Source organism: Rhinatrema bivittatum, chromosome 5 (genome assembly GCF_901001135.1).
Source record: "Rhinatrema bivittatum chromosome 5, aRhiBiv1.1, whole genome shotgun sequence".
NCBI lineage: Eukaryota > Metazoa > Chordata > Amphibia > Gymnophiona > Rhinatrematidae > Rhinatrema > Rhinatrema bivittatum.
Genome location: NC_042619.1, coordinates 10,749,681 through 10,821,769, shown reverse-complemented (window position 1 = coordinate 10,821,769; position 72,089 = coordinate 10,749,681). Strand labels below are relative to the sequence as shown.

At 44.4% G+C, this 72,089-nt stretch overlaps 3 protein-coding genes across 3 annotated transcripts; all 3 read left to right on the top strand.

The window, feature by feature from the left end:
- The first annotated feature begins 14,356 nt into the window (after positions 1-14,356).
- On the top strand, positions 14,357-16,102 carry LOC115091663 (olfactory receptor 52R1-like). The gene is made up of 2 exons (XM_029601826.1): positions 14,357-14,688; positions 15,487-16,102. The coding sequence occupies exons 1-2, from the start codon at positions 14,357-14,359 to the stop codon at positions 16,100-16,102; spliced, it is 948 nt and encodes a 315-aa protein (XP_029457686.1).
- Positions 16,103-34,587: 18,485 nt separating this feature from the next.
- Positions 34,588-35,535, top strand: LOC115091662 (olfactory receptor 52R1-like). The gene has a single exon (XM_029601825.1). It carries the CDS (start codon positions 34,588-34,590, stop codon positions 35,533-35,535), a length of 948 nt encoding a protein of 315 aa, XP_029457685.1.
- A 22,262-nt stretch (positions 35,536-57,797) lies between these two features.
- Positions 57,798-58,745, top strand: LOC115091661 (olfactory receptor 52R1-like). The gene has a single exon (XM_029601824.1). It carries the CDS (start codon positions 57,798-57,800, stop codon positions 58,743-58,745), a length of 948 nt encoding a protein of 315 aa, XP_029457684.1.
- The last annotated feature ends 13,344 nt before the right edge of the window (positions 58,746-72,089 follow it).

Sequence of the window (72,089 nt, the reverse complement as noted above, 5' to 3'; positions counted from 1 at the left end):
CAGGTTAAGTGACTTGGTTGATATCACAGAGTGAGTGGTTGCAGTGGGATCTGGATCTGGATGCTCAGTCACTGGTGGTCTAATCCCAGGTGGTATTGCTCATTGGTCATGTTAAATATCATTTCCGGAAGATGCACGTAGAATACCAATGAATACTGCAGTCCTGAGTGGACCAGATGGGTTTCACCTTTAATGATATGAAAGGAAATTAGAGAATGATTTCTGGATTTATATCACCCTAGATATGTGTTTGTCTTACCTGATTTTACAATCTCCAGTAATGGAGATTCCACCACCTCCTTCCAGTGCTCATCTACCTTCACAGTTCTTAGGTCACACATCAGGAAAAGAAATATAGCGCATCATTTCTGCTATCGTTTTAGCCCATGTCATCATTTGCATAAAAGGATATGGAGAACAGATGATCACCTTCTTCTTTTCAACTGTTTTTGAATAATGCTCTCTTCAACCCATGGTTGTCTCTTTGCTACCTAAACTTCGCTCCTTCCATTTTTTCATTGTTTGTCATGTTATTTACAACTTCTGTTATTTCTGTTTCACTATTGAGTGTTTGCAATGTATTGTTGTTATTCAAATTGAAACACTTGGGGGACAATTTTTATACAGGAAGAAGTCAAGTATAGTTTCTTGCAGGAATGAGAGATATCCTTAGCTGGAGCAGTGTTGGCAACTGCTGCCAGACAGAGTGAGAGAGTCCTACCAGATTACACTCAGTAATATACCTAAAGGTGCCATCATTAAGTGAGAAAGTATAAACTTCCAAAGAATGTTTTTTTCTTTTTGTTTAATGATAATTTTTATTACCTAATCAATGCCTAGGATTAGATTAGATTTGTCTCTTATTGACTAGGAGAATGATATCAAAAGGACATAAGTGCCTCGCTTGAAGAGATAGGCACTCGTACTTTTGAATTTTAAAATTTTCATGGGCTCAGAGCCTAAATATAGGCAACCTTACCTCATAAGGCTCCTATATGAACCAAAAAGATGGGCAGAAGCAGTGACTGGAATGGGGAGGGGGGAGTGAGGGGGCATGTGATTGGATTTAGGTAGTGAGCACTAAAATTTAGCACAAAGTGCCAAAATAGGCACCTTAATTTAGGTGCTTCAAGGTAAGATGCCCAATGTTGCATTTAGGGTCCTAATTTCAGCCATTAAAGACATCTTAATTGAGGCTCTGGCACCCTTAAGAAACTTGTGCTCAATATAAATATCTGTTCTATCGATATTCCTATTTATTTATCTATCTGTGCCTGTTCCATTAGCAGGAACCAGGCCACAGATGTTGGTGGAAAATCCCATTCAGCAGGAAGGATGTGCATGTGCCACTGTGCCTGCAGTATCCGTCTAACTGAGAGATTCTTGTGTCCGGTTCTAGTCATGCTTCTGAATACATTATAATGAAGCAAAGTGGTGTGATTTCACTGTGGGCCTCAGATATCTTGATTGGCAGTGCCCGACATGGCTGCTGAAACACTATGCCAGTGATGGAGTATTTTCTAATAAACAGTTTCATTTAAATGTATACACTCTCTTACGTTGCCTGTCTTATAGTCATTGGCATTGGACATGCTGTCTACTGTGCAAGTCATTTCATTTCATTTTTTTATTTTACCCATCCCTGTACAGATACACGCAGATCATGTTACAAGACATTGTAAAATGACACTACAAAAGGCATAAATCACAATGAGCCAAATAAAATAAGGAACATTCAAAACACACTGAATCATGGTGAAAACCTTGTAAGGAAGTAATGCTGTATAAAGGGTATCAGCCAGCCCTGAGAATGTGCACGATCTCCTTATCATTCACTCACCTATAATTTAGATAGCAATGTGAACAGTATTATCAGTTTTTTAAGCATTTTTTCTTATGCACATAAAACAAGCCTATAGGCAGATGCTCTGAAAAATCAACATGACATAAGTGACACAAAACCCCGACGTCAGCTGGCGTTTCAGATCTCCTGCATCAGGTGAACTTATCCTAAGCAAGGAACTCCGCTTTCTGTGAGATGCTCTTTCCGGATCAGTCGATCTCAAATCGAATCAAAAGTAGAGGCAAACCAGCTCGACTAATAGTGGCTTTTAAACATGAAAGTCCATCCCTTGATGATGTGTAGCAAGTCTGACATCACTGTCTAGGATAAAAGAAACTTTATTGATATATTTATTTATTAATTTATTTATTTAACACTTTTTTATACCGACCTTCTTAGTAATAACCATATCGGATCGGATTACATAGAACAAGGATAACTGAAGCAATAAATAAAGTGATTAACAATAGAGGTGAATAAGGCAAAGTTACATTTAACAAGGAGTAGAAACTTGGAAGCTTAAATAGCTGGAAAAAAGATAAAAAGGAGGAAGTATTGTAACATGTAAATTGATGGATATTATTCCATCAATTTGGAATAATATCCCTTCAAACCTCAGATTGGAACCCTGCCTCTTAACTTTCAGAAAAAGACTCAAGACGTGGCTCTTCCACCAAGCCTTCTCCGATCCACCAGACAATCACTAATGGCCTTCCACTTGCACCCGGCCTTTAGACACTTATCTCCATGAACTATGGACTCTGGCTCCTCCAGGTTAAAGCACCGTCAAGCTTTAACCCGTTCTCACTATCATATTCATTTATTATTATCATTTACCTCTATCTTCCTTCCAGCTTATTATAAGCTTCCAAGTTCTCGATTCCAGTTGATTGTAACTTTGACTTATTCATATCTATTGTTATCTATTGTTAACCGAATTGTTTCCTTCAGTTATACCCCCTGTTAAATGTAAACCGATCCGATATGGTTATTTACTATGAAGGTCGGTATAAAAAACTGTTAAATAAATAAATAAATAAATAACATAATAATAAAGGATATGGGTTAAAGCTTAAGGTGCTTTAACCTGGAGGTGCCAGAGTCCATCTTTTTGAGAGGATAGCAAACCTCTAAAAAAATATATTTTTTTATTAGTATTAATAGTATTAGTATTAATAGTATTAATAGTATTAGTATTAATAGTATTAGTATTAATAGTATTAGAGGATAGAAAAACCTCTAAAAAATATATTTGTAAATTAGTATCCACAAAATACGAATGCACTGCAAATGTCAAACATAAAATCGCAAGTTAGAGGAACACAGTCAGCTCTAATTGAGAGTGTAGTCCCACAGGCATCAAAGTGTTCGGGCGGGAAATCCATTTTGTTCCATTTGCAACAAGTGGCGGGAGAAATCCCCCACCCCACATCAATTCTGAAAAATGATGTCTAATACGCAAAAACGCAATTCTTCAAATGTACGTCCCAAATCCAAGTAATGTTCCACTCAAGGTGCAGACAAGCGATTGTTTTTCAAACAACTCCGATGCTCGATCATATGGGTGTAAATGGTCCAGGACATTTTTCCAGTGTAAAATTTATTGCATGGGCATTTGATAATATATATTACCCTTTTAGTCTGACAATTGGATGAGTGACGGAGATGGATCACACGATCTAAATAGGTAAACTAGATCACGTTATGTTGTGAACCCCGGCCACGGGCGCCCACGCCCGGGTTCCCTCCTTGCCTGCTGCACCTCTCCGGTCCTCGGTGGCATTCTCCCTGCAGCTCTGGGCCGTGGCCGACCTCCTCCTCTAAATCCCACCCCTTAGGCACTCACGTGCAACGGGCCGGGATTTAAAGGGGCCATGGCGGGAAACTTCAGCCCAGCCCCCGAAGATGACATCAGACGCCCAGGGTATTTAAACCCAGCTTGGATCTCTGTTCCCTGCCTTGTAATCAGGTCGACTCGCTGAGTGTCTAGTTGCTGCGTTCTTCAGTTCCTGTGTTCCTGTTCCTGCTTCCTCTGTGTTCCTGTTCCAGCTCCGCTCCTGCCTCCGGTTTCCTGCCTTGCTCCGCTCCCGAGTTCCTAGTCCTGCTCCTGTTCCCTCTTCAGCTTGCTTCCCTGGTTTGACTTCGGCTTGACTTCTGATTCTCTCTCTGTCTGCTGCCCATCCTGACCCTTGGCTCATCCTTCAACTTCGCTAGTCTTCAGCCTGCCCCAACACCTGGCCTGGATCTCTGTCTCGCACCGCTGCCACCGGCCACGACCTCTGGACGTCTCCGTCTCTCCCACACTTCTGCCTGCCTCAACCCAGACTGTTCTTTGGATTCTTCATTGCCAGGAGACTCTCGCCTAAGTCCTGCTGGCCTCAGCACCCAAGGACTCAACCTGCGGGGAACGAGGGCTGGTGTAGGTGAAGGTCCTGCCCGGTCTCCTGGTCCTGTACCGCCTGCCGGCTATGAGTCCCGCTGTAGGCCTTCCTGAAGCAAATCCTTCCAGCTCTTTAGCCGGTCCAAGGGTCCACGTTCATAACACATTCATAGACATGGATACTACACAGGCAGAGCAGCGGTCACAGGGCACATGACCTGGTGTGGAAACAACAGGTTTCAAGGACTCTAGCTGAAAATTAGAACGTACAAGTCTGTCCCGCAGATTAGTCCTGCATGTGAATGCAAACTGCGGAGGATGTTGAAAAGCTGGATATTGTTGTAAGAGGTACCGATATTTCCGAATTACTTAGCAAATGTCCCCCAACTCCCAGGAAGTATGGGAGCACACAAGTCAGTGAATCTGACATGGGGTCAACAACCATTCTCTATGGGAAAATCTTGCATGTAAGTAAGCTCTTCTGATACAGGACTTCGGATAGCCATGGACTGCAAAACGTGTTGACAGTATGGCAGGAGGTCCGAAACGCCAGCTGATGTCGGGGTTTTGAATCTCTTATGTCATGTAGATTTTTCAGAGCATTTGTCTATAGGCTTGTTTTATGTGGATAAGAAAAAGTGCTTAAAATGGATAATAATAATACTGTTCACATTGCTATCTAAATCTAGGTGGGTGACTGGTAGAGAGGTCCGGGCTACCACCTTTAAGGTGGTCTTGCACATTCTCAGGGCTGGCTGATACCCTTTATACAGCATTACTTCCTTACAAGGTTTTCACCATGATTCAGTATGTTTTGACTGCTCCTTATATTGTTTGGCATACTATATTTGAGGACAGGATTATCAGTTATAGCCATAAATCACAATGATACAGAACAAGGTGTGTGACCAGATATAATGCTGTTCCAAGTAATTAAAGATCATATTCCAATTAAATCTACAAAGGGGCATTTATTCAAAGCTTCAAAATGTCAGTCTCACAGAATGAGGTTCCCCGACACGACTGTGTTTCGCCATGGAAGGGACCCATGGGAAACAAATACCCATAGAATTGAAACATCTATACAGAAAACAAAGAATAAACAGCCTGTTCTGTTCAATATCTTTGTGAGCGACATTGCGGAAGGGATAGAAGGTAAAGTTTGTCTATTTGCAGATGATACTAAAATCTACGCCTTAAGGAGTAGAGAGAATGAAAAGTGATTTAAAAAAGCTTGAAGAGTGGTCAAAGATTTGGCAGCTGAGATTCAATGCCAAGAAATGCAGTCATGCGTCTGCGATGTGGTTATCCAATACAGGTGCATGTGATGGGGGGTGAAAGACTGATATGCATGGACCAAGAGGGGGATCATGGGGTGACAGTGTCTGCCAATCTGAAGGCAGCCTGGCATGTGACAAGGAGATTGCTAAAGCCAGAAGAATGCTGGGATGCATAGAGAGAGGAATAACCAGTAAGAAAAAGGAGGTGATAACCCCTTGTACAGGTCCTTGATGAGGTCTCACCTGGAGTATTGCTTTCAGTTCTGGAGCCCAAATCTCAAAGAGATTAGAGATAGATTGGAGGTGATCCAGACAAGGGATACCAAAATGGTGTGGGGTATTTATCAGATGATTTATGAGGATTACTTGAAGGATCTGAATATGTAACCCTGGAAGAGAGGAGGTGTAGGGGAGATGTGAGACAGACCTTCAGATACCTAAAAGGTTTTAGTGATGCACAAACTTCTAACCTTTTCTGTTGGGAATGATCTGAAAAGGAATGGAGAATACAACGGAAAATGTCATATTGGCTCTGTATCAACCCATGTGCAACCACACTTTGAGTACAGTGTGCAGCTCTGGTCATCCCATCTAAAGAAAGACATAGCAGAACTACAAAAGGTGGAGAGGAAGAGGGTGAAAGAAATGATAAAAGGGATGTGACATCTCTCCTATGATGACAGGCTACACAGGCGAGGGCTCTCAGCCATCTCAGAGGTGACTACCTCCTCTTACCCACCTATAAATAAACCCCCACTCCCATCCCTACCCCAATCCTAAATTTCTTGTCATATTTGTTAGAGACAACTCTGTCAGTCGACACCTTCACCTGCTGAATTTCCATTTACCAACTTCTCCATAAGATCTAGCTACAGCAATGTAGCACCATTGTGGATGCAGGGCTGTTGAAGCCATGCTGCAATTTACAAGTGCTCTGTAGTATCATGCTACAGCAACGTAGCGCCATTGAGGACATAGGCCGTCGAATCCTTGACCCTTGGGTTATCCTACAATTTGATCCTGATTACCGATGAAGTTTTTCTGCAGTGTAACGAAGTTCTGCTCCATTAAAGAATAGGTGTCGTTCATTAAGGATACTAACACAATTTGAGTTATGTGCAGGCCAATCCAGGCTGTCAAAGACAAAAACTTGACAGGCAACTAATCTCGCAGTAACCCACTGATGTAACGTAGGAGCAGGAATATCACTCTACTTGGTATTCTCTACCAAGCCAGCTTTCAAGAATTGCACATGCCATGCACCCCGGGTTATGGTCAACCCCCGCCACAAGTCCACAGCAGTGACACCTCAGTTACTGAGGGCACCCCACTAACCTAGCTGCGGCCATATTCTAACAATTTTACTACTGCCTGCAAGAAGTATGGACTTTATAAATCCAATGACTCTTGTTCATTACTTGGAATGCCATGATCATGCCCTAGATACTGCTCATCACTGTCGATGGCTCTTCTTCAATCCAAGGGGGATATTGCAGGTTGGCACCAATGATGAAACTGCACCTGTTCAGTTTGGTAAGCCATTGGTAATGTTGTAAACATACTGAAAAACCATTGCCAAGATAATTCTGCCCCTCCAGAGCCAAAGACAATTATAGCAGCTTGGCACGCAGCTATGCAATTCAAGAAATTGTAATACATGCATATACAGCCAAGCGCCTGTCAAAAAACCCCATTCCAAAAAACCCATATGGTTTATTACGCCAAGTGTGCTTTATGTTGTATTAATAATAATAGAAGGGGAATATAAGGCAGGGTTCCACCCATCATATTTCTCAAACATAGATGAATAGAACAACACATAAGAGGAAAGCAAACTTGATTCAGACTGCCTGTGAAAGAGTCCACATCCACAGCGCAAGTTATGAGATGAAGAGACGTAGAGAAAGCAGTGGACCCATAGACTATGTGGTAGCATAACCACATCCTTGAGTGCGGGGTTGCAAAACCCGTATGAGATCAGCTTTTACTGTCGCTTCACCATCCTCAGCAGATAATCTGTAATGCTTCGGGGCCTAACCAGCATTCATTATTCCAGTGACATCTTGACCATTCAGAATGCTACGCAGGCCGACCTCTCCCTGACAGGTCACTCACTGGAGGCAGCTAGATGAGGCAGTGGCAGACCAGCATGGTACCGGTGGGATGTGCTCAAACACAAGTGATGCACAAGAGCCATACCTCAGTGACAAACAAGGAGGGTGGGAGAGGTGCTGTCCCTGATTCTTTTATTGCAGGCAGTGGCATTAGCATGAAAATGGCGTGAGCAATAGGAATCCAGGGCAGTGCACACTTGCAGCACCTGGCAATAAAGGAATCCCTAAGAGTGGGGGTCACAGAAGGAAGCAGGTTTGTCCTGCTATAACTTACGGAGAGGGGTAGCAAGGGGATGGGGGGATTTTCAGCAGAGTGTGACAGGCAGGCTGCAGCTCCATAAGACCCTGGATGCAGTCATGGCTCCTGTGCACCAGCTTATTCAGGATGGACTTCCACCTTTCTGATGATGCAGAGATTAGGGGTGCAGCAGACTCCCCTTCACCAGTTATCTGTGGATGCTGGGTGAGGTGGGAGGTTTAGGGTTAGGCTTAGAGTTGCAGAGGCTCCAGACCTGGGTATATGACATGTGGTAGCACAAGACCTGCTCTGTGAGGGCAAACTGAGGTGTAGGGGGCAGTTTTACCTCATATGGAAGATCAGAACTGCCCTTGGAATGTAAGCCGGTCCATTGCTACAGGAAAGCTAAGCAGAGCAGAGCAGAAACAAGGATGAGGGAGATAAGAAAGAGAGAATAAAAGCAACAAGAAGGTAAAGAATCGGACAGGAAAAGGGTGAGAGAAAGGGGAAAGTGGAGAAGAATGAAAGGGAAAAATTCAAAATAAGAGAGAGAGAGAGAGAGAGCACAGAGACCATCAGCAGGGAATTACAGTTCCTCAACTCTCGTTCTATTGCTGAGACTCCCTGCAGGTTATGAAACTGCTGGGATTTGTAAGGAAGAAATATAAAGAGCAGCAGATCACAGCCCAGGCTCCCAGATGGAGAAGTCATAATCCAGCAGTGAGGAACAGAAGATCACTCCTGCAACATCTGGATAATCGCACTCCCTCCTTCTGGTACAGATGCAGCTCTGGTAAGGAATCTGAACCTCTACGTATGTCTTTATTAATAGGGACATACGCTGGGAAAATTAACCCCAGTAACAGGGTCTGGGCACTTTACTGTGAGCTGGTATTTGCTTTCCTCACTGGGGCTTTAATGCAGCAATGCTAGGTACATTTATTAAATTATGAGTTTGTTCCATGACCCTGTAGCTCTCATGTTAGTCTTATTCCCTGCTCTCTTTTCAGGTCTTACTGTGTGTCATACACTGAATAAAAGGTTTCAGCCTCCCATGTTTTCCCTATTTCCCCTCAGTTGTGTTTGTGCCACAGGAGATTCACACTTTGTGTTTACCTCTGGATTTATTCCCCCTCCTGAGTTTTCATGGAATGAAATCCTTGGGTACAGGATGCACTTTTCCAAAACTCAGAATCACCTTCCCTAACCACTTTATTAGTTAGATTCTCATCAGATTTATCTCAAAGTTATTTTATTTAACCTTGGTGAGGGAATTTATCAAAGTCATCTAAAGGGGGAAGCAAGGTGATCGCGCTGGACTTCCTCGGTGACACCGATCGCTCTCGGAGTGGCTAAAATGCGTTCTCGCTCCCACAGCCTGCGCAGTTGCTTGGAATGTGCTTATGTTGGGGAGAAAACAAGGCATCTACAAAAGGATTTCCAAACGTCCCCCTGACCTGCTGACTGGAAAAACAGCAGATGCATGGTAAGCAGCCCTTAGATAATTCTCCACAGCAGATGTTCTTCTGATTTGATTTGTTTTCTCCCTGGTGTGTCTACAGGAGCTGCCCTGATGACTTTTCCACTATGAAGGACGTTTTGAGAGATTTTTTTTATTTAAATTTAGTGTGATCTCTTTTCTAAGTCATTTTGAAAGGTGATTCAGACGCATCTTACTACTTCTTCTGAGTGATAATTTGGAAATCATTCTTCATCTTCTACTTATAGAAGAGGACTTCAACAGAATGGAACACAAAAAGGGACTTATTCAATAATCCTTATGCATTATTCTGTGATTACCTAAATGATGCACATTAGGTCAACAGAAGTTTGAAACACGGAGCTTTTCAATATGCAAAAAATGCCAACGGTTCAGGTCACGATATAGAAGAATCTCCAAATCAGCCCTAATGCAGTTTCAGAGCGAAACATTGGCCTCGTCGGCATTTTCTTCATGCTGAAAGCTTCGCTTTTAACAATTCTTTTCACTTGATGGGCGTCGTACAAAAACTCAGAGAAAAAGGCATCAGGATTATTCCAAAGATGTCCCATTTTTTGTTCCATTCAAGTCAAGACATTTTCTGTTACTTGAAGATTGATTTGAATGATTTCTAAAACCTGGTTTTCAGTGAGGTCTGCAGCGCGAGAAAAATCAGCATTGATAAGACTCATGTGTTTGTGCACCTCTATTTATTTATTTAAGGCTTTTTTTATACCAATACCTGTTTGCACATCATATTGGTTTACATGGAACTGGGTGATTAAATGATATAAAGTAAAACATTTACATGGAACGGTTTGTAACATAAGATAACATAGATATATATATGGTTAAAATAGGTGCAAAACTATGGATAGTAGTAATAAAATGTTAATATTTGGTATAACGAGTAGTATAATAGTTCAAAAGCGGAGTACAAATCATATATACAGGTGAGAAGGTAAGGGGCAGTGTCCATAGGGGGGATAGAAGGGGGGAGGAGGAGAGGCGGGAGACATAAAAGGGGTGGGGGGGGGTGAGCGGGCAGCGAGGCAAAAGTAGATAAGGGGTATTAGGTGAAAGCCTGTTTGAAGAGCCATGTTTTTAATTTCTTTTTGAATTTCTGAGTACATGGTTCCATGCGGAGGTCAGGTGGCATTGCGTTCCAGTTTATGGGGCCTGCTATCGATAGGGCTCAATCTCTTGTGGAGGCGAGGTGTGTGAGTTTAGGGGGAGGTATGTGGAGGGTTCCTTTATAGGCAATTATGGTTGGTCTATTGGAAGAGTGGAAGTGAAGTGAGTCGTTGAGCCATTGGAAGACTTGGTTATGTACGGTCTTGTGTATGAGGGAGAGGCTCTTGTAAAGAATTCTGCAGGATATGGGGAGCCAATGGAGGGGGCAAGGTGTTGGGGTGAGTGAGGGTAATGGTGAGGGGATTGTGGGAAATGATGAGGGGTTCAGTTTTAGCAGTATTGAATGAGAGATTAAGGTTTGTGAGTAGTTGATTGATTGCATTCATTCATTTGTCCCAGATTTTTAGTGAGGTGTGTAGGGATTGTGAATCAGTGATAGGGACGAGGATTTGGATGTCGTCCGCATATATGAAATGGGGTTGGCCTAGGTCAGATAGGAGTTGGCAGAGGGGTAACATGTAGATGTTGAAGAGGGTAGAAGAAAGGGAGGAGCCTTGAGGGACACCTCGGGTTAGGTTAATGGGGTCAGATTCAAACTTACCTAATTTGACCTTCTAGTGTCTATTTTTGAGGTAGGATTCAAACCAGTGGAAAGTGGTTCCTGTTATGCCGATGTTTGTGAATTGGTTTACTAGAATTTTATGACTGATCGTGTCGAATGATGATGATATGTCGAGCATTGCTAGGATGTAGGAATGCCCATTGTCCATACCTTTGAGAATAGTGTCTGTGAAGGATAATAGAATTATCTATTTTATTTATGATTCAGCAAGATTATACGGAATTTCAGACAGAAGGAACATATAAAAGCTTTTTGGTTTCACATGTGGTTCAAGGAATCATAGAAACTAAAACAGAACATGATGAAGGTTTTTCAGTCCTATGATTGATGTTACTGAGTGCGAACTTGGGTCTTCAACAGTTTCCACTCAGGTCGGAGAGCTTTTTCTCCCACATAAATATGCATACTAGATTGTTGGGAAGTCATATCTGGGTTCTGTGCACTTTGCTAGTGTCCCTTTCCCCTAGTTTGTTTGGCTTTTCATTATTTCAACATATGTTTCCGGTGGTGCACACTTTAAATCTTTTTTTTTTAATAACAAGGAGGATTTGCTATACCAGCGACAATTCTCTGTCACTGTCTCTCACACTCCCCTCGCCCATTCATATTCACTCACCCAAATACCTCTTTTGGTTTTTGGCCACCTATGGGATGGAGTCCACTTGTGGCCTCTTTCTTTTCTGTCTTTACTTCCCCACTCTCCCCTCCATTCCCCAGGAAGCTTGGCCATTGCTCCTTGAAGGCACAGCCAAGCTTCCCTACCTCCTTAATCCAAAGGAGCCACATTATACAGGCAGAATTACCCACAGCGATGCGCTTAATTCAAACAAGGAGAGGAGGAGGAGGTTGCATCAAGCTCCTCCCTCTCTCTCCTCTTCCCTCACAGCCTTTCGGTTCATCGCCTCATTGGCTGCCGGTCCCCGTCGCTCAGCCTTAAGGATCCTCTTCTCTTCTTCACCCCCTGTGCAATGAGATCTGCTGCAGCTGAACGTGGGAGGAGGAGGAGGCAGCACTGTGCTTCCTCACACTGCAGCTTGCCTCCTTGTAGGCCACAGTTCCCCATTGCTCAGTTCTAGGATCCTCTTCCTCTCTAGTCTACCAATGGGTTTGGTTCCACCTGAGGTCTGTTTCTTCTCTTCCAGTGTTTGGTCACTAGCAATCTTGGAGTCATCTTTGTGTTCTTGGGATCCTGGTTTGAAGAAGTCTGCTGGGTTCTTTCATCTCCGATAGGCATGATTGGCTCCAGCCCCCAACATCATTATTGAACTGCCTGCCTGATGTTGCCCACCTCAAACAGATTGAGGACAGCGTTAATGGGCCAGGGATAAGGGAGCTGAGAGCACAGGGGAGGTCTATAAAATATGGTGAGAGATCATAATTTGCCTTTCCCTGCAATAAATTTTAAAAAAAAAAGTTTAGTCTTCACCCTTATTATCCTCTAATTGCATTTGTCTGCTTCTGCTGCACAATGATGATGTCATCAAGATGTTCCTAAGTTTGAGCGTGCTTTCTCACTAATGATCCCACTGCATGAATCCTCACTGGTCAAGAAAATCAGACCATATCTCCCCTGTCCTAAAAGAACTACACTGGCTCCCCATAGAAAAAAGAATCGAATTCAAAACACTATCAATCATTCACAACTCAGTTCACCATAATGATTACGACTGCCTTGACTCCCTAATCCAAAAACACCACAATCAACGCAACACCAGATCAACAAACAAAGCATGACCAGAGATCCCATCTGTCACCACAGCCAAACTTGCCACAGTCAGAACAAGATCTTTCTCAATAGCTGGACCACACTTCTGGAACACCCTACCAGACAGTCTAAGACTTCAAAGCAATACCAAAATGTTCAAGAAGCTACTCAAAACCTGGCTTTTCAAACAAGCCTACAAGGATGGGATAGGATAAACCTATCAAGAGGTCATTACCCACCAGTCACTCATTTCACCTAACAGCTCCCCTTACACTCTAACTTATTATTATAACCCTCCACCTCACTGCAACCAACATCCTATCTCCTGTATATTCACCCCATCGTACCCCTAAATCTAACCGGGAATTCCACTCTACAGTCATTGCATTAAGCTAAAAGAACCATAAAATTTCGACCATAATTATTGATCAACCTTTAAGGTGACTTAATGTCTTCATATTAGCAATGCGATCAAGCTTTTGTACCAATGTCACTTTAGATTAATTGTTTCTCTAATGTTCCCCTGATGTTCTAATGCTATTCGCTGTTATAATTGTTCCTCTGATGTTTTTCTGTTAATGTAAATCGTTGTTATAATTGTAAATGGGAGTAAAGGCCAACACCAATACTTTGGTATAAAAAAAACATACAAATACGGGGAAGATGTAATCATATGTAAACCTGATTGAGGTTTGGACAGAAATGGTACTTTTCCTGCTAGATAAATGTTTATTTATTGTTAAATTATGTTTTGCTCAAATTCCTTGATTTTTCCAAAGATTTTTTATCTGAAGATGCAGGTCAAAGAACGGAACACCTGCATGGTACAAATTCAGCTAAGTGCTTTTTATATCTATCTATGTTAAGTAGTTATTTAGTAAAAAAAAAAAAATATATATATATATATACCGTATATATATATATATATATATAAACTGAAATTTGCATCCCATTAGTATTCTTCAGTGCCTTAGGTAAGTGTGAGGGACAGGACCCAGATGAAGGCAGCTCTACCATGAAAACAAAACCCTGCTAGCTAATGAAGAAAGACCTGACCTTTGCAGATTAAGAAGCTGGAAAGAAAGTGGAAGTGATAGGACATCATGTGACAAGCCCTGGAGCCGTTAGAAGCAAGGCAGAACGTTTAGATATAGACCGGCAGCCAGGAACCAGATGAGACATCCTGACTAAAGAACCAAGGGAGCCAACAAGAGCCGCTGGGCAGCTGAGGCACATGAACTGGTAGAGAGAGTTGCTGTCTGAACCATTTATTTTTCTTTGCCAGTATTTTGTGCATTAGCTGCCTGAGTGCTTGTAGCAACAGTTAAAAAAAAAGTGCAGATGCAAGAAACCTGAGTTCAGATAAAGTACAACCTGTGGCGACTTTACTGAAAAGAAGCAACCAGAAACCCAGACACAGAGAGGGCATAGCTCACATGCTTGCAGTAAGCAAGTCACAGGATTTTACACGTTTATTTCTCATCTGTATCACATGTCTCTTATTTCCAGGAGACAAATCTGACCTGATACTTCACAGGATACTGAAGACAGCTGCACATCATGTTATCTGTGAATGGCAGTCTCATCCGCCCATCAGCATTCATCCTCACTGGAATCCCAGGGCTGGAGGCTGCACACATCTGGATCTCTATCCCATTCTGTGGGATGTACATCATGGCTTGCATTGGAAACTGCATTATTCTGTACATTATAAAAACTGAGAGGAGTCTCCATGAGCCCATGTATTACTTCCTTTCCATGCTGTCTCTCACTGATGTTGTTTTATCTACTTCTGTATCACCTAAAATGCTGGCCCTGTTTTGGTTCCATTCCAATGAAATCTATTTTGAGTCCTGCCTTATCCAGATGTTTTTTGTCCACTGTTTCTCCTCTACTGCTACAACCCAAGAAAGAGATCTAGGTGTCATAGTGGATAACACATTGAAATCGTCGGTTCAGTGTGCTGCAGCAGTCAAAAAAGCAAACAGAATGTTGGGAATTATTAGAAAAGGAATGATGAATAAAACGGAAAATGTCATAATGCCTCTGTATCGCTCCATGGTGAGACCGCACCTTGAATACTGTGTACAATTCTGGTCGCCGCATCTCAAAAAAGATATAATTGCGATGGAGAAGGTACAGAGAAGGGCTACCAAAATGATAAGGGGAATGGAACAACTCCCCTATGAGGAAAGACTAAAGAGATTAGGACTTTTCAGCTTGGAGAAGAGACGACTGAGGGGGGATATGATAGAGGTGTTTAAAATCATGAGAGGTCTAGAACGGGTAGATGTGAATCGGTTATTTACTCTTTCAGATAGTAGAAGGACTAGGGGACACTCCATGAAGTTAGCATGGGGCACATTTAAAACTAATCGGAGAAAGTTCTTTTTTACTCAACGCACAATTAAACTCTGGAATTTGTTGCCAGAGAATGTGGTTCGTGCAGGTAGTATAGCTGTGTTTAAAAAAGGATTGGATAAGTTCTTGGAGGAGAAGTCCATTACCTGCTATTAGGTTCACTTAGAGAATAGCCACTGCCATTAGCAATGGTTACATGGAATAGACTTAGTTTTTGGGTACTTGCCAGGTTCTTATGGCCTGGATTGGCCACTGTTGGAAACAGGATGCTGGGCTTGATGGACCCTTGGTCTGACCCAGTATGGCATTTTCTTATGTTCTTATGTTCTTACTGAGTCAGGGGTTTTCATGGCCATGGCCATTGACCGCTATGTGGCAATCTGCAACCCTTTGAGACACTCAATTATCCTATCCAATCCAGTCATAGTAAGGTTGGGACTAGTGATATTAATCAGAGCTTTTTTCTTAACAATCCCATTGTGCTTTCTGGTGACGAGGCTTTCATTCTGCTCCAACAAGATGATTTTGTTTTCCTACTGTGGGTATTTTGCAGTGACAAAACTCGCCTGTGCTGATACACTGATTGACACTGTATATGGACTGACTGTATCCATTTTGATTGTGGGTTTTGATGTGACTTTTATTGTCCTTTCTTATGTCATGATTCTGAGGGTGGTCTTCAGGTTTCCGTCCAGGGCAGCGCGCCTCAAAGCCTTCAGCACCTGCAGTTCCCACGTTTGTGTGATTCTAACTTTTTATATCCTGGCCCTCTTTACATTTCTAACACATGGATTTGGTCACAACATTCCTCTTTCTGCCCATGTACTCATGGCCAGCCTTTACCTCTTACTGCCTCCCATGTTCAATCCCATAGTTTATGGGGTGAATACCAAACAGATCCGTTGCCAAGTGCTAGCAATGATCCGCTTTAATAGGAGAAGATAACTGAGAAGAGATTTTATTTTCTGTTTATAATTTCTTGCAAGATAAATGTCTTTACTTCTTCCCTTCCAACACTGCTCAAGGAACCATTAGACTTGACCTCTCTTCATATATTTTCCCTTGTGGCTCTTATTAGACAACACAATCTCAACTTCAGTATTTTCCCTATGATCTTCCACATTCCCATTATGTACAGGTTAAATGCTGATGGAATATCCTTTGGCTTGAAAGCATAATGCTGCTCTTTTAAGAGCAATCTTCACAGATGTTGCTATAAGAGAAGTTCTTGGTTCAACATTGCTTTTGGGGATATGAAGACCACTTTATTATTCATCCCAAGGAGGAAAACAGAAGTCAGGAATCAAACAGAGGTATAAGCAGAATGCAAACCAGAGACCCCTGGACTGGTGACCAATAGCTTCATGTTCAACATTTTAGATTTCAATGTTCATAATTTATTTTGTATAAGTTTTATGAAGTTGTATAACATCAAATGAGATAAAGCTTATTGTTAGGAACTACCTGGCAGGTTAAGTGACTTGGTTGATAATATCACAGAGTGAGTGGTTGCAGTGGGATCTGGATCTGGATGCTCAGTCACTGGTGGTCTAATCCCAGGTGGTATTGCTCATTGGTCATGTTAAATATGATTTCTGGAAGATGCACTTAGAATACCAATGAATACTGCAGTCCTGAGTGGACCAGATGGGTTTCACCTTTAATGATATGAAAGGAAATTAGAGAATGATTTCTGGATTTATATCACCCTAGATATGTGTTTGTCTAACCTGCTCTTACAATCTCCAGTAATGGAGACTCCACCACCTCCTTCCAGTGCTCATCTACCTTCACAGTTCTTAGGTCACACATTAGGAAAAGAAATCTATCTCATCATTTCTGCTATCGTTTTAGCCCATGTCATCAAGTTCATTTGTATAAAAGGATATGGAGAACAGATGATCACCTTTTTCTTTTCAACTCCTCTATATCAGGCTGAAATAGTAAAGTGCACTCAGTCCGAGCGCACCGTTAGCCCCCACTTGGATGCGCGTTTTCCACGCGCTATTTTTACCCCTTATACAGTAAGGGGTAATAGCGCTTTATCCCTTATACGTAACGGGTAATAGCGCGTGGAAAACGCGCGTCCAACCCCCTCGAAACTAATAGCACCCGCAACATGCAAATGCATGTTGATGAGCCTATTAGTTAGTCCCGCACGATACAGAAAGTAAAATGTGCAGTCAAGCCGCACATTTTACTTTCAGAAATTAACTCCTGCCAAAGCCGGCACTGGGAAAGTGTACAGAAAAGCAGTAAAAACTGCTTTTCTGTACATCCTCTGACTTAATATCATAGCGATATTAAGTCGGAGCCCCCAGAAATAAAAAAATCTGCCCGCGGCACGCAGGTTGGGTAACGGACCCTCAATTTTGTCGGTGTCCATTTTCCGAACCCGTGGCTGTCAGCGGGTTAGACAACCGATGCTGGTAAAATTAAGCGTTGGCTGTCAAACCCGCTGACAGCCACACCTTCTGTCAATAAGGAGGCGCTAGGGATGCGCTACTGTCCCTAGCGCCTCCATTTTTCCGCAGGCCCTAATTTGCATAGCTTTGTTTAGTGAATTGCGCGCCCAGGCCACTCTATGTTTTTGAATAATTCTCTCTTCAACCCATGGTTGTCTCTATGCTACCTAAACTCCACTCCGTCAATTTTTCATTGTTTGTCATGTTATTTAGACCTTCTCTTATTTCTGTTTCGCTATTAAGTGTTTGAAATGTATTGGTGTTTTTCAAATTGAAACACTCGGGGGAACATTTTTATACAGGAAGAAGTCAAGTATAGTTTCTTGCAGGAATGAGCGATATCCTTAGCTGGATCAGAGATGGCAGCTACTGCCAGAGTGAGAGAGTCTTACCAGATTACACTCAGTAATATACGTAAATGTGCCATCATTAAGTGATAAAGTATAAACTTCTAAAGAATGTTTTTTTCTTTTTGTTTAATGATAATTTTTATTACCTAATCAATGCCTAGGATTAGATGAGATTTTTCTCTTATTGACTAGGAGAATGATATCCAAAGGACATAAGTGCCTCGCTTGAAGAGATAGGCACTCGTACTTTTGAATTTTAAAATTTTCATGGGCTCAGAGCCTAATTATAGGCAACCTTACCTCATAAGGCTCCTAAACGAACCTAATAAGTGGACAGAGGCAGTGACTGGGGTGGGGAGGGGGGAGTGAGGAGGCATGTGATTGGATTTAGGTAGTGAGCACTAAAAATTACGACCAAGTGCCAAAATAGGCACCTTAATTTAGGTGCATCAAGGTAAGATGCCTAACGTTACATTTAGGGTCCTAATTTCAGCCATTAAAGACTTCTTAATTGAGGCTCTGGCACCCTTAAGAAACTTGTGCTCAATATGATTATCTGTTCTATCGATCTTCCTATTTATTTATCTATCTGTGTGCCCGTTCCATTAACAGGAACCAGGCCACAGATGTTGGTGGAAAATCCCATTCAGCAGGAAGGATGTGCATCTGCCACTGTGTCTGCAGTATCCGTCTAACTGAGAGATTGTTGTGTGCGGTTCTAGTCATGCTTCTGAATACATTATAATGAAGCGAGGTGGTGTGATTTCACTGTGAGCCTCAGATATCTTGATTGGCAGTGCCCGTCGCTGCTGCTGAAACACTAGGCCAGTGATGAAGTATTTTGTAATAAATGGTTTTGTTTAAATTCATTCACTCTCTTACTTTGCATGTCATAGCCATTGCCACTGAACATGCTGTTTATTGTGTAATTCATTTCATTTATTATTTTACCCATCCTTCTTCAAATGCACGCACATCAAGTCACAAGATAATTGTAAAATTACCTAGAAATGGCATAAATCACATGATCATCAGGTGGATATCAGAGCTCACACAAGTAAGTAAATATATAATTCTCACACCCTTTTCCTGGTAGATAAATCAAAATGAGACATAACAAGAACATATAAATAATACTGGTGGGCAATACAACCCATCCTCTAAACCTCAATAGATCCCTGGAAACGGGAGTGGTGCCAGGGGATTGGAGAAGAGCGGTGGTGGTCCCACTTCACAAGTGTGATAGCAGTTAGGAAGCTGGAAACTGCAGACTGGTTGGCCTCACCTCGGTGGTGGGAAAGTTAATGGAGACTCTGCTGAAGGAATGGAAAGTGAGCTATCTACAATCTGGTGGGTTGCTGAACCCAAGGCAGCATGGATTCACCAGAGAAAAGTCCTGTCAGACAAATCTAATTCATTTTTTTGATTGAGTGACTAGAGAATTGGATCAAGGAAGAGCGCTTGATGTTGCCTACTTGGATTCCAGCAAAGCTTTTGATACGGTCCCGCACAGGAGGCTTGTGAATAAAATGGGAAGCTTGGGAGTGAGTGCCAAACTGGTGGCCTGGATTGCAAACTGGTTGACGGATAGAAGACAGCGTGTAATGGTAAATGGAACTTACTCTGAAGAGAGATCAGTGTTTAGTGGAGTGTGGTTCTGTTCAACATCTTTGTGAGCGAAATTGTGGAAGGGATAAAACGTAAAGTTTGCCCATTTGTGAATGATACTAAGATCTGCAACAGAGTGGACACACCTGAAGGAGTAGAGAGAATGAAAAGTGATCTAAGAAAGCTGGAAGAGTGGTAGAAGACTTGGCAGCTGGGATTCAATACCAAGAAGTGCAGAGTCATGCATCTAGGGGGCGTCAGTCCAAAAGAGCTTTATGAGATGGGGGTGAAAGACTGATGGGGCCCGGACTGGGAGAGGGACCTTGGTGTGACAGCATCTGATGATCTGAAGGCAGCGAAGCAATGTGACAAGGCGATAGCTAAAGCCAGAAGAATGCTGGGATGCATAGAGAGAGGAATAACCAGTAAGAAAAAGGAGGTGGTGATGCCCTTGTACAGGTTCTTAGTCAGGCCTCACCTGGAGTACTGTGTTCAGTTCTAGAGACCGTATCTCAAAAGGGACAGAGACAGGATGGAGATGGTCCAGAGAAGGGTGACCAAAATGGTGGTGGGGTCTGTATCAGAAGGCTTATGAGGAGAGGCTGAAGGATCTGAATGTGTAAACCCTGGAAGAGAGGAGGTGCAGGGGGAGATAGGATACAGAGCTTCAGATACCTAAAAGGTTTTAATGCTGCGCAAACTTCAAACCTTTTCCATTGGAAAGAAAACAATAGAACTAGGGGTCATGAAATGAAACTCCAGGGGGGACGACTCAGAACCAACACCAGAAAATATTTCTTCATGGAGAGGGTGGTGGATGCTTGGAAAACTCTTCTGGAGGAGGGGGTGAAGACAAAATCAGTGAAAGAATTCAAAGGGGCGTGGGATGAACACTGTGGATCTCTAAAGGCCAGAGGCAGAAATGAGAAAAGCAAGCGGGGGGGGGGGGGGGGTGACTTGCTGGTGAAACGGTTAGTACTACCCTTAGCAGAAGGCATGGAGATTACTACTCTTAACCGACAAGCCTTGATGCTTTTAATGCAACTGCAACATTGCTCTCTGCTTCGATGGCAGGGGGAAAGGGGAATTGGATTCAGACAACAAGCAAGAGGGATCCTACTTCTATAGTCTTGGATACTGATATGCAAGCATAAGGGAAAAAAACAGAACTGCTTCTATGGCCAAGTCCTAAAGGAAATGAAGAAAGTATTCATGGGGCTAACCTGCTGGTGGGGCAATTATTAGTAGGGGTGTGCATTCGTATTGAACATAAATGTAAAACGCTACTTTTTTTTTTTTTAACTTAAAAAAGTGATGAGACATAAACAATCGGATTTCCAACTTATTCAACATAGCTATGTTGAATAAGTTGGAAATCGCGATTGTTGATCCAAAATAAAAATTTAAACCCCTCACCTTCCTTAATCCCCCCCCAAAGACTTACCACAACTCCCTGGTGATCCAGCGAGGAGTGAGGACGCCATTTCTGAAATTCTTTGCAAGGAGCACGTGATGTCGGTGCCACGTCGGAGTATGCGGCGTCACGTGATTCCCCGCGAGTTCCCTCCGGCACGCTCGTTCGGCCCAAAAGGAACTTTTGGCCAGCTTGGTGGGGTCAGGAGGCCCCGCCAAGCTGGCCAAAAGTTCCTTTTGGGCCGAACGAGGATCCCGGAAGCGACCCCGCGGGGAATCACGTGACATCGGTGCCACGTCAGAGTGACGCGGCGTCACGTGATTCCCCGCGAGTTTTGGGCCGAACGAGGGTGCCGGAGGGAACTCGCGGGGAATCACGTGACGCCGCGTCACTCTGACGTGGCGCCGACATCACTCTGACGTGGCGCCGACGTCACGTGATTCCCCGCGGGGTCGCTTCCGGGATCCTCGTTCGGCCCAAAAGGAACTTTTGGCCAGCTTGGGGGTGTCAGGAGGCCCCCCAAGCTGGCCAAAAGTTCCTTTTGGGCCGAACGAGGGTGCCGGAGGGAACTCGTGGGGAATCACGTGACGCCGCGTCACTCCGACGTGACGCCGACGTCACGTGCTCCTTGCAAAGTTGGTCAGAAATGGCGTCCTGACCCCGCTGGACCACCAGAGAGTTGTGGTAAGTCTTGGGGGGGGGGGATTAAGGAGGGTGAGGGGTTTAAATTTTTATTTGCACATATGGACACATACTCAACTCATTGAATTCTGTTTATGTCCATATTGACCGCAAATGGGACCCCCTTTGGACATATGGACATATGAACTTAAACTTTTGCTCTGCACATCCCTAATTATTAGCCTTAGCAGATAGCATGGAGATTTCTGCCCTTAACCAATATGCCTTAATGCTTTTAACATAACACCCCTCTTTGACAGCAGGGGGAAAAGCGGAATTGGATTCGGACAACAAAGGGATCCCAACTTCTATGATCTGGGGTACTGAGCCTCAGACATAAGAGAAAAGGCACAGGACTGCTTCTACAGCCAAGTCTGAAAGCAAAACAAGTCAGGCAGCACTCTCTGCATTTTCAGGAAAGCTCTTCTCCCTGGAAAAAATGTTGATGCTAGCTGCAATTTTTATGGGTTATCATGAGGCTTGGAGATAACTCCATGGAGCGGCATTTTCTACCCTTAAGAGAAACATGGGAGCAACCTGCACAGAGTGGCAGTTACTACCTTAAGAAGCTTGCTGGGCGGACTGGATTGAGGATTTGGTCCTTTTCTGCCATCATTTCCTCCCACTCTTATTTATTTATTTACTTATTTGTTTAAAATAGATCTAACCCACATCATCCAAATGACCAATATGAAGGCTGGATTTGCATAAGGCCCTAGAGATAGGTAGCATGATACAGTGACCCAGGAAGCCTATTCCACACGTACAGGAGTAGACTTTAAAGGGTGAGCGCACGAGTCCATGTGCACGCGCTTCCCGGCAAGCATACATGGATGTGCCGATTTGATAACACGTGTGTGCATGTGCGAGCGGCGTGCGCAAGTGGTCCTAATTTTGTAAAAGTGTGCACGGTGACGAGATCGGGTCTCTCCCAGTTCCCACCCAGTTAAGGAAGGAACTTTTCAACCCACTTACCTGACCTTCCTCCCGCTTCTCCTTTCATTCCTGCCCCTATCCCTATCCTATCTAACCCCCAATTTTTTATTTTACCTTTTGCCCTTTTGCTCCTCTTCAGGAGCTGTAGCAATTAGTGCGTGCCGGCAGGCTACCGGAGCGCGCTTCCCCAGCACGGCGGCAAATGGCCGTTGTGCCGGCCACCTCCAGCCCTGCCCCTCCCTGCTCCTTGGACCGCCCCCTCCCTGCTCCCTGGACCGCCCCTGACTCTTGGCCTGGCACATCTGCATTTAACGAGGGTTACGTGCGTGGCCGGGCCCCTTTGAAAATGCCGCTGGTTTTCTTTTTTTTTAATCTTTTATTTATTGCTTTTTTAAATTCAGTGAACAAGAATTAACTTGACAGGAGATGATATACAGAGATAAATAGTTCTCGCAAGTCATAATCAATATTTACCAGGAATAATAAACTCTAACATTCATTCCCTGTAATATCCTGTCAGACCACATATTCGGGGGAGTTCCAATGAAAATCTGAAGAAAATTAAATCTATCAAAGTCAATATAAGATAGACCGTCACAAAGCTGGTGAATTTTCTTTCTCTAGTTGGGGGCACATTATTCGGAGCTGGTTCTAGCAATTGAAGGGGTCTGGATTAACTTCGCTATTGATAAAAGAATTTAATTGAAGGGGAGCAAAAAACACATATCTTACCCCAGCATGTTTCACCGCACATTTACAGGGGAAATTCAACCAAAAGGAGGCGCCCAGACCTATAACAGCCGGACGCATCATTAGGAAACGCTTTCTTTTCGCTTGTGTGGTTTTTGCTACATCTGGGAACATGCAAATTTTTTTTTTACTGAAGAATAATGCATCTCTATGTCTGAAAAACATTTTAAGGACAAATTCTCTGTCTGAGTCCAGTGCTAGTGTTACAATCAAGGTCGAAGTTTTCACTTCTTCAATTGAATTTTCCAAAAAGGAAGATAAATGTGAAGTATCTATTATAGGGGAGAAAATGCCCCTGTTTTTTACGCGCATGGCCATTTTAAAATTTGGCAGATGGTGTAGCAAGTATTGAGACGCCTTAAACTGCTGAATAATGGTGCTTTAATGGTGCTTTAATGAGGCTCCTAGTTAAAGCACAATCCAGTGCTCCTACCATGTGACAGGGGCCGGCCAATGGCACGGATACCCTGTCACATGCTAAGGGCAAAGGGCCATCGGTGCCATTTTGATTAGTGGCAGTCGACGGCCCGAGAGTGGGAGATTGCTCCCGGGACCCCCGCTGGACCACCAGGTACTTTAAAAAAAATTTTGGGGGGTTGGGAGGGTGGGGGATGCGAAAGAATTAAATTTAAAGGGCCGGGTGGGTTTGGGGTTTATTTTTAAGTGCCCTTTCTTCCCCCCCCCCAAAAAAAAACGTTAAGAGAACACCACGAAAAATTTCATGGGGTTTTCCTATCGGGATCGGGTTCGGGCCCCCCCCCCCCCCCCCCCCCCCCCCGAATTCTGACAAGTTTGAAAATATCTTCTGATATTTTCAATCGTCAGAAAAACGATTCACATCCGTACTGTCTACTATCTACCTATCTACCTGTCTTTCAAACTAAGGGGATCGTTTTTTAAAGCTAGCGCACGCGAAAAGGGACATTTCGCATGCGAAAAGTCCCCTTTCACGTGCGATAGCTAAAAAGGGGCAGAGTTGGGGCGGCGTCTGCCCCGGAAGAGGAGAAGTCGGGGTGGACGCCGCGAAGACAGCATGGATGGCGAAAAGGTAAGGAGCCTTTTCGCTGCCCATTTCACGCCCAATAGCTCCACCTTTTATGATGGCGCTATTGGGTACGAAATCTGCAGCGATCACAGGCTCATCCCCCTGCACTGCGCGATTCATGCCGCCGCGGTGTTTTAGAAAATATAGGCCTAAATCTATCTATATCTACCTGTCTGTTTACCTGTCCTGATGTTTCATTTACCCAAGTCAATATTGGGGTAATTGAAGTCTCCCATTATTACTGCACTAGTATCAATTTGGTTAGCTTCCCTAATTTCTCTTAGCATTTCACTGTCCGTCTCATATTAATCTTATATCCACTGCATATGCTGAAGGGTTGGGAAAATGCAGTCTCAGTGAAGGGCTGAGGGATCTCAGCCAAAACCAGCACCACCAGACTCCCTTTTCCAGTCTGACTAATGCCTGTGGCAGATCTTTGCAAAATGTATGGATTGAGATGAATCACATGAGGGATGCAAAGACTTAGAAGAAGGGGATTTTGAAAGTCTAGCAGCCGAGAAGGGTTTGGAGAACTTAGATACCACCATGATATCTGGTGAGCAGCAACAGGCAGCAAGCGATCCTACCAGAGCTAAGACCAAAGCCCAGGAAGAGCGGGCAGAATAACCTGAGAGACATCCCTGTTCCATCCATTTCCTGTTCCATCATCAACCCCAACGCCAGCAGCAGCACCCAAGGATCCAGAAAAAGTATCTCACAAAACATTAGAGCTGTGGAGACACTTTGGATTTATGGAGAATCTGCATTTTTCCGAATATGTTGCCTGTCAAAAGGCCATCTGTAGAGGGAGGATACTTGGCCATCTTTCAAGCAATAGTATGCTCCTTCATTTCCAAATCTAACGTACATTAGTGTTGGCCTCAGGAGAGGCTGGTATTACTTTAGAGACACCCACCTTCCACTCAAAGCAGCAGAGGAGACAAGCCATAGCAAAAGGGAAATCTACAACTTCCCAAGCTGATCCCCTGGCGCCTTTGCACAACACAATCTCCATGCCCATGCCAGTGGCAAGCCAGCATGAATTAGATGAGTTAGCGCTCACATGACTGCCCTGGGGCAAGGGGCAAGCAGCATTGAAGATGGTCACATGATGCATCAGTGAAATAATTGTCCTGGGTGACCAAATTCTGCAGGTGATTGAGAAAGTGGGGATTTAAGTGAATGCTACATGTCTTAACCCTGCATTTCAAAGTTCCCTGCAGGACTACATTTAGTAGGCAGATGGCAGAAACCCTTCAAATGCAGGCACAGCTGGCCAAGGCAGAAGGCAATATCAGCATAAATTTTTCAAGTAACATCTGGACCAGCCAGAATGCCAGACGATTGTGTATGCATTTGAAAAAAAAATGATAGGACATGAATGAATGTGGTAAATTAATAAATGGTCATACCATTATAATCCAAAACCAGTTGAAATATAAAATCTCATTCCCGTTTATTTCAGGATTTGTGTGGTTCACAAACCTTTCTGTTTTATGTACTGAGGCTCAAAACCTGACATTGCACTTGCCACCAGGCGGAGCTGGGAGAAAAGCAGCACTGCACATGGGCACAAGGCAGAGTTAGCTCAGGCCACTGCGGCACAGAATTATGAACGGGGGGAGACCAGGGTTCCAGTCCCACTGTCGTTCCTTGTGATGCTGGGCAAGCGACTTTACCCTCCGTTGCCGTGCGGAATGATGAACCCTGCGCTACAGGGGGGGGTGGCAAAGCAGGGGGCGGTCGGGCGATAGCCTGCAGCCGGCCACACCACGGTGGTGCGGTTTCGCCTGCCACGGTGCGGCCGGCTGCAGGCTATCGTGGGCATAGCGCAACCATAAAAGGTGGTGCTACTGCTGGCAATAATGTTCTCCTCCCTGACTCCTCCCCTTCCCCTAATTTAAATCTTACCCGCCGTGATAAGGGCCTTAACATGGCTTGGAAAATAACCCCCTTAGATTGTAAACCCTCTGGGGATAGGGAAATACCCACAGTACCTGAATGTAATCTGCTTTGAAATGCCAAAAAGCGGAATATAAAAATTAAATAGAGAAAAATTATCAGACTTTGACAGTCAGTCCTAATGCTGCTCCTTTACTTGTAATGAGGAGCAGAGTGCAAGAAGCATCATGCAACAGGAGAGGAGCTGTAAACCAGGACTGGCTCCTCCTTTTTGTCCTGGTGATCTGGAGCCATCTGGTAACTCTTCCATTGTATAATGCCAGTGATGAAAGGGACCTGTGTGAAGGAGGCCGTTGAAGGCTCCTCTACCTTCTCATCTTACCTCTTTGGATTATTAATACTACTGAATGTGTTTGTTTAGGGAGTTATTGGTTCTTTGCTTTAAGCAATCCTTGACGTACAGTACTATGCTGTGCCTTTCATATGACCCCAAGCTCTAATAACTCAAGACTATGGAGGGAGTCATAAAGGTCATGTGAGCAATTCATATTAAACAACGGATATGGCAGTACTACCAGGACTTACAAATATTACTCCTTACAACAGACCATTGCAAGTATTCCTCGCAGTGTCAGATTGGTCCTCATATGGATTCAAAAAGCAGAAGAGAAAGACGTTGGTAGAAAGAAAGTGTGATAATGAAGAGAGTAGAAAGGAAGAAGTAGAGGAGAGTAGGAATGGAATAGGGCATGAGAAATATTAAAGTGAAAAGGACAAAATGCAAAACACGAGAGAGAGAGAGCACTCAGAGACCATCAGCAGGTAATTGTAATTACTCAACGCTCATTCCCAGCTGGTTAAGAAACTGCTGGGATTTGAAAGCAAGAGGTATAAAGGACCGTATTTCATATCCCGGGCTCCCAGATGGAGAATTCATAATCCAGCAGTGAGGTCCAGTGCATCGCTCCTGCAATATCTGGATGGTTACATTCTCTCCTTCTGGTGTACGTGCAGCTCTGGTAAGCACTCTAAACTTCTAGAAACGTCTTCATAAATTGTAGTGAGATGTGCGGGCGAGCCTGCTCAGAGCTGTTCAATAGATCCCTGGAAGTGGGAATAGTGCCACAAGACTGGAGAAGAAGAAAGGTGGAAGCAGGGAGGAGGCTGGAAACCATAGGCCGGTCAGCCTCACCTCAGAGGTGGGGAAATTAAAGGAGACTCTGCTGAAGGAAAGGAGAGGGAACTATCTACAACCGGAGGCAGCATGTTTCCACCAGAGGAAGGTCCTATCAAATTAAGTTTATTGATTTTTTTTTTGATTGGGTGATTAAGGAATTAGATTGAGGAAGAGCAGTCAATGTGGTTTACTTGAATTTTAGCCAACCTTTTGATATGGTCCCATATAGTAGGATTGTAAATAACTGAGAAGTCTAGGAGCGGGTGCCAAGATGGTGGACTGGATTACAGACTGGTTAACTGACAGGAAGCAGTGAGTAATGGTAAATGGAAGAGAGAACAGAGTTAAGTGGAGTCGCTCAAGGATCGGATCTGTTCAGTGTCTTCATGAATGAGATTGCAGAGGGATTAGAGGGAAGAGTTTGTCTATTTGCTAATGATACTCAGATCTGCAAGAGAGTGGCCATGCCTTAAGGAGCAGAGCGAATGAAAAATGATTTCAGAAAGCTTGAAAAGTAGTCAAAGGTTTCAGTGCCAAGCACTTAGGGTACAGTAATCCAACTGAACCATAAGCAGTAGGGGGGTGAAATACTAATGTGCATGGACCATGAGAAGGACCTTGGGGGTGACAGCGTCTGGAGATCTGAAGGCATCAAAGCAATGCGACAAGTTGCTGGCTAAAGCCAAAAGGATGCAGGGCTGCACAGACAGAGTCGTAAGCAGCAGGTCCTTGGTGAGGCCTCACCTGGAACTCTGTGCTCAGTTCTGCAGATCGAATCTCAAAAGGGACAGAGACAGGATGGAGGCGGTGCAGAGAAGGGCGAGCAGAATGATTTGGTGTCTGTACTGGAAGATCTATGAGGAGAGGCTGAAGGATCTAAATACGTGCACGGTGAAGGAGAAGAGATGCGGGGGAGATAGGATACAGACCTTCAGATACCTGAGAGGCTTTAATGATGCAGAGACATCAAATCTTTTCTATTGGAGAGAAAGCTGTAGGACTTAGGGGTCACAATGTGAAACTGCAAGGGGGACGACTGGGAACCAGCATCAGAAAATACTTGTTCACAGAGAGGCTGATAGAAGCCTGCAATGACTTCCCAGAAGAGGTGCTGAAGATGAGAATGATAATGGAATTGAAAAGGGCATGGTAGAAGCAATTTGTATCCATACAGGTTAGAGAATGGAAATGAAAAAATGGGCTTAACCTATGTTAACTTTGGGAGTTACACTTCTGCATGGGGGTAACGTGTACGGAGCAGCAGTTACTGCCCTTAACAGAAACATGGGGGTAACTTGCATAGAGCGGCAGTTACTGCCCTTAACAGAAACATGGGGGTAACCTGTATGGAGCGGCAGTTACTGCCCTTAACAGAAACATGGGGGTAACCTGCATGGAGTGGCAGTTACTGCCCTTAACAGAAACATGGGGGTTACCTGTATGGAGCGGCAGTTACTACCCTTAACAGAAACATGGGGGTAACCTGCATGGAGCGGCAGTTACTACCCTTAACAGAAACATGGGGGTAACCTGCATAGAGCGGCAGTTACTACCCTTAACAGAAACATGGGGGTAACCTGCATAGAGCGGCAGTTACTACCCTTAACAGAAACATGGGGGTAACCTGCATAGAGCGGCAGTTACTACCCTTAACAGAAACATGGGGGTAACCTGCATAGAGCGGCAGTTACTACCCTTAACAGAAACATGGGGGTAACCTGCATAGAGCGGCAGTTACTACCCTTAACAGAAACATGGGGGTAACCTGCATAGAGCGGCAGTTACTACCCTTAACAGAAACATGGGGGTAACCTGCATAGAGCGGCAGTTACTGCCCTTAACAGAAACATGGGGGTAACTTGCATAGAGCGGCAGTTACTGCCCTTAACAGAACACATGGGGATAACCTGTATGGAGCGGCAGTTCCTACCCTTAACAGAAACATGGGGGTAACCTGCATGGAGCGGCAGTTACTACCCTTAACAGAAACATGGGGGTAACCTGTATGGAGCGGCAGTTACTACCCTTAACAGAAACATGGGGGTAACCTGCACAGAGCAGCAGTTACTACCCTTAACAGAAACATGGGGGTAACCTGCATGGAGCGGCAGTTACGGCCCTTAACAGAAACATGGGGGTAACCTATATGGAGCGGCAGTTACTACCCTTAACAGCCACAGGAGATTCCCACTTTGCACCTATCTCTGGATTTATTCCCCTTTCTGAGTTTTCATGGAATGAAATCCTTGGGTTCAGGATGCACTTTTCCAAAACACAGAATCGCCTTCCAGAACAGCTTTATTATTTAAATTCTCGTCAGACTTATCTGAAAGACACTTAATTTCTCACTCCAAGTGAAAGTCATGTAGAGGGCTGACTAGCGAGATTTCCCTCTTGGAGACGCTAGCAGTTGCTCTCACTTCCACAGCCTGCGCACATTGAAGGGAAACGTTCTTCGGGGTGCGCATAGTTTGAGGAATAAACAACACATCCACATAGGATTTACACAATGTACCGTACGAAATTCTCCGCAAGCTTCGCTAACAATCCGGAAGGGTTCTCTTGATTTGGTTTGCTTTCTCCCTAATGAGCCGACGTGAGCTTCCCCTGAAGCCTTTCTCAGCACTTCAGCGTCGCATGAGCTTCTTTCTGATATAATTTAACTAGGGAGACCACGTTTAGATCATTTTAAAGGAAATCCAGTGGGATTTTGTTGCTTCTTCATTGTCAGTGTCTGAGAGTGGCTGCGGGTGAAACTTTGCAGTATTTCCTCGGGCCCTGGCGGTGCTTCTGCCTGAGCCCCTTTATCATGAAGAGTCGAGTCCCTCTGTCGGGGGAGATAACTTGCAAACCTATTTGTGCTGTTGCGTGTGCACGAGTAAGTGGACGGGCGGAGAGTTATCCAGGAGCTGCGTGGTTCTGCACCTAAAGTACACTCGCGTGTTTTCAGCACAGGTGAATATTTCCAGTGCAATGAAAGCACTGCAAATATATCCATGCATGTTTATAAAATAGGTGAAGAATTAACTGCCTGTTTGCATAATAACCTCGGATCTATCCAAGAAGGCAGGCATTTTAATTACTTGTGCATACTTGAAATCACCAGTTCGCCCAGACCTCCACCAGTTCGCTCAGATCTCGCACCCAAACGTTGCAGATAACAGGCAAGTCCGATTTCACCTGTCCTAGTCAATCAGCAGGGGTAAAACTGTAGGAATAAATCTGATAATTTATAAGCATTTATCTTTTATAGGATAGCAACTTCTGCGCTTACCTCTTCACTCTGCCCTGTAAATCCCTAATCCACCCCTTTTCTGAGCCAATGAACGTGCACACAAAATTGAAACTTTGCAAGTTCTTCCAATGTTTACACATATAATATATGCAATTACGTGCTACTTATGTGCTTCTATGCTTTTTTCCATGCATAACCCTTTAAAAATGTACTCAGTATTGTATAACCAGGAAGGTTATTTTCATTCTCCTTGAAGAGGAGGCCAGCCCACTGCAATCCTGTTTTCCGATGGAAACACTATAAAATCTACAGAAAACCAGAAAAAGGAATATTGGTGGTGTCTTCAAAACTTCTTAAGAGGCCCAGGTGAGAGAGAGGGTGTGTGAGCATCTGAATGTGAGAAAGAGTCTAAGGGCTTGTGTATGTGTGTTTATACACATATGAGAGAAAGGGAGCTTGTATGAGTGTTTCTGTGTGTGTGTGTGTGTGTGTGTGTGTGTGTGTGTGAAAGAGAGAAAGCGCAAGTGTGTATGGGAGAAAGGGAGCTTGTATGTTTATGGGGGGAATGAAATAAAGAGAAAGCATGTCTGTATGGAGGGTGTGTGTGTGAGAGAGAGAGCATGTATGTATGCAAGACAGAGAACATATTTGAGAGATTAGGAGTTTTTGTGTGTGAAAGAGCATGTGTGTTTGAGAGAAAGGGAGTATGTTTGTGTCAGAGAGGAAGTGTATGTGTGAGTGTGAGCATGTGTGTGTCTAAGAGAGAGAGTGTAAGTATGTGAATGAGAGAGAGAACATCTGTGCATAAGAGAGGGAACATGAATGTATTTGTGTGTGTGTGTGTGTGTGTATGCATGAGTAAGAGAGAATGTGTATGTATGAGAGGCAGGGAGTATGTGTGTATGTGTATGTGTGTGAGAGAGAGCATGTGTGTATGAGATAGATGGAGCATGTACATGAGAAAGAGAGTATGTGCATGAGAGAGAGAGAGAGAAAGAATGTGTGTGTATGTCAGAGAGCATATAACTTTGAAAGAGAGAAAGTGTGAGTGTGTGTGTGTGTGTGTGTGTATGTGTGTAAGATAGAGCATGTGTGAATAAGAGAGGGAGTGTGTTTGTGTGTAATGGAAAGGGAGTGTATATATGTGCGTGTGTGAGAGTGAGAATGAATGTGTTCATATATGTGTGTATGAGAGAGAGGAGAAAGTTTGTGTGCCCTCCATCCCATCCTTACTAATCCACTGCAATCTCAGGGTGGCTGGAAATCAAAAGTTCCCAGGTATAGAGAGTAGGTAATTTTTAAATCCTTATGAGTTTTAATTATTGGCTGTTGTTTGAGGAAACTGATGTTTTGATATATTTTATTGTTTGGGAAATTTAAAAATATTTTATATGAGTTTTACATTATTGTATGTTCTATATGGCAGTTGTTTTGAAATATTTATTAGTATGGTTTTACTTTATTGGTATTTTATATTTGATGATTGTATTAGTTGATGTTTTATGAGGAATAGAGATGCTTCTGTTTTTCTATTGTTGCAATGCATACAGAGTCTGCCTTCTTGTGGTTTCCAGTTCAGTTTATGTCTGCATGTTTGTGTTGTCATTTTTGCGTTTGTAGTTACTGAGGAGAGAACAGAATTTGTATATTGTTTATTCTATGGTGAGTGGTAAGGGGAAATGTCCTTGTTCTGTTCTGCATCCTTTGTTGGGGGAGTTTCTGAGAATTTGAGGTGCAGGGGTTTATATTGGGATTTGTCCCACTCCTGTACAGAAGATTTGATTGATGCTCTTGAATAAATTTGGTGATAGTTTAACTAGACGATTGAAACTGACCAGAGGCATTTTTTTTGGTAACTTAGAAGTTTCTTCCGACATGGATGCCCATCATCTTGTGATCATGGTGCACTATGTGTGTAGCAGTCCCTCTTGCTTTATGAGCAGGAGTGTCCTGTTTCTGCATAACAGGCAGGTGTGGAGAGAGCCATTGCACCCCTGCCAAGATCAAGCTAGCAGGGTGGTTTCCCTGTCGCAGGTGATTTTCTTTAAAAATAATAATGATTACAAAAAATACCATTGAGGGGGTGGGGTTGGGATGGAAATATGAGCACCAAACCCTTCTTCCCATCTCCCTGTCTTAAACATCCCTCCTTCCCCCTTCCCTACCAGTCTCTCACTCTTTATCTTTGCTCCACAGTCCATCCCAACCAGTTCCCTTCTCTCCCTCCACCAGTCCATCCCTGGCAGTCACTATCTCTCTCTCTCTCACACACACACACTCCACCAGTCCAGCCCCACCAGTTCCCCTCTCTCGCTCCACCAGTCCATCCCTGGCAGTCACTCTCTCTCACACTCACTCCACCAGTCCAGCCCCACCAGTTCCCCTCTCTCGCTCCACCAGTCCATCCCTGGCAGTCACTCTCTCTCTCTCTCTCACACACACACACTCCACCAGTCCAGCCCCACCAGTTCCCCTCTCTCGCTCCACCAGTCCATCCCTGGCAGTCACTCTCTCTCACACTCACTCCACCAGTCCAGCCCCACCAGTTCCCCTCTCTTGCTCCACCAGTCGATCCCTGGCAGTCACTCTCTCTCAGACACACACACTCCACCAGTCCAGCCCCACCAGTTCCCCTCTCTCGCTCCACCAGTCCATCCCTGGCAGTCACTCTCTCTCTCACACACACATTCCACAAGTCCAGCCCCACCAGTTCCCCTCTCTTGCTCCACCAGTCCATCTCTGGCAGACTCTCTCTCTCACACACACACACACTCCACCAGTCCAGCCCCACCAGTTCCCCTCTCTTGCTCCACCAGTCGATCCCTGGCAGTCACTCTCTCTCTCACACACACATTCCACAAGTCCAGCCCCACCAGTTCCCCTCTCTCTCTCCACCAGTCCATCCCTGGCAGTCACTCTCTCTCACACACATACACTCCACCAGTCCAACCCCACCAGTTCCCCTCTCTCACTCCACCAGTCCATCCCTGGCAGTCTCTCTCTCTCTCTCTCTCTCTCAAACACTCCACCAGTCCATCCCAACCAGTTCCCCTCTCTCTCTCCACCAGTCCATCCCTGGCAGCCACTCTCTCTCTCTCACATTCCAGCCCCACCAGTCGCTCTCTCTTTCCCTTCATCAGTTCATCCCTGCCTGTCGTTGTCTCTCTCGCCATTAGTCCATCCCCACCAGCCTGACTGTCTCTCTCCTTCCACCTAGACTGTCTCTAACTCCCAACTCGCCAGTGTCTTTCTCTCTCTCTCTCTCTCTCTCTCTCTCCACCGGTCCATTCCCCCCCAGTCACTCCAGATCCAGACAAATCCAGCTGTGTGGCTGCTGTAGTTACACTGCATAAGTTACTGAATATGACTATATCCTTGCACATTTACTGCTGTGCTTTGCAATTATATGCATTCTGTTTATTATTAATGAATACGTTATTATTAACTCTTATTTATGTTTCATATATTATGAATAAGTCTGGTGTTCATATAAATAATTCTTTGTTATTACGTTAATAACTCTTATAATATGGCACATAACTGCAGGTAAAAATGGAAGAGAAGTCTGGGGAGTCCACCAACATTTTGAAGGTGGAAAAGGGGTCCACACTTCCAAAATGTTTGGGAACCCCTTTCATAGATTAACCAATGTATTGAGGCATTAGTTTGAAGCATCAGAGTCCACTTTGTCCTGCATCTGGTTAGTCTACAAGGTGCCTCCAGTCTGTCATTTTCCAGTACTCACAGTATGCAGGACAGAGAGATTCACATGGCCATGCTTATTTCTCAGCTGCATCACACATTGCTTATTTCCAGATGATAAACGTGACCTGATACTGCTTGGGATACTGTAGGCACCTGGACATCATGTCGTCTGTCAATAGCACTCCCAGACACCCATCAACATTCATCCTCATCGGAATCCCAGGGCTGGAAGCCGAGCACATCTGGATCTCCCTCCCATTCTTCGCGATGTACATCACGGCTTTTATTGGAAACTGCATTATTCTATACGTTGTAAAAACTGAGAGGAGCCTTCATGTGCCCATGTATTATTTCCTTTCCATGCTGGCTGCCACTGATCTGGTTTTATCTACTTCTGTATCACCTAAAATGCTGGCCCTGTTTTGGTTCAATTCAAGAGAAATCTATTTTGGAAATTGCCTCACCCAGCTGATTTTAGTCCTCTGTTTCTCCTCCATAGAGTCAGGGATTTTCTTGGCCATGGCCGTCGATCGCTATGTGGCAATCTGCAACCCTTTGAGACACTCGGTTATCCTATCCAATCCAGTCATAGCAAGGATGGGACTGGCGATATTAATCAGAGGCTTGCTCGTATCAATCCCGGTTTGCTTTCTTGTGATCAGACTTCCATTCTGCTCCAACAATGTAGTTTTGTTTTCCTACTGTGGGCATTTTGCAGTGGTAAAACTCTCCTGTGCTGATACACTGATCAACACTGTGTATGGACTAAGTCTCTCCATTTTGGTTGTGGGGTTTGATGTGACTTTTACTGTCTTGTCTTATGTGATGATTCTGAGGGTGGTCTTCAGGTTTCCATCCAAGGCGGCGCGTCTCAAAGCCTTCAGTACCTGCAGTTCCCACATCTGTGTCATCCTAACCTTCTACATCCTGGCATTGTTTACATTTCTAACACATGAATTTGGTCGCAACATTCCTCTTTCTGCCCATGTAATGATGGCCAGTCTTTACCTCTTACTGCCTCCCATGTTTAATCCCATAATTTATGGTGTGAATACCAAACAGATCCGTTGCCAGGTGCTAGCAATGGTCCGCTTTAATAGGAGAAGATAACTGAATGGAGTTTTCGTTTTTGTTTATCATTTCCAGAGAGATAAATGTCTTTACTTCTTCCCCTCCAAGTCTTCTCAAGGAACCATTAGACTTGACCTATCTTCATATATTTTCCCTTGTATCTCTTATTTTCCCTTGTATCTCTTATTAGGCAACCTTGTGAGATCTTCAGAATTTTCTCTGATATGCACATGTCAAATTTTGATGGAATATCCTTCTGCTGTAACGCAGGATGCAGCTCTTCTGAGAACAATGTTCATGAGTCTTGCTATAAGAGGAGTTCTTGGTGCAACATTCCCTTTGGGGGATGTGAGTACCACTTTATTAATCAGTCCAAGGAGCAGAAATGAAGTCAGGAATAAAATCCGGCTATGGAATTTCTAAATGCAGAATTCTAACCACAGACCACTGGACTGGTACCCAACAATTGCATATTAAACATTTTTATTTTTATTTATTTATAAAAATCTTATGTTGCTTGATGTCCTTGCACTTGGCGCTGTGAGTGGGCATAAGAATTGCAATGTTTCTAATTGTTTTATAAAGTTCTATCAAGTTATATCATATAAAAAGAGATAACGCATACTGTTACAAACTAGTTGGCCATAAAAGTGGATATGGATACGTTGGCCATAAAAGTGGATATGTTGTGGCAATGCTCATCCATATGCATGTGAGCAATGCAAAATACGTGCATGTTTTGGCCGTGAGTTGTGTATGTCCCTTGTGCGCAGTGTGTCGTCTTGCGCACTCGCACATGCGCACGGAAACTTGAGGGCAGAACTTCCTGGTACTCTTCACTGCATGCATGTAACATGGACGGGACAGGGAGATAACCTAATTTCACCACCAGGTACATTGCCCTTCTGGCGTCCCTGGTGGTGGCAGATGAGAAACACATCTTCTCCATCACAGGTCAGAGCACAAACTACAGCCTGGTGTGCAGGGCCTGGCGGCACCTGCAGCAAATTTACAACCATGATGTCTCCTACCGGTGTAGTATAAGTTGACTGTCTTAACGTTAGGTAAGCTACTGCAAATGGAGTCACTGTGGGTGTGTGAAGGTCAGGTTATTTATTTATTTATTTAGCATTTTTTTATATACCGAGGTATAGCAGAGTAGCCTTCACTCCGGTTTACAATTATAACAACCTGTTATGCCTGTGGAGGATGCTAGTGGCTACCATCGAGTGTTATATAATATGTATGTAGACTGTAATGCTATCACCTAAAATTATTTGCATGGATGATCATAGCTACAATGAGGTCATACTAGGTAACAAAGACAATAGGCCACATTTACATGGAATGGTTGAAGCCTTACAGCCACAAGTATTGTAAATGCTATATTGAAGAGATGGTAGTTATTTTCCCATGGAATATAAAATGGTTTCCTGCTGTTATGTCCATCAATAAGTTGTACTCTCAGAACTGGCTTGCACCTAGTCAGCTTTTCAGGGTAGTCACAATTACTGTGCATGACTATATCCCTTAGTCATTAGCAGGCATGCTCCTAGATAATAACAAGAAAACTTGCATGCCTTGGTGTTGGCCAAAGAATGACTAGAGAAACACAGACTTTAGGAGAGCAAATTATTAACAATGCATTGAGAAGGCATACATGAGGAGCAGATGCAGGATTGATGTTACCGCACAAGGATATTCCCACAATTATATGACCAGTGAACAGGAGTATCATAGAGGCTAAATCTAGTAACAGCAATCATTGTCACATTCCAGTATAGAGGTCCCATTACCCGCTAGAGCACATTCATGGTACTGTTCCTATTTCATTCCTATAAATAGAGGACTTGAAAAAGAAGGCCTGGTGGCTGCGCCTCAAGAAGAGGAGGTGGCTGGAGTGGCTGCGGGCAGAGCGGGCTGGGCCTGGTGGTAAGTGAATCTTCCATGCTACTGGCCAGTGTTCGTACATAGATAAAAAGTATTTCCACGTTAAAGTGCACATCATTCTGACCCCTGCTTTTGTTTTAAGGTGCTCCTGAACCTGAAGAAGAAGTGGAGAAAGGACAAGGCCCAGCCCCCGCACCAACAGCAGCCGCTGCCGCTGGGGGGGAGCAGGATGCTCCTCCCCTAGCCATTGAAGCGGCGGTAATGGAGCCACCTCCAGCTGAAGAGGCACACCCTGGGCCTCTTCCTATTTCCCATGAAGTGGGGCCTCCTCCTTGTTTTGCCGAGGGAGTTAGGGACGTGGGGACACAAACAGGCCAGCATTTGTTGGCCCAGTCAGACATGCATGGTCCTCTCCTTCCTCTGTGCCCCCCCAGGTGAGCAGTGCAAAGGCCTATCATTGGCAGCATGTTCTCCCGATGATGAGCCTCTTACTAGGGGCAAATTATACTCTTACATGAGGGGGGTGGTAGAGGACCTGAGAGCTATGCATGTGAATCAGGAGAGGATGACCAGGATGATAGATGCGATTCTCAGGGCCATACAGCTGCTGAGCGCAGCTGTAAGGGTCCTGGGAAACCACATGCTGCATCCTGAGCATCTTCCCTCATCCCTGCCTCACTAACTCCCCGTGTGTGTGGGGGGGGTTGGTGTAAATATGTTTAGTCCCTAGTGCACCCCTCCCCAAATTTTATTTTGTTTATATCTATGTTTGTCTTTTAAATATTTTATAAAAATTAAACGTTATTATTTCAGTAAAAAATGTATGTTTATTGTGTATGAAGGTAGGGCGTAGCGAAGTATGTCGGAGTGGGATGTGGACCGAGAGGGCAGAGGAAGGTTAAAGGGGTAGATGGGGAGAAGGGGAGGGGGAGGGGAGAGGAGAAGGGGAGGAGGGGATGAAGGAGGAGGGGCATAAGTTAGGAAAATTCCCCTGCCCAACAAATAAGCAAGTTCCAACTTTACAATTGGACACATTTACAATTAGGGATGTGAATCGTGTCCTCGATCATCTTAACGATCGATTTCGGCTGGGAGGGGGAGGGAATCGTATTGTTGCCGTTTGGGGGGGTAAAATATCGTGAAAAATCGTGAAAAATCGTGAAAAATCGAAAAAACGTAAAATCGCAAAACCGGCACATTAAAACCCCCTAAAACCCACCCCCGACCCTTTAAATTAAATCCCCCACCCTCCCGAACCCCCCCCCAAATGACTTAAATAACCTGCGGGTCCAGCGGCGGTCCGGAACGGCAGCGGTCCGGAACGGGCTCCTGCTACTGAATCTTGTTGTCTTCAGCCGGCGCCATTTTCCAAAATGGCGCCGAAAAATGGCGGCGGCCATAGACGAACACGATTGGACGGCAGGAGGTCCTTCCGGACCCCCGCTGGACTTTTGGCAAGTCTTGTGGGGGTCAGGAGGCCCCCCCCAAGCTGGCCAAAAGTTCCTGGAGGTCCAGCGGGGGTCAGGGAGCGATTTCCCGCCGCGAATCGTTTTCGTACGGAAAATGGCGCCGGCCATACGCGTATGGCCGGCGCCATTATCGGACGATAATTTTAATCGTCCTAAAACGATTCACATCCCTATTTACTATGAGTTCAGGTTGTTGTTGTTTTTCACCTTCACCAAAGCTTCCAATGGTGAAGGGAGGACATCCATCTGCCAAGCACAAGAGGTCTGGAGCCATCAGAAGCATCAGCATGAGAAAGAAGTACTGCAGCACCATCTACATCTCCACATGCAGCTTCCATGTGCAACTACATGGACATCCAATACATACAGAAAAATTATGTACATGCATTTCCCTTGCTATCTTCTTTTAATTTGTTCTGCATAGCTCTAGGACCCCGGGTGCCACTCTGAGTAGTGTGAAGGAGGAACTGAGTATACACAAACTTATTATGGAGGGTGCTAGAGATGGTGGTTTTTCATCTGCACAGCAAAGAGAAGGAGGGCTTTTGAGGGACAGAAGACCATTGCACTTATCAGCCCTATACCTTTTTCCTATACCTAGTCTGCAATACTCCTAAAGCTCTTCCAGTATATACAGACTGTGAAAAAATAGTTAGTGTGCAAGCTTTGGCAAAACATACATCTTTAAATCACAGGGTCTTCAAATGTCACACAGAGTAGAAATAGCCACCTATCAATTTACCATTCTTTCATATCCATAACTTTAAGCTAGTAGGCCCATCCACATGCTCATTTTATTTAGGACAGCAAAAGCCAACAAATATATCTAACGCCATGCCTTTTATAGAGCTCCAGGCAGTTCCCAGTAGAAAGCTGGTATGTAATGCAGGTCCCCTCAACCTCTTAAATGGATTCAACATGCAAAGCAGTAGAATACAGACTTGCTAGAAGATATTTAACAGAGTTAGTATAGTAGCTGGAGCTTCAGACAATGTGGAATTGTCCCCAGTTAGTTCTCATTGATAAGAGTAATGACATCACATAGGGATGACAGAAAAGACATGTGTAAAATCTAACACCTGGCATGGATCATTTTAGAGAGAAGCACGCATACAACAAAATAGAAGGTATAAACTCTCAACATAAATGTCCATGAGTTGATAAAGAAAATAGACATGACCCCCTAGGAGTTAATTTCCAAACCATAGTTAACAGAAAGATTTTGTCCTGTTCCTATAGCAGCTGCATGCAAAACTTCAGTCTAGGTATTGGGCACATAATAACCCTTGTGAAGACTGCAGGATCTGGATTGCAAGGTCACAGAAAAGATCAAGCCAATCATGCACCAGTGATAATCAACCCTCTCCCTCACACTGCAAGGCAGTCAGGTGTTAATGTTCTCCACAATGATAAAGCTTAAGCTTCAAAAGGCTCCCCTTGATTGATTGATGATCCTCAGCCATTTCATACTGGATATCATTAACACTTGTGCCAAGCTGAATGATGACGAGTGGATGAGGAATCACCATTTCAAAGCCTCAGTCTAATTAACTTGTGTAGGGATAATAAATCTTATTTGGACCTGCCGAAATCAAACAGCACACACATGTGCGGCATCAATATTAATTACAATGGGCCGGATTTTAAAAGCCCTGCGCGCATAAATCCGGCCAGATTTACTCGCGCAGGGCACTCGCGCGCCTGCGCACCTATTTTGCATAGGCCGCCGGTGTGCGCACAACCCCGGGACGCGCGTAAGTCCTGGGGCTTCGTAAAAGGAGCGGGGAGGGGGCATGTCCGGGGCATGTCCGGGGTCAGGGGGCGGTTCGGGGCGGGACCGGGGTCGTGGCGCCGGCCCGGGGGCGTAGTCGAGGCATCCAGACCAGCCCCTGGGTCGGGTGATGGCGTGCCAGCAGCCCACTGGCACGCGCATATTTACGCCTGCTGATAGCAGGCGTAAATCTGCCAACAAAGGTAGGGGGGGTTTAGATAGGGTCGGGGGGTGGGTTAGGTAGGGAAAGGGAAGGGAAGGTGCGGGGGGGTTGAAAGAAAGTTCCCTCCAAGGCCGCTCCGATTTTGGAGCGGCCTTGGAGGGAACAGGCACCTCCTTGCGCACGCCGACACCCGGATTTTATAAGATACTCGTGGCTATGTGCGTATCTTATAAAATCCAGCGTACTTTTGTTCGCGCCTGGTGCGCGAACAAAAGTACGCGCTTGCGTAAATTTATAAAATCTACCCCAATGTGTACAAATTGTTGCGCTTGCAGCTCACAGGGCCCATCCCGGGAGCAGCTTCTCTCACCGCCAACCCGTCGCTGACTCTGCTGCTTTCTAGGGCTGTGGCCACTGTTATCGGCCACTCCCATGATGCCTGGATGCTGCCAACTCTGGGGCTCCAATTCCTGTGGCGTGGAGGCTGCTGGCTTCCGTCTCTTTGCGGCTCCTGCCGCCACCGGAGTTCTTCATGGCTGGGAACTACAGCTGCCAGTTGTCTTCACAGCCCAAGTGCCGCTGACGTTCCTCCTGTGCAGCTGGGGTACTGCCGCTCCTGCAGTCATCTTGCGGTGACCCGAATCCGGCTCTTTCGCGGTGGAGACACCGCCATCACTGAGGCTCCTACCTGTCTTCGGGCTCCTGAATCGGTGCACAAACATTCCTCTCTTCAATATTTAAGGGACCAGCGGCAGGAAAAGCCCTGCAGCCCCAACAGATGATGTCATCACCTCGTCCTGCCTGCAACCCTATATAAGGTCTCTTCATCAGTTCCTCGGGGCCTTTGCATCAGATCCTCATGGTTGTCCATGGTCTCTTCGTCTTGCAAGGTCCTTCATTGTCTGCTCCTGTTTAGATGGTTCTGTGATCTTCGTTGGATGTCTCTGATCCTCCTGTTCGTTGGATGTTTCTGATCCTCCTGTTCCAGTTTTGGTTCCTGGAAGATGGAAGTACCCTTAGTTGAACATTGTTTAAAATCATGTTTAAATTCATTTACACACATATGTGTTGTTTTGCCATTGAATATTTAGTTTATTGATACAAGAGGAGGGGACCTAGATCACCAGTTGATCTTCAAAGAACAGAAGTAGATTTCTCATGTACAAACTTTGCAATTCAAAGGTTACAAAACCAAAAAGACTGAGGTCAATTTTTGACCATATATATTGGTCATAAGGGAAATTCACAACAATTTTTCTACAAGTGAAAAAAGTGCCTTCATAAATCCACCCACTCCTTTCAACAGTATGGGGCGGATTTTAAGAGCCCTGCTCGCGTAAATCCGCCCAGATTTACGCGAGCAGGGCCCTGCGCGCCGGTGCGCCTATTTTACATAGGCCTACCGGCACGCGCAGAGCCCCGGGACTCGCGTAAGTCCCGGGGTTCTCCAAGGGGGGCGTGTCGGGGGCATGTCGGGGGGCGGGCCCGAACCGCGCGGCGTTTCAGGGGCGTGCCGGGAGCGTTTCGGGGGCGGACCCGGAGGTGTGGTTACGGCCCGGGGCGGCCCGGGGGCGTGGCTCGCCCTCCGGACCCACCCCTAGGTCGCGTCCCGGCGCGCAGGAGGCCCGCTGACGCGCGGGGATTTACGCCTCCCTCCGGGAGGTGTAAATCCCCCGACAAAGATAAGGGGGGGGCTTAGACAGGGCCGGGTGGGTGGGTTAGGTAGGGGAAGGTGAGGGGAGGGCAAAAGGAAGTTCCCTCCGAGGCCGCTATATCGGAGCGGCCTTGGAGGGAATGGGGGTAGGCTGCGCGGCTCAGCGCGCGCCAGCTATACAGAATTGATAGCCTTGCGCGCGCCGATCCAGGATTTTAGTGGATACGCGCGGCTCCGCGCGTATCTACTAAAATCCAGCGTACTTTTGCTTGCGCCTGATGCGCCAGCAAAAGTAGGCCTATTCGCATAGTTTGAAAATCTACCCCTTAATGCATTCATGGGGAAAACCGTTCATACTCATAAACACGTGTGCGTATCAATAGTTCAAAAATCCATGTTTTTCAAAAAACAAAAATTGGTGTCAAGTGAAGACATAAATGTTGCAACTCTTCATTGAAACAAAAGTTAATCAAACAAGTTACTTCCCTCCATGTAGAGAAATGCTAAGGTATGCTTCCTTCAACATCAGTCATATTTTGATAAAAAGCTTCATTAAGAAGGCTCAGATGAAACACAATATTTCATTTATTTATTTATAATAGAATTCCATTCATTGTGTAAGAGGACAAGAATTGGGTTAAAGGCTGGGAGTTTGCACAATATTCTTCTGTGAGCAAACAAAAATTTAATACTGTTAACAAAGATATATTCTTTCTATTTTTTTTTACTATATATATATATTATATATATAAATTACAAAAAAAGCTTGTGACAGAAATTCCGAGATGAATCAAAAAGGATCTGTGCAATCTTTAGCTAGATAAATAATATCAACAAAAGTAAACTCTCATATTAAGGTACAAAAGGAGAGACAAGAGCATAGCTGTGTATGCAAAGAAGTAATATGGTCAGAAAAAAACTGAGAGGATTAAAATCACATTATTCAGTACAGCTGAACAACAAGCACAAACCAATACTAGTCTGAGAGTCTAAATCAGAATTGAGAAGGTTCAAAGTAAACATATTTCACATTAAGATGTTTCACCAAACATTCACATGGGTACAGAAGAATAAATTGTTCATCCAATACCAAAACTTCAGAATGCATAACCACATTTTTTTATATAAGTTCATGAATTGCTCTAGTAACATCTGGATAGATACAGGTTTTTTTGCCCATAGAATAAAGCAGTCCTCTTTTGAAAAAAAAAATCAAAATAGAGTAATGATGTTGCCCGAAGAGAAAAGAAACCATAAATTAGCTCAATTAGACACTTGTACTGCACCAGATGTTTCCAAAAGCTCAGTTAAATTTAAATTAACATTTTGAACTTGGTTGACAGCATCTTGTCTAATTCCAGATGATAGACAATAAGCCTTGGCAGTAGTTGGCATTGTCACAGAGGAAATTTTAAGAACAATTTTTTGAAAAGATCAATCAAAATAGGAAATTTCAAAACCCTAAGGTTTAGGTACCTGATGGAATTGACAGAATTTTCCAACTTTTCACTATAACTCATTTCACCCTGAACCAAATTAGCTTGAACATTCTGAATATTAGTGACTCACTGATCCAAATCCTCAGTTTTTTCTGAATCCAAACCTCTTTGTCTGAAATCCAAAAATAAAATGACTGGACAAAATGGTGAGTCCCCAAAGCTGCTTTTCTTTCACTTTCAAAAATGATGAAGTTACACAGGGATAAGCTGGTTGCAAAAAGAGCTTCATCTTGTTTGTTTACTTCCTCCCTTGTCCCATCCCACCCCAACTGCAATCTAGTCACCTGATGAGAAAAATATGCACTTTTCCTTGTCCCATTCATTATACTGAGGAACATATTCATCACTGTCTGGATAGCAAAATTAGCCTTATAAACGTATCTGGCTAACTTTGAAGGTATATTCAATAGTGCAACCACACCATCAAATATAGCCAGGTGTCTTAAAGGTAGCCAGTTAACTTAGGGATTGCTTTACTCAGCATTTTTCCCATAGACACAGAATGGGCAAAGAGCCTTAGTAAATCAAGCCCTTTACCAGATAAATTACTGCCTAACTTGGATTTCAGAGTTATCTGGATTACTTAATCTACTGATGGAGCTCTTCCTGGAATGCCACTAATTTATCCTGCTAAATTTTACCTGGATAATAAGATTGCCAGCTAAAATATAGACAGCTAAATGCCCAAATATTGAATTCAATGGATAACCTTTGAGTTTTTCACTAAAAAAAATGAATGAAATGAAAATTTTGTGGTATTTTTGGAGACGCCATCCATTGGTTTTGGGAAAATCAAACCAAATTGAAAACAGGCTCATTTGTCGTACTTTACCCATTTGTTTCAAATGAATGAGCATCCCTACTGGTTTTCTTTTTTTAAGTGGTCCTTAACATACTGTGCCATATTGTGCCTTTCATATGGATGTAATAAAACAACTCTACTGATGGATTCATAAAACTTGCACAAAGAGTTCTCATCAAACTTTGAATATGGCAGAATCTCCAAAACTGCAAATATTATCGCTTTTCATAGTTCACTGGAAGTATCCCTTTCGTAATCAGAGTGGAACCTCCTAAGGATTCTTAAAACCCCGGGAACTCCAGGAGAGAGATAAAGGCACCAAGAAGAGGGAGAGAAAGAGAAGATGGGAAAAGGGATGGAGGGAAAGGTAAGGGATGAACATGGAGAGGAGGAAAGACAGAATAATAGATGGAAACAGAGGCAAAGTCAAAGAGAATTGAAGCCTGAATGATGGAGGTATGAAGCAGAGAAAGAAGAGGGAGAGAGCGGAGATGGGTGCAGAGAGAAACAGTGAGAAAGAAAAGACTTTATAAAGGACATGGAAGAAAATAGAGAATAAAATCTACAAGAAGGATGAATGCAGAAGTGGGGGAGCCTTCAATAGTGAGAGAGAAAATGGATACAGGGTCAGAAACAGAGAGAGAGAGAGAGAGAGAAAGAGACCCTGAATCCCCCAACGTAATTAGTCACCCAACTCTCATTCAGCAGCAGAGACTCACAGATAGTCAAGAAACTCCTGGGATTTGAAAGGAAGAAATATAAAGAGTTGCAATTCACTTCCCAGGCTCCCAGATAGAAAATTTGTGAACCAGCAGCAAGGTACAAACTCCTGGGTAATTGTTGCATCCTCTCCTTCCGGTGAACATGCGACTCTGGTAAGCAATCTGACCTTCTACAAATGCATTGAGAAATATGGAGTCTGATGCACTTTATAGCAATGGGATATTTCTTTGCCTCGGTTGTGATTTAGAGCAGCGATAGTAAATAGAATTATATAAAGATTAGTTTACTGCATAGCTCCGATAGTTTCACTTTTAATCTTAGTTCATGATCAGTTTTTTTCCCCAAGTCTTACTGAGCAATATTTCATATCATTATATGTGATTTAGGGAAAAAATGTGATCCCTCATAATAGCCCCTCTCCCGAATTTTGAATATCTTCCTCCATTGTTTACATACACTTTGCATGTATCTGTGGATGATTTTTCTCCTTCCTGAATGAGCAACAAATGAAAGCCTTGAGGGAAAGATCCAAAACTCTGAATCACCTTTCAAAATAATTTCAGAAGTTAAAATTCTCATCAAACGTTATCACCACAATATTTCATTTATCTTTAAGATGCCTAGAAAAGCTTCAAAATGCAATCATCTTCCTAATCCTTGAGGGAATTTTAGTGATTACTGTGTTCATGCGAAAGATTTTTCCATAATTCTTTTAATGGTGATAGTTATAGTGAGAAAAGTGATGAGGGGGCAAGTTATCTAGATAAAATTAGCTGGATAACAAGTTATGGATAGTCAGCAGGACAAGCATTCCCACTTATTATGCTCACCTAAAGTTATCAAAAAAATGTTTTAAGGATTGTGTATAGCACTCAATCCCCCTCCCTACCCTTAAAACAAAATTTGAAAAAAATAAAATAGACAGCAACCAGAATTCAGCTCTACCCCTCTATTTATGATATTTAAAGCAAAGACTGAGCCCCTTCCTTCCCCTACCCACTCGCAACCTCTCCTCCACCACCTGGGACCCCTCAATCTCCAGCTGCTTCCAGTGTTGCTCTGATATCAATTCTGGAAGCATTCATTGCCAGAGGATGTGGTTAAGGCAGCTAGTGTAGCTAGGTTTAAAAAAGGGTTGGATAAGTTCCTGGAGGAGAAGTCCATAAACTGCTATTAATCACTGCTTGTTGCCGGCATTAGCGACATGGGATCTATTTAATATTTGGGAGCTTGTCAGCTGCTTGTGACTTGGATTGACCGCTGCTGGAGACAGGTTGCCTGGTCTGACCCAGTACGGCACAGCTTATGTTCTTATGTAGCATCACTGGCAGAGTCTTCTGCAGTGCCGGAAGGGGCAAGGAGTGGGTAAGACTGTATTGTGCTCCTGACTGGGGTATTGGGGGGGGAGGGGATTCTGGGGAGCGGAGATGGTGGGGGATGAACTCACGTTATTTTACAAATTTGGGTGTTAGGGAAGCTGGGAGGGGGATCGGGCAGTGGCCTGCACATTGCTTAGCCAGATAAGTATCAAGTTGTTATCCGGGTGCACGTAACTCGATAACTTTTTCACTGCTCTGAGGCAGCCCTGGACGTATGCAGCTGACTTAGCAGAATATCCCTGCTCTGCCCCCGAATGCCCCTGTCCCGCCCTGACTTACCTGGCTAGGGTTTTGCTGGATAATTCAGGAGCAGTTTAACTGACAGAAGTCCTGTGAATGTGGAGCCCTGGGTGTTTTCATTAATTTTCTCCCCTGTGAGTGTAAGGGAGCTTCCTTGCAGCCTTTTTAAGTGCTTTAATGATAGGAGACGTAATTATTTAGAAAGTTTTTATAAGAATTTTTCTGGTGCAACTTTTGTTAGATTATTTTGAAAGGTGATCCAGAGGGATTGTGTTGCCCTTCGATATCAGCATCTAATAGTGATCCCGCGTGAGGACTTGGACTTCCTGTCAGTGGATGCAGGGTGAAGCGAATTTGCTCAGGGTCAGAAGGAGCATCAGTGGCAGAAAAAGGATTTGCAGTGTGACTTCCCTGGTTCTCTGCCCACTGCTCTGATCACAAGGCTACTCTTCCACTCAGGAGGTGGACTGCCTGGCTCACTTTATCTATAGAGACAGTTGGCTTTTGGCCTTTCCTAGCAGGGACTCTCTGGCCCAGGGCAACACTGCGGTATCTCTATAGAAGCTGGAGAAAAGAAGAAGGTAACATGTGGGATCGCTCCCCGGATTAATGAACCGTCTGGAGTCTCTGATTAATACCTACGAGACCTCCAGATAAAGGTAGAGTGAGACTTCAGTATGTAAGGACCACAGGAGTAATGCGAGATCATTTACACCTGAGCCTCCAGCATTTTCTTCATCTGTAAGGTGCTGAAGAGCTCTAGAATTAACCTAGAAAAGGAAGGTTGTTTTTTAAATGAATTGTTCATTTCTGATCTATGGAAAACTATGTGTTTCAATGTTATGACGGGGGAGGCTTGCATATTATCTTTTGTTACTGTTAGGCAGTGACTATTTTTTCAGTGTAACTAGTACTACTGACTATTATTCACAAAAGGGAATAAAATGCTAATAATTTTGTCTGAGACTTGTATCTGTCATTTCAATGTTAGTTTCATAAAAGTAAAACACATTGTCTTTGCATTGTACAGTTTAGGAAACCCACCACTGCCATTTCTGCTTGCCTTTGGGCTGTTTCTGGAATGACAAATACAACCGTGACTCTAGTGAGCATGCTCGGACTCCCTTAGCCTTATGACAGACAGTTTGCAGTATTAAGTAAATAGGGCTACCAATAATCCCATGTCATAAATGAACAGATTGAGCTGGCCCTGGTTTTACCCAATTGGAGCTGTAGTGTTGGAGAACTGCAACTCCATGTATTCAGTGGCATGAAGCCAGGACTGGATCAGCCTTACCTTTATGATAATGCACTGTTGACAACCCTAATGAAGAAAGAAATCTGAATTTGTGAACTTGTGACAAAGACTTAAGTCATTATGCACATTGGATACTTAGGGGAGAAGATATATTTTATTTAGATACAAAAAAAATCTATGTTTTATTTTCACTCCTATTCTTCATTTATTTACTTATTAGTCACCTGGTGGCAAGTTCTAGGTGACTAGCAATGCATATATTCATAAAAAATACATACAACTAAATAGAAATTCATAAAAAGACAATTAAAAAAAAACAGCAGAACATTACACAGATTTAAACAGTCCCAAAACGACAAAATATAAAACTCTTGTCATTGCAAAAAAGCCTGCTAATAAAAAAAGTGTCTTTAACAGTCTTGAAAGTTTTGTACAAATCAGCTGGCAAAGATTTCCAAAAATACAGGGATCACCTTCCAAAATGCTCTTTCCCAGGTCTCAGTCAGTCAGGCCATGTGCATCTATGGCTCATCTAGTGCAAAGCTGGAGAAGGGTTACACAAATGCAACATAGCATTTGCCCATGGTAGGGACTCCATAGTCACAAGCTTGAGAACCAAGGTTGGCATTTTATATTTCACCCGGAATGCCACAGGAAACCAGTGAAGGTCAGCCAGATTTGGGGAAACATGATCATGAATACCTCTTCCAGATTTCAATCGAGCAGCACCATTCTGAAGAGCCTTCAAAGCCTGAAGTGCATAATCTGGTAAATCGATATACAAAAAGAGGTCCATATTCAGAAGCATTTAGCTGGCTAACTCTGAATTTAGCTGGCTAAATTGATATTTGCAAAAACACACCGGAGCACCACTTGCACTTTCAGCAAGAGACAGTATTTAAACTAAGGAGTTGCCGCAATAAAACATCATCTTTGACAGCTAAATTGTTTCACCAGGAACTTATTCTATTCTTGCACTTTTTTGTGTTTGCTAAATTAATATTTGGACATATCCAACTAAACTCTAGCTGAGTAATAAGTTAGCCAGCTTTCCGGGGGCATAACCGGGAGGAGTAGAATTAGCCGGCTATGGCCTGGATTTATCAAAACGCACTAAATATTAGGGGTGTGCATTCGGATTGACCACATTAGTAAAACGCTACTCATATTTTTTTTTAACTTAAAAAATTGATTCGACATAAACGATCGGATTTCCCACATATCCAACATAGATATGTTGGATATGTGGGAAATCGCGATTGTTGAGCCAAAATAAAAATATAAACCCCCTCACCCTCCTTAATCCCCCCCCCCCCCGACTTACCACAACTCCCTGGTGATCGAGCGAGGAGTGAGGACGTCATTTCTGCAATCCTTGGTGAGAAGCATGTGACGTCGGCGGCACGTCGAGTGACGTCGGCGGCACGTCGAGTGACGTCGGCGCCACGTGATTCCCGGCGAGTTCGCGCCGGACGGCTCGTTCGGCCCAAAAAGAACTTTTGGCCAGCTTGGGGGGGTCAGGAGGCCCCCCCAAGCTGGCCAAAAGTTCTTTTTGGGCCGAACGAGCCGTCCGGCGCGAACTCGCCGGGAATCACGTGGCGCCGACGTCACTCGACGTGCCGCCGACGTCACATGCTTCTCACCAAGGATTGCAGAAATGACGTCCTCACTCCTCGCTCGATCACCAGGGAGTTGTGGTAAGTCTGGGGGGAGGATTAAGGAGGGTGAGGGGGTTTAAATTTTTTTTTTGCACATATGTACATATACCCAACTCATTGGATTTTTTTTATGTCCATATTGGCCGCAAGTGGGACCCCCTTTCGGACATAAGAAATATGAACATAAAATTTTGCTCTGCACATCCCTGCTAAATATCGCATGTGATAGGAAAAGGGGTGTGTTTTATGGTAATAGGTAGTTTATCGCAATTTACACTAATACCTATGCAAAGCACTAAGTTACTGCAAATTGCGATAACTTTTTCACATCAGTTCTCATAATAACTTAAGTGATAGTGTGACCACAGGTCATATCTGTACATTGTAACATTGTAACATAGTAAAAAGCTGTATCTACGCATTGCTCTAACAATTATAATATTATTACATTGAATAACAAACACGACTTAATTCTTAACATTATAACGGCTGACGTTATTGGGAAAAGTATGGGCCTAGGCTTGGGACAAATGTTGGGCCCTGGCCCAAGGCCAGGTCCCATTGCCGAGACCAAGGCCTTGGCTTAGGCCTAGGCCTTTATCCAGAGGCCGAGGATCTGGATGTAGAATAAAAATGATTCTGTCTGCCCGAAGGACATGCCACAATGCAGTCACTATGAGGTCATCCTCTCAGGCTGTACCTCAAAATGGTGCCATCTTCTTGAAAGGAAAGTGCCATTTTGGCATCACTATGGCACTTCCTTCAGGTGGACAATATCATTTTTATTGAAAAAAATGTATATCCTTCATGGATATTACATTTATCCATGAGAAAAAAATCAACAAACTAACCGCCGCGTTGCATACGCCCCCTGGAATACCTTCTCTCGCCCTCCCCTCTTTACCAAAACCGAACTCAATGATCGAAGCGTTCGAACCAACTTCATCACTTGAAGTAGAAAATATCCTCAAAAAACTGAAACCAACCTCACATCCTTCGGACCCGATACCGCCTAACCTGCTCTTCAACATCCCAAACACCATATCAAAGCCAATCTCAGACATCGTTAACCTCTCTTTATCCCAAGGATCAGTGCCAGACCCTCTTAAGCTCGCTATTCTCAAACCTATTCTAAAAAAGCCGAACTTACCTCCTACAGACCTGTCTAGCTTCCGCTCAATAGCTAACCTTCCCATGATAGCAAAAATCATGGAAAAAATAGTCAACAAACAGCTATCAGATTATCTCTAGGAGCATAACATTCTCTCCCCCACGCAACACGGATTTCCATAAACACGTAGTACTGAAACCCTGCTCATATCCCTAGCAGACACTATATTATTAAACATGGAAAAAGGACAAACCTATCTTCTCGCTCTCCTCGATCTGTCCGCCGCCTTTGACACTGTGAACCATAACATCCTTCTTGAACAACTAACAAACATTGGCGTCAAAGGTCCTGCCCTTGATTGGTTCAGATCCTTCCTGTCCAACAGGTTCTACAAAGTCAGGATCAACAATAAAGAATCTCCCCCTGTCCGCTCCAACCTGGGTGTCCCACAAGGATCTTCCCTATCTCCAACACTCTTCAACATATACCTTCTACCACTCTGCCACCTACTCACAAGGCTAAAACTATCCCACTATCTTTACGCGGACGATGTCCAAATCCTCATCCCGATCAAAGACTCTCTTCAAAAAACTTTTAACCACTGGACCACCTGCCTCCAAGAAATTAACCAACTACTTTCCACGCTCAACCTGGTCCTAAACAGTGACAAAACCGAGATTCTTATCATCTCAAAGGAAATCATCACCAAACTTCCAACGCCACCACCCCCCTCTCATTCGGTCAACTCAATGATTAAATCATCTCCTTTCGTCAGAGATCTAGGCGTGATCCTAGATAATCAGTTTAACCTAAAGAACTTTGTGAACACCACCGCGAAAGATTGTTCCTTCAAATTACAAGTTCTCAGAAACTTAAAAGCGCTCCTTCACCTCCAAGATTTCAGACTAGTACTGCAATCCATCATCCTTTCAAAACTGGATTATTGCAACTCCCTCTTGCTCGGGATCCCAGCCAACACCATAAAACCTCTTCAAATGGTTCAAAACTCAGCAGCCAGGATCCTCACCAACACCAAAAAAAGAGATCATATCACCCCCACTCTTCACCACCTCCACTGGCTACCCGTCAAGTTCAGGATCCTCTTCAAAGTCCTCACGATTATCCATAAAGCCAAACACAACCTCACATCCATCGACACCACTATTCAATTCACACCACATACCTCATCCAAACCAATGGAAGCGCCTATAAAGACACCCTGTTTGCCCCACAAGCAAAATCAGCCCTAAGAAAGAGGGCCCTTTTGACAGCAGGACCTCATCAATGGAATGCATTACCACCGGACCTCAGGCAAGAGCATTGTCCATCTTCTTTCAAAAAAAGACTTAAAACATGGCTATTCAGCCTAGCCTTCCCTGACTCTTAATGCTATTCTTCCCATACTCCAGACTCTAGCCTTCACAGACTCCTAATTCTCGCAACCTCAGACTGTTAATTCCTCCTCTCTTTCTACCAAAATTCGCTCCTACCATGTTTCTTAGCCACCTCTCCAACGCATTCCGCTAAGATGCCAATTATGTTAAAAAAAACAATCTCTGATCAAGTTATGTTGTCTCAGTCGTCTCATTCGCTTAGGAGCGTTACATAGAACAATGAAGGCATATAAATATGAAATGAATTATAACTTAACATATCGTAAACTGTAACTTTACGATATGTTAAGTTATAATTCATTTCATATTTATATGCCTTCATTGTTCTATGTAACGCTCCTAAGCGAATTTTGTTGTTAAAATGTAAACCGATGTGATTTGTATTCTTACAGGAACATCGGTATAGAAAAATTAAAAATAAATAAATAAATAAATAAATAAATAAATAATAACTAGCCTCATGGAAAACCTTTGCCTCCAAGCATCACAAATCTCTGCCCCGGTTTTCCACTGAACTACACATCCTCTAAGAAGAAATTTGATGCCTAGAAAGACTCCGGATGAAAACCATCTCCACATCTGACAGCCTGGTGTATATAAGAAGTGATTAACTGTTGGAGATTTTGAGTATATTTTTTGGCATTGTGTTGCCTTTTTTAAATGCACATATTGAAAATGTCTAAAATTATACATTTTAGTAGGTGAATAATTATAATGAGAGTGATAAATGTTGTTTCTAGATTACAAATTTCAAATTACCCAATATATGCAAGAAACGAATATACACTAAAGTAAATGATCTTGCTCAAATATCAGAGCTATCTAATTGAAAATAGACTCTACAATTATTTATGTTATCTAAGAGTGACCATCATATAATGTGGGATGTTCATCTTATCTGATTACAACAAACCTGATATGAATCCAATGGTTTATAATCATCTGTCACTCTTTGAAGTTTCTACATTAGCCATTGTCATAAGCATTGTTGTTATATCTCGATTTTTGTATCTCCATTCTGTGTATATTTGGATGGTTTATTGAGAGTTTTTGGCACATTTGAATTTGTGTTTGCATTGGGCCGAAAAATAACCAACACAGCAGCTTACAACAAATCTATTATCTTCACAAAAATAACTGTACTTTTCATCAACAATTGCAAATGCCAAGAATATCACAAACATTTTGTTCAGGGATTCACAAAGACGTCTTCCAGTTAGACATCATGTATGACAATCCACCATTCTCCAGCAACAAATGTGAAAGCATTGCCTGCCACATCACTTAAAAAATTTGAAAACTTCTGCGAGGTCTAGACTGCTCAAATTCAGAGACAAAAAACATGCCAGCTCCGTAAACCATCAAACCCTTCCCCTCGAGCCCTCAAGAAATCTTCATTGAACAGCCTATTCCCTCACTTTTACAAAGTCTCCAGTCACCAAATAATTGATATCTTCTCTGACCCTAACCCTTCACCTGGCTCATTTGTCTTCTGCTCAGCCAAACTAATCAAAGCAGCCAAACTCAGCCTGTCCAGCTAGACCTCCCAACTGGTAAACCACTTCTTAACCAAAAGCATTATGCCAACCCCCTTAAAGAAAGCTGTTGTTCAGCCCTTCCTAAAAAAATCCCAGGACTCTGGACAAATATAGACCTTTATAAAATACCCTATTTCTAGTCAAAATAATAAATAAGTTAGTCTTCTTTCAACTCCATTTTATAGTTTGTTAATTTATTTATCTTGATTTATCACCTTTCTTAAGCAAAAGTAAATTAAAGCAACACTTCTAGAAGAAAAATATTCCCTGCACAATTTCCAATCTGGCTTCAGGAAAAGTCACAGCATTAGAGCAGCCTTCCTGGCTCTACTTGACACTGTCCTCAGAGTCTCCAGTGCCGGAAAGTTCTCTGTCCTAATCTTACTTGATTTCTCTGTGGAATTTGACACCATGACAACCTAATTGAAAGATTATCTGATTCTGCTCTCAACTGATACTGAACATTTCTAACAGAAAGAACACAATTTATTGTGGGGAATGACTCTTTGTCTGCCAAACCTCTGCCATATAGCACCCCTTAGAGATCAATACTCTCCCCAATCCTATTCAACATCAACCTTTGACCCCTTATTGATGAGATTAGAAAATCTGAACTGTGGTGCTTCTTCTATTGTAGACGATGCTAAGGTATTCCTATCAGTGAGATCTGACAGAGATACTGCAGTACAGAAAATAAACAATTGCATCTCAGAAATCTGGAAATGGGCCACCTAAAACAAACTGAGGCTGAACCTTAGCAAAACAGAAGTACAAGATCTGAATACACTAGTCAATCAAGGACTGATGCTGAATGGCACAATAAAACCCAAAGTATGACATCTAGGCATCATCCTGGACTCCACTTGGATTCTGAAATCTCCACAGATGCTAGGAGCACCTTCAACTTCATCAGGCAACTGAAAAACAATATCTGGAGAAAGGTCATCTGGCCACCTCGACTTGCGCATTCATCCTATTCTGATTTGACAACTGCAATTCACTGTACATGGGTGTCCCACAAAGTCTCCTGTAATGTTTACAGCTAGTGCAGAACATCACCACCAGGAGGCTTTCTGGCTGCCACTGCAGGAACCTCATTACCTCAATCTACATGGACCTCCACTGACTACCAAGTTTCTTCCAGCCCAATTTAAAACCCTATTAATTGCCTTGAAATGACAAAAAGGACTAGGCCCTACTTATCTGAAATGCTGCCTGCCCCCAACAAACCTAGTCATAGACTTAGATCTGAAACAAGGGATCTCCTCTCGAATACCTGCTCTCAAAGACTCCAGGCCAGCACAAACCTTTAAGCACACCTTCTTCCTGTTCATCCACAGGTTCTGGAACTCTCTCACAACAAAGGCCAGACATTGGGGCAGATTTTTAAAAAGTACGCCTGCGCGTACTTTTGTTCGCACGACCGGCGCAAACAAAGGTACGCCGGATTTTAATAGATATACGCATAGCCGCACGTATCTTTTAAAATCTGGGGTCGGCGCATGCAAGGCTGCGCAAAATTGGTAGCCTGCGCGTGCCGAGCCATTCTCTCCACCCCCCCCCCCCCCGCACCTTCCCCTCCCTTCCCCTACCTAACCCACCCCCCAGCTCTATCTAAACTCCCCCCACCTTTATTTGACAAGTTATGCCTGCCCGAGGCAGGCGTAACTGGCGCGCTCCGGACTGGCCACCGATGCGTGATTCCCCGGCCCAGGAGCAATTTCGGAGGCCTCGGCCACGCCCTTGAAACGCCCCCGGGCCGTAACCATGCCCACGGCCCCGCCCCCGGATGACGCGCCGCCATGTCACACCCCCCGACACGTCCCCCCAGGAAAGCCCCAGGACTTATGTGCGTCCCAGGGCTTGTGCGCGTCACCAAGCCTATTCAACATAGGCTCGACGTGCGCAGGGGGAGCTTGGGGCAGGTTTTCAGGGGGTACGCGCATATCTTACGCGCGTACCCCTTTGAAAATCTGCCCCTTAGTGTTTCACCATTTAGTTAACATCTCTCTCTTTCACCAGGTTTACTCCTGCTAGCTGGCTTACCCCCAAGGTTATCTTTGGTGAACTGTGGTGCTGCCACCTCCTTGGACCTCTCTTATCCCCTGACTTCTCACAGACCTCCACTGTCACTAGTGATGGCCCAAGTATGCTGAATATGTAAAATATGTCAAGTAATGCCGAACAAGGTACATGAAAAAGTAATTCAATACTAATACAATTTAAATTAAAAATATCATCAAGTGTATAAAAAAAACTGAAATCAGAAATTGGAAATAATACAATATTGCAAAAAGTCATAATTAACAAACTGTACAAAAAGTTACAAAGCAAAGCAAAACAAAAAATACAAGGGCTCATATACATTCAAATACTTGCAATCACCACAATCAAAACACATCAAACCTCATATAACCCCCTGGAAAATATCAATTTAGAAAGCATGTATATCTACAGCCAGTAGGCACAATATTGATCCCATAAGTTATTCTTCCAAAATGATGAAAATCTTCAGGTTGATAAATGAGATCAACTACATTAGTATCTCAATCACACGTTATAAGACAGTTCAAGTTCCAAAAACGATTCAAAGAGGGAAGTGTGAGTATAGTAGAGCGTATCACTTTCAAATCTTAATTTCATGTGGAAAATTCAAACAGTGATAGAGATACTCAACATGTTTCTCCAACAGCTTTTCATGGGATAGTCGCTGTATACAAAATTCTGTATATCCAAAGAGTATCTTAAACTGAAGCTTCTTCACACAAACTCACAAACTCACATAGCTGTTCGAGAGATGATATGTGAGTTTGTGAAGACACGGGAGGAGATCGAGGAAGGAGGTGAAGCTTTACTAGAGCATTCTTGCATTGCAGGGTAATAGCTAATAAGACTTATTACTCTGCAGTTAGCATGAGTTGTGCTAATCATACTATGGTAGATTTAGTGTGGATGTTTTACCCTAAATTAATAAATACTGATGTACCACAATCAATAAAACACAAATATCTACACCCTGAGTGCAGTGAACAGAAGTTTTTGCTCTCATTAGTTTGACCTCATTCATAGGTACCTTGTAATGCTAAATAGCATAGTAGTAAATGTGCCAAAAGTATAATCATGGGTCAGATAATGAAACTTTTTTTATGCTTCAGTGCAAAATCAGACGCCAATTCATGCAATTTAAAACATGTACATAATTATCTGTAAGTAAAACGCAGTTTTTTGCAAATTATACTTAGCTGAATAGCATAACAAATCTTTACTTAGCTTGATAGCTTAATCGCGCGAAGAAACGCCATACTGCCAAAGTGTAAGAGGCTCAAATTCTTTTAGTCCAACACGGAACCGTGTTTCAGCTGCACCTTCATCAGGGGGCCAAAATAAATTGTTGTAAAGTGGCTTGGCTTGCCGACCTGCCGGTAATGCATTTCCTCCAAAAGTCATATTATATGCTCGTGTAAGGTTAGGACCTAAAACTCATACTAAAACATGGGGAAAAACCACAGTAGGCTCAACACAGTTCACTTTAGAAGCCCAGATTGTTTCGAAAATCAGCCAAGCTTGAGCTTGGACCTTAGTGATTGTTTTGAAAATCAGCCATATTGTACCTATTTTCTTAAAAAAACTGTAAACCAAATCTACATCCTGTTAGTATATGCTGTGTCTTAGCTAACAAAAACATGTGACTTTTTTGATGTGTCATTTCCAGGGGATAGAGGTGATATGGTTCTGAAGGTCAGCCCGGCAACATGTCGTCGGTCAATAGCACTCCCAGCCACCCATCAGCATTCATCCTCACTGGAGTCCCAGGGCTTGAAGATGCACACATCTGGATCTCCCTCCCATTCTTTGGGATGTACATCATAGCTTTTCTTGGAAATAGCATTATTCTGTACATTATAAAAACTGAACGAAGCCTTCATCAGCCAATGTATTACTTCCTTTCCATGTTGGCTGTCACGGATATGGTTTTATCTACTTCTGTATCACCTAAAATGCTGGCCATATTCTGGTTCCATTCCAATGAAATCTATTTTGACTCCTGCTTGATCCAGATGTTTTTTGTCCACTGTTTCTCTTCTACAGAGACAGGGATTTTCTTGGCTATGGCCATTGACCGCTACGTGGCAATCTGCAACCCATTGAGACACTCAGTTATCCTGTCTAATCCAGTCATAGTCAGGATAGGACTGGTGATATTAGTCCGAGGTGTGCTCTTAATAAGCCCACTTTGCTTTCTCCTGAACAGACTTCCATTCTGTACCAACAAGGTGATCTTGCACTCCTATTGTGAACACATGGCTGTGGCAAGGCTTGCCTGTGCAGATACAATAATTAACACTGTGTATGGACTGATTGTTGGATTTTTGGTTGTAGGATTTGATGTGACTTTTATTGTCTTGTCTTACTTCAGGATTCTGAGGGTGGTCTTCAGGCTTCCAACCAGGGCTGCACGCATCAAAGCCCTCAGCACCTGTGGTTCCCATATCTGTGTCATTCTAGCGTTTTACATCCCAGCTCTCTTTACATTTTTTACCCACAGATTTCATCACAGTGTTCCTCTCTATATTCATATCATTGTGGCCAATCTCTACCTCCTTGTGCCACCCATGTTCAATCCCATAGTCTATGGTGTGAAAACCAAACAGATCCATTGTCGGATACTGGCAATGTTTCATTTTAAAAGGATAAAATAACTGAACTTAATTTTTATTATTATTTTATGTTAATCATACCCAGACATGTTTCCTTTCTTCTTCTCCTCCATTCTTTTAATCTCAGGGAACTATCACATATAATCTGTTTTCATACCTTGTACCTCCTATTAAACAATTGAATGTAAATCTCATTTTTTTCTGTTGTCTTGAAGAACTGCTAATCTGATATAATTTTCCATTTGTATTGTGTTCTTTCAATCCATGGGACTGTCCAAAGTGGTTTGGAACATATGGGGCCTGATTTTCAAAGCTATTAATGCTCATAAGGCACTGTTGCATATAAGACTCATGTACACGAACCAAGAGAGGGATCTTGACGTGATAGAGTCTGGTGATCTGAAGTCAGCAAAGCAATGTGACAAGGCGATAGCTAAAGCCAGAAGAATGCTGGGCTGCAGAATGGAAGAATAACCAGCAAGAAAAAGGAGGTGGTGATGCGCTTGTACAGGTCCTCGGTGAGGCCTCACCTGGAGTACTATGTTCAGTTCTGGAGCCCATACCTCAAAAAGGATAGAGACAGGATGAAGGTGGTCCAGAGAAGGGCGATCAAAATGGTGTTGGGTCAGTATCATAAGAATTATGAGGAGATGCTGAAGGATCTAAATATGCATCCCCTGGAAGAGAGGAGATGCAGGGGAGAGATAATAATATAGACCTTCAGATACCTGAAAGCTTTTAATGATGCAAAAACTCAAACCTTTTCCAATGGAAATAAATCAGTAGAACTAGGGGTCATGAAATGAAACTCCAGGGGGGGATGACTCAGAACCAACGTCAGGAAATATTTCTCCATGAAGAGGGTGGGGGATGCCTGGAATGCCCTTCCGGAGGAGGTGGTGAAGACAAAAACAGGTAAAGAATTCAAAGTGGCATGGGATAAACATTGTGGATCCGTAAAGGCTGAAGGATATAAATGAAGAAAATGGTGCATGGTGCAATTTACTGTGCGACGGTTACTGCCCTTAACCAATAACCTCTGGAATTTGTTGCCAGAGGATGTGGTTAGTGCAGTTAGTATAAACTGGGTCTAAAAAAGGTTTGGATAAGTTCTTGGAGGAGAATAGGGATGTGAATCGTTTTAGGACGATTAAAATTATCGTCCGATAATTTTAATATCGTCTTAAACCGTTATGGAACACAATACAATAGAGATTCTAACGATTTATCGTTATAAATCGTTAGAATCATGAGCCGGCACACTAAAACCCCCTAAAACCCACCCCCGACCCTTTAAATTAAATCCCCCACCCTCCCGAACCCCCCCCAAATGACTTAAATAACCTGGGGGTCCAGCGGCAGTCCGGAACGGCAGCGGTCCGGAACGGGCTCCTGCTACTGAATCTTGTTGTCTTCAGCCGGCGCCATTTTCCAAAATGGCGCCGAAAAATGGCGGCGGCCATAGACGAACATGATTGGACGGCAGGAGGTCCTTCCGGACCCCCGCTGGACTTTTGGCAAGACTTGTGGGGGTCAGGAGGACCCCCCCAAGCTGGCCAAAAGTTCCTGGAGGTCCAGCGGGGGTCAGGGAGTGATTTCCCGCCGCGAATCGTTTTCCGTACGGAAAATGGCGCCGGCAGCAGATCGACTGCAGGAGGTCGTTCAGCGAGGCGCCGGAACCCTCGCTGAACGACCTCCTGCAGTCGATCTCCTGCCGGCGCCATTTTCCGTACGGAAAACGATTCGCGGCGGGAAATCGCTCCCTGACCCCCGCTGGACCTCCAGGAACTTTTGGCCAGCTTGGGGGGGTCCTCCTGACCCCCACAAGACTTGCCAAAAGTCCAGCGGGGGTCCGGAAGGACCTCCTGCCGTCCAATCATGTTCGTCTATGGCCGCCGCCATTTTTCGGCGCCATTTTGGAAAATGGCGCCGGCTGAAGACAACAAGATTCAGTAGCAGGAGCCCGTTCCGGAACGCTGCCGTTCCGGACCGCCGCTGGACCCCCAGGTTATTTAAGTCATTTGGGGGGGGGTTCGGGATTTAATTTAAAGGGTCGGGGGTGGGTTTTAGGGGGTTTTAATGTGCCGGTTTTGCGATTTTACGATTTTTCGATTTTTCACGATATTTTACCCCCCCAAACGGCAACAATACGATTCCCTCCCCCTCCCAGCCGAAATCGATCGTTAAGACGATCGAGGACACGATTCACATCTCTAGAGGAGAAGTCCATGAACGGCTATTAATCAAGTTGACTTAGGGGTAGATTTTCAAAACAGCACGTGTGGCGTACATATCCATGTGCTACCCGGCGCGCACACATGTACTCCCGATTTTATAACATGCGTGAGCAGGCGCGCGCATGTTATAAAATTGGGGGTCAGCGCGCGCAAGGGGATGCACAATTATGCACCTTGTGCGCGCTTAGCCCGCGCCGAGCCGCGCTGCCTTCCCCCATTCCCTACCCCCCACCCCACCTTCCCTTCCCTTCCCCTACCTCCCCCGCCCTTTCCCCTCTACCTTTTTAGTTCTTTTTGTTTCAAAAGTTACTTCAGGCCCGGGGTGAAGTAAGTTGCGTGCGCTGGCTGACTGCCGGTGCGCGATCCCCGGCACAGCGGCCATGCGGAGGCCTCTGGCCACACCCCCGCCCCGCTCCCAGACCACCCCGCCCCCTCCCCACCTTTTTTTGCAAGCCCTGGGACTTACACGCGTCCCGGGGCTTAATGCCCATTGCCGGGCCTTTTTAAAACAGGCCTAGCACCCGTAAGGCCGGTTACGCGCATAAATCCTGCCCTTAGGGAATAGCCACTGCTATTATTGGCATCAGTAGCATGGGATCTACTTAATGTTTTGGGTACTTGCCAGGTTCTTGTGACCTGGATTGGCCACTGTTGGAAACAGGATGCTGGGCTTGATGGACCCTTGCTCTGACCCAGTATGGCAATTTCTTATGTTTTTATGTTGCTCTCTGCTTCAATAGCAGGAGGAGAAGGGAAGTTGGATTCAAACAACAACCAATGAGGGTCCCAACTTTTATGGTCTGGGGAACTGATAAGCATGGGGGTAGCCTGCACGGGACAGCAATTACTACCCTTAACCAATGTAAGTGTTTTAACACAGGGCTCATGTGATTTTGGGCAGGGCGGCCCAATACTAAATAGGCTGCTGCATATTGCAACAGTTGCAATGTATCAGTCAACGTCCAGGCAAATCACCATATTATTTATTTGGTTATAAGAGTTATATTCCACCTGTTACAAAATCTGTACTACGTGGGTTCCAAATAAAACCTCTATAGCTTAAAACACAACAGAGAAAAGATAAAAAGAGCACAGCATTTAATAACAGCCTTTAAACAGAAATATTGAGAATGTAGAGAATAAAAGCTACAAGAAGGATGAATGCAGAAGAGGGGGTGCGAGCTATAGTGGCAGAGAAAATGGACCTAGGGACAGAGCAGAGAGAAAATCAGAATAAGAGAGAGATCAAAACACCCCCCCCCCCCCCCCCCCCCCCCCAGGAAGTAATTAGTCACCCGAACCTCATTCAGCAGCAGAGACTCCCAGCTGGTCAAGAAAACCTCCGGGGATTTGGAAGGAAGAAATATAAACCCAGCCGCCGTTCACATGCTGGGCTCCCAGACGGAACATTTACAAACCAGCAGCAAGATGCAAACTCCAGGATGATCGCACTCCCTCCTCCTGGGGTACATGAGGCTCTGGTAAGCAATCTGAGCTTCTACAAACTTATTTACAAAGATGGACGTCCTCTGCCCGGAGCATTAACTTCTGGTGCCCTTTACTGCAATGGGCATTTCTTTGTCTCAAGCTGTGATTTAGAACAGCGATTGTACATAGAAGAATCTTTAAAAAGCGAGTTTGTTTCACGGTTCTGTTCATTTTACAGTTAATCTGATTTCCTGGCCATTTTTCTGAGGGGGTCTTACTGTGGAATATTTCGATCAGTTCTATGTGTTTGAGGGGAACATGTGATCCTCTCACAGTGACTGCTCCCTTCCTTTCTTGTTTGTACCCCTCTGTGTTCACACTTTGCTCGTATCTGTGGAGACTTTCCCCCACCCTGAAAGAGGAGAAAATGAAAGCGTTGGGCAAAAGATCCTCTTCCAAAACTCTGAATCACCTTTCAAAATAAATTCTCATCAAACGTTATCACCACAATGGTTCATTTATCTTTAAGATGCTTAGAAAAGCTTCAAAATGCAATCATCTTCCTAATCCTTGAGGGAATTTTAGTGATTAGTGTGTTTGTGTAAAAGATTTTTCCATAATTCTTTTAATGGTGATAGTTATAGTGAGAAAAGTGACGAGGGGACAAGTTGTCTGAATAAAATTTGCTGGATAACAAGTTATGGATAGTCAGCAGGACAAGTATTCCCAATGAATATACTCACCTAAAATTATAAAAAAAATGTTTAAAGGAATATGTGGTTTACCACCCAATAGCACCCAATCCCCCTCCCAACACGTTAACCAAAATTTAAAAAAAAGATGTCGGACACAGCAACCAGAAGCCATTCCTAACCTTCCATACATGATATTTAAAGCAAATCCTGAGCCCCTTCCTTCCCCCACCCACTCGCAACCTCTCCTCCACCACCTGGGACCCCTCAGTCTCCTGCTGGGAGCACGGTATAATCTTGCCCGCTTCCAGCTGCTTCTAGTGTTGCTGTGATATCAATTCTGAAAGCAGGGGGAGGCAGGGGTAGGTTTTTGGGAGTTTCGCGCGTATCTTACGCACGCAACCCTTTGAAAATCTACCCCTGTGTCTGATACTGAGCTGCCTAATATAGTTATTTTGCTTTGCAGTGTGCTTTGTTTTCACTGTAAATAAACTACACTTAGGGGTAGATTTTGTAACATTGCGCACATGCTTACATTTGTTCACGCACCAGGGGGTAGATTTTCAAAGGGGTACGCACGTAAGATACGCGCGTACCCCCCAAAAACCTACCCCAAATCCCCCTGCGCGCGCCAAGCCTATTTTGCATAGGCTCGGCGGCGCGCGCAAGCCCCGGGACGCGCGTAAGTTACGGGGCTTGCATGGAGGGGCGTGTCGGGGGCATGCCGGGAGTGACGCGGCGTTTCGGGGTCGACACCACGGGCGTGGTTTCGGCCCGGGGGTGTTACGGGGGTGTGGCCGCGGCATCCGGACCAGCCCCCGGACCAGAACATGGAGCGCGGCAGCCGGCCCAGCACGAGCAAAGTTACGCCTGCTTCCAGCAGGCGTAACTTTGCCAACAAAGGTGGGGGGTGGGTTAGGTAGGAGAAGGGAAGGGAAGGTGCAGGGGGGTGGAAGGAAAGTTCCCTCCGAGGCCGCTCCGATTTCGGAGCGGCCTTGGAGGGAACAGAGGCAGGCTGTGCAGCTCGGCACGCGCAGGCTGTCGATTTTGGGCAGCCTTGCGCGCGCCGACCCCGGATTTTAATGGCTACGCGCGTATCCATTAAAATCCCGCGAACAAAAGTATGAGTGTGCACAGATTTATAAAATCTGCCCCCAGGCGCGAACAAGAGTACGCGAGATTTCAATAGATATGCACGTAGCCACGTGTATCCATTAAAATCCGGGGTCAGCGCGCACAAGGCTGCCCAAAATTGGCAGTCTGCGTGCGCCAAGTCGCACAGCCTGCCTCTGTTCCCTCCAAGGCCGCTCCGAAATCGGAGCGGCCTTGGAGGGAACTTTCCTTCGGCCTCCCCCGACCTTCCCCTTCCTTCCCCTACCTAATCCTCCCCCCGGTCCAATCTGCACCCCCCCTACCTTTGTCGCGAAAGTTACGCCTACTCGAGGCAGGTGTAACTTGCGCACGCCAGGCCGGCTGCCGGCACCATGTTCTGGTCTGGGGGCTGGTCCGGAGGTCACGGCCACGCCCCCAGAACACCCCTGAGCCGGATCCACGCCCGTGGCCCTGCCGCCGGATGACGTCCCGGCCGTGTCACGCCCCCAACAGGCCCCCCGATGACGCGCCGGTCGCAACACACCCCCCGACACACACCCCCAGGAAAGCCCCGGGACGTACGCACGTCCAGGGGCTTTGCGCGCGCCGGAAGCCTATGCAAGATAGACTCGGCGCGCGCAGGGGGATTTGGGGTAGGTTTTTGGGGGTTATGCGCATAACGTACACACGTAACCCTCTGAAAATCTACCCCTTAAGGAACAGCCAGAGTCTGCCTCCTTTTTCCTCAGGCTGTTTCCAAGCTGCTACCACTCAAGTCACCAAATTGTTGAAGTGCTATAGAAAACTATTTAGAATTATGTAATCAGTAATGAATTGCTCATTACTGATCCATGGATAACTATGTATTTCAATATTATGATGGTGGAGGCTTTCTTTTGTTACAGATAGGCACTGATGATTATCCATCTTTTCAGTTTATCGTGGTGCCTCCCTATTAGATTGGCTCTGATCATTACTGACAAAAGGGAATAAAACTAATAATTTTGCATAAAATTGTACCTCTCATTTTTATTTTTGTGAAACTAAAATTGTCTTTGCACTGCATTGTTTAGGAAACCTACCTTTCTCATGTTTCCCATGCTGTTGTGATACCTCCAGATTGACAAATGCGACCTTGAGTGTAATGACCATGCTCAGGTGAGACTACATATCCCATCCAGCCTCATGGCCAAAACGTCTGAAATACTGACAGAGTTACCAAAAATCCCATGACATGAAGGGACAGGCTGAGCTAGCCCTAGTTTTTCCCCATTGCATGCAAGAGACTGTAGCATTGCTTTTCTTAAAGAAATCAAAGTTGCACGCCCATGCATGAAGTGGCATGAAGTGAGACTGGATCAGCCTCTTCTTTATGATAATGCATTGTTGACAGCCCTAAGGAGAATGAAATCTGAATTATTAAATTTGTGAATATGATTTATAGTAAATCATTATTCGCATGTGATACTTAGGGGAGACGACATATATAGATACAAAAGAAATCTGTTTTATATTCACTCATATTCTCCTCTAATTATTCTCTCAATTGCTTATGATGCACAATTATGATATTATCAAGGTGTCACTATGTTGGAAGCATGAGTGCTATTTTTCTCCAGTAATATCAGTATGAAAGAGATGAGTGAGTAAAAGAATTCACACACAAGCTAGGCTCATTTCTGACCCTCAACCTTCCTCTTGTCCTACACCCATGGACATTCCATATCTCACTATCATGGTCAGACCACGTTCTAGAGATGCTTCTATTTAGGGATGTGAATCGTTTTTCAACGATTAAAATTATCGTCCGATAATGTTTATATCGTCTTAAATCATTATAGAACACGATACAATAGAAATTCTAACGATTTATCGTTAAAAATCGTTAAATCGTGTTAGTGCGCACTAACTCGAGTTAGTGCGCACTAACTCCCCGTTAGTGCGCACTAACTCGATTTAGTGCGCACTAACTGAAAATGATACAAATAAACACTTTCCAGGTCACTGAAGGTCAGTTAGGAATGAATATGTGTTCCTATTGGCTGGCTGCCCTCTTATCTATTGATGTTACCAAGGTTACCACTGAGGTGATGGTTGGGGGGATGGGAAATGGAACTGGAAACTAACGAACACCAACAGAAAATGAAACAAAGTGTTCACACTTCCCAGGTCAGTAAAGGTCACTTAGGAATGAATATGTATGTATGTATTCCTATTGGCTGGCTGTGCTCTTATCTATTGATGTTACCAAGGCTAATACTGAGGTAATGGTTGGGGGGATGTGAAATGGAAACAGTTGGAAGCTTGACAAAAAAAGTAATGTAATGATCAGCACTCACGTGACTAGAACTTGTTTGTTTATTATTTTTGTTAGCAGGCACCTGAAATGCTAGTGCATGTTGAATTTGCCAATCACTGTGCATTTTAGAAAGGTGGTCCTGGCTGGAACTGTACACAGTTCAAATATATGTAATTGATTGTTGGTAAGTGTATTTTTTAAGTAGCCACACTGGCACAAGTATGTTTACTTTTCCTCCTACTTAACTCACTAGCTCAGCTTTGTAAGAAGGGCTTCTCTGCTTGTGTGTTGTTTTTGTTTGGTGTGAGGAGAGCAGAAACATCAGATCTTTATTCAATCTACTACAGTCATCTCTTACAGTGCCCTATCCCTATTAATACCAGGAGTGTTGTGATCTTCCTGCACACAGTGCCCTAACCCTGATACCAGTCTGAGACAGCTCCCTCCCTGCATTACTAGTGAGAGGCTGGCTTCACAGACAGGGGGGAGCTGCCTGACCCTCACTCCTGACTTCCCCCATGTCCCAGCTAGTGAATGGTGTGTGGGTGAGGGGGGGGGGGGAGGATGGTGAAGTCTGAGACAGCTCCCTCCCTGCATTACTAGTGAGAGGCTGGCTTCACAGACAGGGGGGAGCTGCCTGACCCTCACTCCTGACTTCCCCCATGTCCCAGCTAGTGAATGGTGTGTGGGTGAGGGGGGGGGGGAGGATGGTGAAGTCTGAGACAGCTCCCTCCCTGCATTACTAGTGAGAGGCTGGCTTCACAGACAGGGGGGAGCTGCCTGACCCTCACTCCTGACTTCCCCCATGTCCCAGCTAGTGAATGGTGTGTGGGTGAGGGGGGGGGGAGGATGGTGAAGTCTGAGACAGCTCCCTCCCTGCATTACTAGTGAGAGGCTGGCTTCACAGACAGGGGGGAGCTGCCTGACCCTCACTCCTGACTTCCCCCATGTCCCAGCTAGTGAATGGTGTGTGGGTGAGGGGGGGGGAGGATGGTGAAGTCTGAGACAGCTCCCTCCCTGCATTACTAGTGAGAGGCTGGCTTCACAGACAGGGGGGAGCTGCCTGACCCTCACTCCTGACTTCCCCCATGTCCCAGCTAGTGAATGGTGTGTGGGTGAGGGGGGGGAGGATGGTGAAGTCTGAGACAGCTCCCTCCCTGCATTACTAGTGAGAGGCTGGCTTCACAGACAGGGGGGAGCTGCCTGACCCTCACTCCTGACTTCCCCCATGTCCCAGCTAGTGAATGGTGTGTGGGTGAGGGGGGGGAGGATGGTGAAGTCTGAGACAGCTCCCTCCCTGCATTACTAGTGAGAGGCTGGCTTCACAGACAGGGGGGGGCTGCCTGACCCTCACTCCTGACTTCCCCCATGTCCCAGCTAGTGAATGGTGTGTGGGTGAGGGGGGGGGGAGGATGGTGAAGTCTGAGACAGCTCCCTCCCTGCATTAATAGTGAGAGGCTGGCTTCACAGACAGGGGGGAGCTGCCTGACCCTCACTCCTGACTTCCCCCATGTCCCAGCTAGTGAATGGTGTGTGGGTGAGGGGGGGGGAGGATGGTGAAGTCTGAGACAGCTCCCTCCCTGCATTACTAGTGAGAGGCTGGCTTCACAGACAGGGGGGAGCTGCCTGACCCTCACTCCTCCGGGGTATTGTGATCTTCCTGCACACAGTGCCCTATCCCTGATACCAGGGGTGTTGTGATCTTCCTGCATGCAGTGCCCTATCCCTATTAATACCAGGAGTGTTGTGATCTTCCTGCATGCAGTGCCCTATCCCTATTAATACCAGGAGTGTTGTGATCTTCCTGCATGCAGTGCCCTATCCCTGATACCGGGATGTGTGCAAGAAGATCACAACACCCCCGGTATCAGGAATAGGGCACTGTGTGCAGGAAGATCACAACACCCCCAGTATCAGGAATAGGGCACTGTATGCAGGAAGATCACAACACCCCTGGTATTAGGGATAGGGCACTGTGTGCAGGAAGATCACAACACTCCTGGTATTAATAGGGATAGGGCACTGTGTGCAGGAAGATCACAATACCCCTGGTATCAGGGTTAGGGCACAAGTTCTAGTCACATTGACTGATCACATTACTTGTTTTGTCAAGCTACCAACTGTTTCCATTTCCCATCCCCCATATACTGTCAGTAGGAAACTTGGTAACATGAATAAATAAGAGGGCAGCCAATAGGAATACATATTCATTCCTAAACTGACCTTAACTGACCTGAAAAGTGTCAAATTGTATCATTTTCAGTTAGTGCGCACTAACTCCCAGTTAGTGCGCACTAACTCCCGTTAGTGCGCACTAACTCGAGTTAGTGCGCACTAATCGGAAAAAACGATTTTTAACGATTTTTTAACTAAAAAATCGTGCCTAAGACAATTTTCTTGCCCTGCCACACGATTTCTATCGTTAAGACGATATGGAAAACGATTCACATCCCTACTTCTATTTGCCAACTCAATGCAGCCTCACCATCCACACCTACTGCTAATCCCTTCTCCCCCAAGAATCAAGAAGGTTACCCAAAAATGAGTGAGGTGATCAAATTTACGGATGACACAAAATTATGCAGAGTAGTTAAATCTCAAGCGGATTGTGATGAATTGCAGGAGGATCTTGCGAGACTGGAAGATTGGGCATCCAAATTTAATGTGAACAAGTGCAAGGTGTTGCATATAGGGAAAAATAACCCATGCTGTAGTTACACAATGTTAGGTTCCATATTAGGAGCTACCACCCAGGAAAAAGATCTAGGCATCATAGTGGATAATACTTTAAAATTGTCGGCTCCGAGTGCTGCAGCAGTCAAAAAAGCAAACAGAATGTTAGGAATTATTAGGAAGGGAATGGAAAATAAAACAGAAAATCTCATAATGCCTCTATATCGCTCCATGGTGAGACCGCACCTTGAATACTGTGTACAATTCTGGTTACCGCATCTCAAAAAGGATATAGCTGCACTGGAGAACGTGCAGAGAAGGGCAACCAAAATGATGGAATGGCTGCCCTATGAGGAAAGGCTAAAGAAGTTAGTTTGGAGAAGAGATGACTGAGGGGGGATATGATAGAGGTCTACAAAATCATGAAAGGACTTGAACAAGTTAATATAAATCAGTTATTTACTCTCTCAGGTAATAGAAGTTAGCAAGTAGCTCATTTAAAACAAATCAAAGAAAATTATGTTTCCCTCAGTGCATAGTTAAGCTCTGGAATTCTTTGCCAGAGGATGTGGTTACAGTAGTTAGTGTAACTGGGTTTAAAAAAGGTTTGGATAAGTTTCTAGAGGAAAAATCCACAAGCTGATATTAATTAATAAGCAATAGTAGCATGTGATTTATCTAATGTTTGGTTGCTTGCCAATACTTGTGACTTGGATTGGCCACTGTTGGAAACAGGATACTGGGATTGATGGACCTTTGGTCTAACCCAGTATGACATATTTTATGTTCTTATGTTTTTAAACTATTCTCAGATAAAGACTGCACATAATCGTATCCAAATATTTTCAGTAGTAGACTTGTGTGTGTGAATCCTGCTGAATATCCAGGAAAAGTTATGCACATAACTATACATAACATTTGCTCTACTTAATCAGATTGAGGGTCCATCAAGCCCAGCATCCTATTTCCAACAGTGGCCAATCCAGGTCACAAGTACCTTGCAAGTTTCCAAGATGTAGATAGATTCCATGCTGCTAATGCCCAGGGATAAGCAAGTGGATTTCTCCAAGTCTGCAAATATGTTTGCCATCTGCATGTTTACATGCCCAGAATGCGCAAATACCAAGATATACGTGTGAGGCCGGGCGGAGCATGCGCACCAAGCGCATTTTCAGAGAGGCCCCAGCCACATGCGAATCTCCTGGTATGCGAGGAAACACTGGGTTTTTTAAAAGGGGCGGGCCAAGGGCGGGGTCTAGGTGGGGTGGGATGGGATGGGATGGGGCTGGAGAGGACAGCGCCATTAGGCACTGTCCTGGGGAAGCATGCGCCAGCTGGCTGTCGGTGCACAGAACTTGCTTCAGCTCCTCCGAGCAAGTAAGTTTAAAATTTAAAAAAAATAGATTAGTTAGGTGGGGATTAGGGGTCGGGGCAGAGAGGGGGAAAAGAGAGGAAGGGTAGTTAGAGGGTTAGGGAACTGGGGAAGGCCTGATTGCATCACCACACTTTTAAAGAAAACGCTCCCCTTGCGCATGTGAGTGGGCACCCGTGCGCCCATGGTCACCCACGCGCACTTTTGAGAATTGACCCCTTACTGAATATGGACCTCTTAGAGACCTATTTTCGAAGGGTTTAGGATCCTAACTTTGAAATCAGGAGTCTAAATTAGCCCCTGTGAAAAATGAATCAAGATGAGTTCCTAAACTTAAGTGTCTAATTTCAACAGGACCCTAATTTTTGGTACCTAGAAAATGGGCATCTGTGTGATTGGATTTAGGTTGAGGAAAAATGTTAGTTTTCCAGAATTAAGCACCTAACTTAAGGTCTGATTTATTAAAGCTTTTCTTCCATTCTGTCTATGGAAAAATGTGAGAGAGAGAGACAGAGAGACAGACTAATTATAAGGCCCTTCTAATAGTTAGGAATAGGGATGTGCAGAGCAAAAGTTTATGTTCATAAGTCCATAAGTCGAAAGGGGGGGTCAATTTCGGTCAATATGGACATATGGAGAATTCCATAAGTTGAGTCTATGTCCATACGTGCAAATAAAAATTTAAACCCGTCACCCTCCTTAATCCCCCCCCCAAGACTTACCAAAACTCCCTGGTGGTACAGCAGGGAGTCAGGACGCCATTTCTGAACTCCTTTGCGAGGAGCACGTGACGTCGGCGTCACGTCGGAGTGACGCGGCGTCACGTGATTCCCCGCGCGATCGCTCCGGGACCCTCATTGCACCCAAAAGGAACTTTTGGCCAGCTTGGGGGGGCCTCCTGGACTTGGGGGGGTCAGAAGGCCCCCCCAAGCTGGCCAAAAGTTCCTTTTGGGTGCAACGAGGGTCCCGGAGCGATCGCGCGGGGAATCACGTGACGCCGCGTCACTCCGACGTGACGCCGACGTCACGTGCTCCTCGCAAAGGAGTTCAGAAATGGCGTCCTGACTCCCTGCTGTACCACCAGGGAGTTTTGGTAAGTCTTGGGGGGGGGATTAAGAAGGGTGAGGGGTTTAAATTTTTATTTAGGATCAACAATCGCAATTTCCAACTTATTCAACATAGCTATGTTGAATAAGTTGGAAATCCGATCGTTTTCGCCTCATCACTTTTTTAAGTTAAAAAAAAAAAAAGTTGCGTTTTACATTTAAGTTCAAAACGAATGCACACCCCTAGTTAGGAATTTATACCTCTATAGGAGGTCCTCCTAGTAACTCAAGGTGAGGTTTAGGTAGGGGTTAGGGGCCACTTTGACATTCAGAGTGAGACGTATGAACAGAACAGTGCTCTCTTGTGAAGATTTGATGACCTTCGAAGTTAGGAAACTCACTCAAAGATGAGATTTGTACAATGTTCTCTCTCTCTCTCTCCATCTCTCTCTCTCTTTCTCTCACAAATATTCTTTGTGAAAAGAGCAATATAGCCATATTGCACAGCTTAATGCCAATGAAAAAGCTGTAGTTCTTTCCAGAAGCC

Coding starts and splice junctions, on each gene's coding strand:
- LOC115091663 (XM_029601826.1), top strand. CDS start 14,357: ATGTTATCTGTGAATGGCAGTCTCATCCGCCCATCAGCATTCATCCTC. Junction 14,689..15,486: donor TTTGTCCACTGTTTCTCCTC/TACTGCTACAAC, acceptor TTCTTATGTTCT/TACTGAGTCAGGGGTTTTCA.
- LOC115091662 (XM_029601825.1), top strand. CDS start 34,588: ATGTCGTCTGTCAATAGCACTCCCAGACACCCATCAACATTCATCCTC.
- LOC115091661 (XM_029601824.1), top strand. CDS start 57,798: ATGTCGTCGGTCAATAGCACTCCCAGCCACCCATCAGCATTCATCCTC.